This window comes from Cynocephalus volans, chromosome 3, assembly GCF_027409185.1.
Source record: "Cynocephalus volans isolate mCynVol1 chromosome 3, mCynVol1.pri, whole genome shotgun sequence".
In the NCBI taxonomy this organism is placed as follows: domain Eukaryota; kingdom Metazoa; phylum Chordata; class Mammalia; order Dermoptera; family Cynocephalidae; genus Cynocephalus; species Cynocephalus volans.
In genome coordinates this window covers 120,661,974-120,734,062 of record NC_084462.1, presented here as the reverse complement: position 1 = coordinate 120,734,062, position 72,089 = coordinate 120,661,974, and the positions used below count along the sequence as shown (strand labels likewise).

Sequence of the window (72,089 nt, the reverse complement as noted above, 5' to 3'; positions counted from 1 at the left end):
TGTGCAAAGCTGACCTGACCTTGGGGTATACAGAGGTCATAGCCAAAGTACTAAGGGTGCAGTATAAACCTACTAAAAATTCTCAAGGAAACTGTGAAGAGCAAACTCCAATTTCCCCCTGCCTTTTGTCTGTCTGTTGTTTCAAGTACTGTGCTAGAGATGCTTTCTTTACCTTTTTAAGGACAAAGGTTAAAGAATCAACAATGTCATCTCCTGGCCATAGATGACAAGGTCAGCAGGCAACTAAAGAAAAAATAATTGGTAACACACCATCTGATTATTTCCTTTGGTTTCTAATTCTGACTTTGCTCCTGGACAGAAATCTGTGTCTTCACATCATTGTTGTCAAATTTCAGGAAGCATTTACAAAACTCTATTGCTCTCTCTGGATTACACAAGTCTTCACAAGTACACTGAACATAGTTAGTCAATTGGTTATTTTTTTTCACTCAAGTTTTTTCTTCAGTGTCCAGCATGTGCCTATCTCTGTGCTGGGTGGTTCCTGCAGGAAGGTCATAGCCTGTTTGAGGACTGTATGCTTGTGAATGAACCATGGGAAAATAGCTAGGATAGAAATGTCTAGAATGGCTACAAATTTTGAAGCTCCATCTAGTCAACTGCACTTGGGAAGGGGCAGAGTGAGGGTTAGGCAGCTTCAGGAGGGAATGACATTGGAGCGGTATCTTGGGAGATGAGGAAGAGTTTCCAAGAAGACAAAGGAGAGAAAGACAGAGAAGGCATTAAAAATTTATGCATATTTATGTGAATCATAAGGATTAATTCAGGAGGATATATATGGAAGAAGTGATACACGTGTTTTATAAAATCTTCAGAATTTTTATATTTTACATTGTCTATCCCCATTTTAAGAACTATCAGGATCAAAGACTCCAACACCTTCCTTTACAGCTATCAGAATTAAGTAGTTCTTGCATCTGACTACACTCTCATTGGAGGTGAAATTCACTGGTGTCTTCTCTAAATAAAAGGCACTCAGCAACTTTGGCTTTTTCTCAAGGATCCTATTGTCCATCCTATGATTTTTCTTTTTAACCTTTCTCTGGGCCCTTTCCAGATTCCCTTTTCTTCCTCCACAATTTCAAAACATGAAGTTGATCTAAAGAAGCCAAGAAGCTGGTCTGCCCATCAGTAATGCGGTACACTAAAGCAAACTTTAGAAGAACTAATAATAATGCCTAACATTTTTCATCTTAAAATGTTGGTCTTTGGGTAAAAATCCTGCTTCTCCACTTACGGTGTGATCTTGGGCTCTCTGGGCTTCAGTTTCCCCATCTGAAAAATGGGCATAATAACAAGAACTACCACATAAGGTTGTTATATGGATTCCATGAGTTAATATTTGTAAAGTGTTTAGAACAGTGCCAGGCACAGAAGAATTGTTAAGTCAGTGATTGTTAAATAAATCATAGTTACCAGTACTTATATAGCACATGATTCTCTGACCTAGCTTATTTTTGTCATGATTTTGTTTGTTCCTTTTATTCCTTCAGATATTACTCACCAGTTATGCAGCTCAACCTTTCCCTGCCCTAATGTGGATCAATTCTCAGCTATCACTTTGAATTTGATTTTGTCCTTTAATGTATTAGTAACTCATACTTAGGGTCAATTATTTACTACCAAATTTTTATTTTATTATCTATGTATTAAGATAATTTTTAAATTATGTTTCCAGATTTTCTTACTTAGCAAAGGAATAGTGACATTTACCTTTACATTTCTCTGCATAATTTCTAGGATTTTATGTCTTGAGAACAGACCCTTCCTTCTTACATTTGTTTTCCTGATTTGGCCTTTTTACTCTTCCTTGGTAAGCCGGTATAATTTTAATTTTTGAAGCCATTTATTTAGCACCCTGTCTTTAATTCTTTTTGGAACGCAGGTATGAGTAATTAAATAAAATTTAAAGTGCATGTATTCTGAGCAACTACCAATTTAGGCACCATGCTGGGAAAACAGAGATATGTTTTGTATTGGTTAGGATTGTTTCAGCTGCTATCAACTGAAACTTAACTGTGGCTTTAACACGGGTTTATTCTCTTGTGTAAAATAAGACTAAAGTTAGGCAGCTCAGGGGATGGGAGTTCCAAAAAATCATCAGGGACCCCAAATCTTTTTTCTCCTCTATTTTGGTTTTCACCCTCAGGGTCATCTCATGGTCCAATATAATTGCTGAAACATCCCTTACGACACCTGTATCCCAGGCAGCAGGACAAAAGATGGAAGTAAAAGCAGTGGAAGTCTACACATCTTCCCCTTAAGGAGTCTTTCCAGAACTCTCACTTAACAATTCTGCTCACATCTTATTTGCCAGAACTTAGTCACATACTCAGCTGCAAGGAAGGCTGAGAGATACAGACTTTATTCTGGTGTCACTCTTCCAGTGAAAAAGTCAGGATCCTGGTGCTAAGGAAGAATGGGAGAATGAATTTTCATGTTCAACTAGCAGTCTCTGCCACGAAATGGTTTATGGCAATGAGGAGCTCAGAATTCAATGGCAATGATAGATATGCAGATAAATAATCGTAATGAAATGAGTACTAGCCAGTTTTACATAAAGTTATTGATATCTTCTTCTTATTTCCATTCAGTGATATGATTTACCCATCTGTAAAGGTTTCCTTAATGCTTCCCATCCCCCGCTCTCCCAGCCTCGGCCACCCCCTGGGCTGAACAGGCACAGTGAAATGTGGTCTTATCTGATTTAGCAAAAGACAGTCTCCATTAATTTGCAGGGACTTATGTAAATGTATGTCTCACCTACAAGTTACAAAGTCACTTGAGGATAGAAATAGGCTTTGGTTACCTTTACAAACAGAGTGTGCTTGGCTTGGGAGGTGTTCAGTGTTTGCTGGTAGGATGATTTTCTGTGCTTGAAAAAGTGTTTTCAAAGACCATTCAGCTCCTCCAGGCTTCTTTGCCACTGAAGAAGAATGTCTACCTCAGAGCATTTCTACCAAGGGATAATGGCTTTCCCAAAGTTCTGGTGTCATACTGTCCACCAGATAGCACATAACTTTAGGAATATCCTTTAACCTCTCTGGCCTGCAATCTCCTAATATTTCTATCTTGGAGTTTTGAGGACAAACAAAAGTGAAAGTGATATTATGAAAGTATTAATTTCATGTTTCTCTAAAGACCTTATAAATCATGAATTGATTGTAGGATTTCTTTTCCATTTGGCAAGGAAAAAAATGAATAAATATATATGATGGAGCTTTTTTTATAGGAATAACACATACCCAACTGAAGATCAAATGAACTAATAGATATAGAAAAATGCTTTGAAAATGGTGTTAAGTAATATGTTTATATTTTTGTTTATGTATGTTTATATAAACATAAAGGATTATATTATGTTTGTTATATTAATAAAATTTTCATTAGGAATTCCAAAAAAATAAAGGAGGTAGCTTCTGTTCTTGTAGTTAGGGCAGAAATGTATATATACATGAAACCACGGGAAAAATTTCATTGCAGAATACAAAAACAGGCATGATAAAAGGTTTATATTGTGCAAGAGAGGCAGCTCATAAGTGTCGAGGAAGTATTTTAGTTGAAAAATCTAGCAACACAGATGAAGAATAATTCATTTATTCAACAATGGTTATCTGTAGGCAATAATGGGAAAACAGAAAGAGTATAAAACTAGAATAATTGAAAAATACAGCGAAGGTCGTACTGACAACACAAAATGTTGCTGCCTGAATACTCAAAGCCTGTAGGTCAAATAAACTCTGTCACTAAATGTAGTTTACTTCTAAGTGAAACTCATTTAATTTTTATTTTATGTATTCATTTCACTTGGGAGAATACTAAAATAGACTCATGACCATTTAGCTAGCAACATCGTCAGCTAAGTGCTACCTATTACAGAGAATTTCACCCTTTTATCAGAGTGTTTTGCTTTGTTTTTGAAATTTAACCACTGTACACTAAATACACCATTAGAAGAACTAATAGTAATGCCTAGCACTTTTCATCTCAAAAAGCCTTTTATTCACATTTAACAAATTAATTCAAGTAGCACTCAGCAAGGCAAGTACTCTATAAAATAATTCCCATTTTACAGATAGGGGAATAAGGCAAAATTACTTAAATATTCACACCAGAGAAAGAGAGAGGTTGAAATGGTTATATCCATGATGAAATGGAAGAAACTCCTGGGTTTCCAAACTATGTTGTGGACAGTGCGTTTTGTTTCTGAAATGCTCTTTTATCATTAGACTAGATAGTGGGATAAACACAATAGAAAGCAATTGGGTCTGACCTGGAACAAGTACTGAGGACCTGCTGTGCTGTGTCTAGCTCATTGTTCGTTATCCTTGGGCATCATGACTTATGACCATCTGTCTTCTTTATTATTTAGTCTCTGTAGCTCTCAATTTCACATGTAAATTTTGCAGTATAGTTTTATACCTACCTATCAACCATATATACTTACCTCACATGCTCATATGAGATAAAGGATATGAATGTTTGAAAACTCAGCTCCATTTTAAATGTCTTCCATGTAGCACACGCTGATGTATCCTCTCCCAATTCCCTTAAAGACAGAGAAGGAAGAAAAACATACTGACTAAAACTAACAACTCACTGCCAGCGTCTTGGAGGAATTTTTTACTAACTATGAGACTAAGGTAGCTGTAATGAGAAAAATAATAATTAGCCTATGGTATGTCTCAAAGAGAACAGCCGCATCTCACCCATGGTCAACATTTCTGCTTGGCTTATTTAATAGCTACTTCCAAGCCCCTTCTCCCATGCCCCAGAAAGACTTTGCTTTCCAGACATACCAGTACAGTGCCCTTCATCTTCCTCCCACTTTGAATGTGAAAGCAAAAGAGCAGCCATCTTGAGACCACGGGGACATATGCATGTGGATGAAAAGCCAACATTCTAGGGATGGCAGAGCAGAATGATGGAAATTGACAATAGTCAAACATCTAGGCCAGTCCTGAAATTGCCTACTTCCATACATTATAGGTAAGTAATAAATATTGCTACCATCTATTCAACTGTTAGTTAAACTTCGTTACTTGTAGCTGAAAGCATTTCTAACTGAAAGACCACACACAAAATGGTGGGAAGTAACATGGTCTCACCATGACTATCTTCTCTCTGCTTGGGATAAAGACTTAGCTGGGTTGAATTCTCCAATGAGCACAGTATGCATAATGCCTAGGTCCCACAATACTTTTAGGGGCACACAAAAATATTACTTTTAATTTCTTTTAAAATCACAAAAATTTGAATATACTAATAAGCCAAATCTGCTTTATATTTGTATTTATACCAATGCAGTCATAACATTTTTAATTTTTATAATTTTTTTTAACAGAGAAAGGTGCCCACAAAGGTGAAAGTGCCAGAGGCCCATGAAAGTAATAATGTGTCTGCGTCCTGGCTAGAGAAACAAGCCATACTCAATTAATCAAACTCTGCAGCTCCTCAGGCTTAGCCTGGTTCTCATCCTCAGTAATCCTCCTCTTCCATTTAACTAGAGCCCCTGGGTTGACAGCCACAATTTCAGTCCCACTCTTACTTCAGAGACAAATCCCTCTTTCAACCCCGGGGAGGGCTGAGCCCTGAGGAAGAGGGCCCTGATGAGGAGGAACCTAAGGATACTAAAAATTCAGCACTCAATCATCCTGTGAAGTATGTACTTTAATTCTCCAACTGAATGCAAAATTCTTTCTAGAAGAGATTGCACTGCTATAGCACTGGTACGTAACACTTGTATTGAGAGTTGGGATTAGGTCTTGGAACTCTTCAGAACTTTACATACTTGATAAATACTAGATGGCTGGCTGGCTAGATACATGGATGAATGCAAGAATGTATGGATAAATGGATGAATGGATGGGAATACTAAGAATCAAAAGCCATCTTCAGATATTTGAACCCTTAAAGACCTAAGGCAAGAGTCAGCAAAATTGTTCTGAGCTACATAGCAAATATTTTAGTCTTTGTGGGCCATATGGTCTCTGTTGCAACTACTCAACTTTGCTGCTGTAGTGTGAAGAAACCAAAGACAATATATAAATGAATGCAGATGGCTGTGTTCTAATAACACCTTATGTACACTGAAATTTGAATTTCATGTAATTTTTACATACCACAGATTATTATTCTTCTTTTGATTTTTTAAGCCATTTCAAAATTGGAGAAACATTTTTAGCTAACAGGCTCTCCAAAAACAGGTGCTTAGCCAGAATTGGTCCACAGGCTGTAGTTTGCTGACCTTTGACCTGACCTATAGAATGGGGCTGACCAGAAAAGACTTGCTCCAAATGAAAAGGCTACAGTTGCTACTGAGGAAGCAGAGTCATTGGAGCCGCCTTGCTCATCACTCTAACAGGCTTTGGCATGTCATCCAAGGCTGCTCACTGCCTAGACCACTGAGTCAAGCTTTAAATTTTCACCACCAAGGTTAACACTTGTTTTGTACATCATTCTACAGAGATTCCTGCCATTTTCACAAAGCTTTTAGCCCTTTATGGTTCTGAGAATCCCAATTCATCCAAGCCAAATAGATTTGATGTTCTGCCATCTCAAACTGAACATGTTTAATATGAAACTTATTACCTTTTCTTTAACGTGAGCTCCCCATGTTTTCTAAGCCACTCAGATTCAAAACTCAGGCAATTTTGAATCATCATTCTTCTCCCCCAGATCTGGTTTTCCTTCAAGCTACAAATTTGACCACCCCTATCCCAGGACTAAGTAGGGTCTGGAAGGAAGAAAATAGTCCTGGGTTCTAGGCCCAACTCTGCCACAAAAGGGATAGATGATATCTGAGGTCTCTCTGAGTGCAGACTCACTTTAAAGATGCTTTAGGAATTCAGTGAAGGGCTGGCTGTGTCCCTCTGAACTGAGAGTATTCAGAAACATGACATGCACTTGCATGGATCTTGAAGAAATAATAGAATCTAAATTGATAGTTGCTGAATGACCAAGGTATTCGGGATGGTCAGCCTTCTAGTTATCTGATTTAATTGCTCTTTCTCTTCTCCAGTGCCTTTTGTCACTCCAATTAGATCTTAACATTAGAACTATGTATTCTAAGCAGGAATCCACTTTAAAAATGTTGCCATGTCTTTTAGCGCCAGTTAGTCACTAAATATTAGAGTTTAAAAATTTCTACTTTTTATTGAAAAGGAACATACAGTTCTCTCGATCTGTAGCCTGTCTGAAATGAAGGAGATGGGCTGGCAGCAAAAGAAGGTAATTTAGCCAGAATTCCTGTACTCTGTACTTGAACTATGAACAGGGTCTTCATAAGGGCCTTGTGCACTTTTAAACTTTAATAACTCAGGTTGTGCGTGTTAGAGACAGTCTGTAAATGGTACTCAAAAGTAAATGTATTAAAGTTTAGGACAACTACATTACACAATTGCACACAATATGTACTCATTTCAGATCCTGTGACAAATGAAATATGGTCAGCAGAATTGAAGTTCATGACAGCTCCAAGAAGAAAATTGAATTTGCCTTTAAATTCCATTTACAGTTTACTATCATGTCTACCTCGTATGCTTTTGAAGTGAAGTTTAAAAATGGCACAGAGACTTTATAAAGATGCTGTACTTGAATTCAGTGATAAGTATAGTTAGAACATCACACCATCTCTTAGCAAAGATAATATACCTGCTTACTTTGGTTGCTTTTAAAACAGCTTCAGAAATAGAAAATATAGTTGAGTCTCCACAGTTAGCCCAACTCAGTAAACAAGAATAAAATAGAATATCTGAAACAGGAGTCTAGTTCTAGTCTTTGCCAATAGGTTGGCTGAGAGATTCAGGAAAATCAGTTCTTTTCTGTCATTCGGGTATTTTCATCCTGTGCTAAAAATAGGGTTAGATAGGCCACCACCTAACAGTTCACTGTCACATAGTTTTTATAAGCCTCTCTGTGTATATGTACATGTGTACACAAGAAAAGGAGGGACCCTCAATATTTTCCTAGTTAAAAGTCTGTTCCAATGTATCTCAATATGAGGACAAAACACTAGGAAAAAGCACAAAGCAAAAGGAGTGTTACTATTTAATGCTTGTTCCCAAAACAGGAGATTGCAAAATCGAAGCCCACATGTTTACCAAAAAAAAAATCGGGTGTGTGCATTTGAGAGGGAGAACAAGAATGAGGTTTCTCTTGAAGTCCTTGCTGAATACATAGAGTCAGGAGCTGGGACAGGATTACACAATTTGTAGATTGCTTTGGCTGTTCTCAGTGTGCTTTGCAAAGTGATTCATTTCCTGTATTTGGTCAAGATAGAGAAAAATTGAGCACACAAATTTTATGTGGCTTTTGATTAGAATAGTTTATCAGATAAGTAGGTAAGGCTTCATGATAGAGATGAAGAGCATTTTAATGCTTAAGACCAAGGCCAGCCAGAGAAAAAAGTGTAGTCCAAAGATGCCCATATTCCCAGCCTCTCTCTCTCGGAAAATAGTTTTTCCTCTTAACTGCTTTCCTGCTTTCCTGGAGATGGACCAATTGTTCTTCTGCTCATTCACAACCTTCTCCATAAAGATATCTAATGAACATCTTCACACTGACTTGAAAGTTGCCATTAACTCCCCTAGCAGTATTGCATTTTCGCAGAAGCCAAGCTCAAGAAATAAACCTCTAATTGAATGATTTCAGGCTACCCTGGAGTTGGAGAAGTATTTAGGGCATGTGAATGCAAAGGGGCAGGGAGGCTTCCAAAGGCCCTGAAATTCTGGAATAGGGAAGTCCTCTTCCCAATCGACTCCACACTCAGCAGCCAGGCTTGGAGTCAGCCAAGGATTGTGTGTAGAGTTTTGAAGACAGCCTGGAAATTTAGATGTTTGGGTGATGGATTGGTCTCGATATTTGGAAAAATGAGGATGATACCGCTTCTCTGACGTTTTTTCCTTGGCAGTCCTTAGTTAAGGCTGCAACAACCTGAAAGGTTGGAGAAGCAGCTAACATTGGAAATGCTGTTAACGCAGAACAGGCAGTGGGCTGGGCCTCTTCATTTCAGGGCTGGAACATGAAGGGCCCTTTCTTGGTAAAGACAGGATTTACTCCACTACATAGAACTAGTCAAATACAGAAGTATTGTATATCAGACTGAGTTTTCACAGCTTTGAAGGCAAGAAATGATAAAAAGTCATCTATGTTGGTCCTAGCTTTAAAAGATTTTGTGGAAAGTTCTTCAAGCTTTGATATAAAATCTCTTTTCAAAGTAAATATTTCAGACTACTGAAACATGTTGTTGCCTCCATCCCATTCTGGTTTTTCATATAGTAGCTTTCAAAAAATGTGATGCGATTTATTGCACTGTTGTTTGATTTGTGGTCATGGCTTTGCACAATTACTCTAAGCTCGCTTGGTTGGCCTTAGATGCAATTGCACCCTCCCCCCACCTCCTTTTACAAACAGGATGGGTAGCCAAAATGTCTCAGATGAAAAAAGTCCCAGTCTAAATGAAGCATCAATAGAAAGTGCCAGGGCCAGAGCTCTTTCTTCTAGTTCTCCACCATCATTTGAGAGAAAAAGAATATCTAATGAACCATCTTGGAAGTACACAGTCTTGCCCTCAGAGGAATGCTTTCCAATGCTTAGGACAGCATTCAGAATTTTTAAAATACTTTAAATAAATCCAAAGTGCTAATTAGTATTTTTGCTTTGGGTTTGTTTTTTATATCCACTGGCAAACCTAAAGGAACTTATGGATTTAGCTGGGAACTCATTTGAATAATAATCCCCCAAATTTTGCTCTCTTTTCTGCTCCCCCAAAAGCACTGGTGTCACACATTCCAGCCCTGGGTCTTCTACTTAATCTCTCTGAACTTCAGTTTCCTCATCTACAATAAATAAGTAAAATAAAAACAGAAAAACAGAGATAACAGTATGAATGTGCATCATTGAAGATAAATTCCTAATTGAAGGAAAAGCCCCAACACACAAACACCCCTCCACCCACCCCACTATGGTGTGGCCATGGGTGAGAGAATCTCGCACAGAGCGGGGGTGTGAGCAGCCCACCTTTGCTCAGCTTTTCCTTTACCCCTGGCTCATCACAGGGTCACCCGCTGACATCCACACTCCTTCCAGATAGAGTGCTGAAGGGGTTGAGAAAGAAACAAGCCATAAAAACATACCTGAACTAACTTTGTGCATCTCTTTAAGGAAATGTTTACAGAAATCAAGTTCATGTTCTTGAACCAAATGCAGCACCAACAAGGGCCCTCCCCCTGTAGGAGAGAAAGCAGAGTCCATGCCCGGGTATCCCTGAGCAGTCGTGCTGCCTTCAGCTTTGCAGTGTCCGGGGAAGCCCATCTCCCCCTACCAGGTCTCAGGGTTGTCACAGAACTAGATGAGATGATGCATGTGGACGTGCTCTGTCACTCTAAAACACTTTGCAAATACGGGGTTTACTATTACTCCACCGTACCTATAGCACAGTAAGATGTTAAAACAACTCTGATTTGGTGCCAAGGGTGACTTTCCTGTTACGTATCGAAACAGTTTGTATGTATGCTGGTACAGAAAGTCTTGGATTAGCGTTTTTATTTTCATGGAGTAATACCAAATTTGAAATAGATTGGGAAAACGCAAGACGCCTTTTCATTTCTGTAGCACTTTCTGTTTCACGTATTGAATCTTAGAATTCGAGGATACCCTAAAATCCCTCATGCCTTGTTTAAACCCTCTCTAAAATATTCCTACCTGTAGTCTTCCAGCCTGGATAGGAGTCCAGGGGAGGATGAGAAACCTTCCTACCATCTCAGAGGTCCATTCCCTCTATTTATAGTTTGTACTGTTGGGAAGTGTTACTCTGTGCTCCAAATTAAGATCTGTCTCCTTGAAACTATTTTTAAAATCTTATGGGATAAAATATTTTTTTCTAATAATAGTTACTCACATTTATTGTAGAAAGTTTAGAAAATGTAAAAAAATATATAAAAAGGAAAAGAAAAATTACACATTACCTCAACACCCCAAGATAACCACTGGCTTTTCTCTATTTTAGGTCTCTCTTTCACACCCTCTCTAAACTACATCATATTACACACACAACATTCTATCCTGCTTTATTATTATTATTATTATTATTATATTATTATTATTTGGCAAGGTATCTGAAGTAATTTCTTTAAAAACATGATTTTTCCCAGCATATCACTTAAATTTTTTCAAGCCTACAACAAAGTTGAATTTTATGGTGAAGAAGCCATATGTGTACCACCTAGATTCTATCATTAACACTTTCCTATGTTGGTTTCATGGTAAATCTAGTCATCTATTCACCCCTCTAGCCATCCATTAATCCTTTTTGTCTTTTTAACGTATCTCAGATATTGTAGAATCACTACACTTCCTTCTAAATACTTCAGCATTCATATTTTAAACTAGAGCATAATATTAGTTAACACTTTCTTTTAAGGTAAAACCTACATACAATGAAATGCACAAATCTTAAGTGTGCATGCACTGAGTTTTGACAAATGTGACACCTGTGTAATCCAAAATTTTATGAAGATATAGAACATTATCATTACCCCTAGAAAGGTCCTTATGTTCCTTTTCAATCAATCCCTGCTCACTCTCCCTCCTGCCCATAGATAGATTAGTTTTGCCTACTCTTGAACTTCATATCATTGGGATTGTACAGTAGTACTCTTCTGTGTAAGGCTTATTCCTTTCAGCATAATATTTTTTGAGATTTATCAATTTTGCTGCATGTATTGATTGCTTGTTTCTTTTTATTGCTCGTTACTATTCCATTTTACGAATATAACAACTTATCCATTTTCCTATTGATGGACAATTGGTCTGAGTCCACTTTTTGACTATTATGACTAAAGCTGCTATGAACATTCCTATACAGGTCATTTTTTGAATGTAAGTTTTTATTTCTCTTGGGTAAATACCTTGGAGTGGAATTACTGGGCCTAAGGTGGTATATGTTTAGTTTTTTAAAAACTGCCAAACTTTGGCAGTTCCAGTGGCAGTATATGAGAGTTCCAATTGTTCTACATTCTCGCCAACATTTAGTGTTATAGTCTTTAAATTATAGACATTCTGGTGAGTATGAGTATTTCCCCATATAATAATTAGATATAATATGTGCTCAATAAATGCTAGACATCTTCGTAATGATTTCTTCCATTGCTTTTATATTTTAATATTTTTGTTTTGTTTGTTTTTACCAATTTCAAGATCAATGAAATAGTCACTTATATCTTCTTATAAATTTTGGCTTTTAAAAAAATGTTTAATCCATTAATCCATTCATATAATCTTCAAAAAATATTGGTTTTGTCTCTTCCATTTCCATAGGAGAATCTGCTCCCAAGTAAGTATCAAAGAATTCATGGGCATATTTAAAACCATAAACAACAGCCAATAGTGTTAATAGTAGGCATTCTTTCTGACCCCTATCTAATAAAAATACCTCTAGAATTCTGTCGTCATTTAGTTTGAGAGAGATATTCTTTATCATGTTAAGTACAAATTCTTTAATTCTTAGATTTCTAACAATTTCTTTTTTTGAATGAATAGTTAATTTTGCCAGATTTCTTTTGGCATAATCATATTATTTTCCTTCTTTAACTTGCTCATGTGACAGATAGCATTGGCCAATTTCCTGTTAGACCATTCTTGTATTCTGAAAATAAACAGTAACTGATTAAATAGTTCTTTAATGTACTGTTGGCTTTGATTTGTTGATATTTTAGTCAGAATTTTTGTTTTATTATTTATATATGAATCCATCCTCTTATGGGGCATCTATTTTGTTTTACATACATGTCTTCTAAGTAGCATATAATTAGAATTTGATATCTGACACAGTCAGCACAATATATACTTTAGCTACTAATATTTTCTGTGGCTTTAGGCCCAGATTATATTAAATATTATTTTGAAATATTTTCCTTTCAAAAAATGTTTTATAAATTTTATTCATTTCAGGGATCACATTTCCATTGATCGTTAAGATTTAACTTTGTTTAAACAGTTTAGATGTTTACCGTTAGTCCTTTTGTACCACAATTTCTCCTATTTTTGAGCTATTTTTGACTCACATTTTGTTAGTTGGACTACATTTTCAAATAAACTTTTCAAAAAAATGGTATATGTCTAGGTGATGTCATTCAGCAGCAGGGCAAGCAGTGCCTGGGTCAGAAAGCTCTAAAAGGCTATAGCAGCTTGGAGTCTTATAACCACAAGGCTCTATCTTACCAATGGATAATGGCTATCAGGTTAGGTTTTGCAGGGTATGCATAGCAGGCAGATTCTAAATAGTTAAAATTTTGCTCATTTGGGATATTTTAAAAATAATTGGATGCGTAAAAATTTGAATTTGGAATCAGTGGGATTTTGAGCTAATGGGTCTCAGCTTGCAGTGAAGAGATAAATAACCTAGGAGCCAATATACGGAAGCCATCTTTGGCTCATTTACATAACAGTTTCTACTGGTTTTCCTGAACTAATTTTGTGAGGTCTGTATTCTTTGCTATGTGTGGCCACTGAAATCTCTGCTCAGTTATCTCAGTGGTCAGCTAATGATTAGACAGAGATTTCCTTAAAGTCTGGAACCAGTAAGTCTCCCAGCTTTTGCTGAGGAACTCTGTGTGTGTGTTGAGGCATGCCTTCAATGCTCGGGCAGGCAGTTTACAACTCTGCCTTAGCCTTCACTTCCTGCTTGTGTAGAGTCTCAAGGACAGCCAGAGGTGAGAACTTAGGGCTTTCTCAGGCCTTTCCAGGGCATGTGCTCAGCCCTGAACATGTGCATGGGCTCTAGATTCCCAGAAATATGTCAGAGCTCTTCAGCTCTCCCTATGGACATCTCATTCCCCAGCTTTCCCTGAGTTTTCTTGGTCAGCTTCTTATTTGCCAACTTTTATTGCAACCTCAAGTAGCTGTGATGTTAAACAATTGCAACTGATTGTTTCCATAAACACCCCTGGAGAAATGACTATTCGCACTGACTGAGATTTGAATCAGGTCAAATAAAGACAAGCCCTGTGAGTGAGGATTTCCAGGGAACTGCCACATAAGCCACATAAAAACAGTTTTTTGTTCTCTGGGAATGATGCTCTGAACCCATTATCTTCCCTCCCATGGCTGCTGGGCTGCTGATTCTTCCCATGATTGTATGGTTGTTGGTTTTTAAGGCTACCATGGGGTTGGGGAGAGGGAGATGGAAATAGGGCAAGTTAAAGCACCACAATGCTCACTGTTCTTAGATTCAGCCATTTTTCTTGAATAAGTGCTCTTCAAGTTATTGCAAGTCTTTGGCTAATTTCCAGAGCTCTGAAAAAGTTGATTTTGATGATTTTTGCCAATTTTCTCATTGCTTCTATGGAGGAGCAGTTTTTCAAAGGTCCTTACCATTCCAACTGATGTCATTCTCATTTACTCTTGAACCCACTCCTATCAGGCTTTTGTCCTTAGAAATCCACTAAGACAGCATTTTCCAATATTACCAGTGACTTCCACATTGGTAAATTCATTTCTCACCTTAATTGGCCTACTAGTAACATTTCAGTTTTCCTTCTGAAAACACTTTATTCACATTATCCTCTTTTTATCTGTTGTTGTTGTACACTGTGTTCTGTTTTTCTTCTACTTCACTGTCCACTCTTCTGTCTCTTTTGGTGACTATTTTTTGTCTTCCAATCTTGAAATACCCAGATCTTAATCCTTGGATTTCTCTATCCATGCTCACTTTCTTAGTGATGTTTGGTCTTATGGCTTCAAATACCATCTACATGCTTATAACTTCTTAACTTATATCTCCAGCCTAGACTTCTCCCCTCAATTTGATAGTTGTATATCTGGTTGCCTACTTGACATGTCCACCTGGATATTTAACACACAACTCAAACTTCACATGTGTGTCCAAAACATGAATTGCAACTTCTCCCCTTACCCTCATTGTACTTGTTCCTCCCATGGTCTTGCCCACTTCCGCGAATATCAACTCTATTCCCAGTTACTCAGACAAAAAACTTAGTCATTCCTGTATTCCCTATTTCTCTTGTGCCACATTTAATCTGTTAGCAAATTACGTTGACTTTGCCTTCAAGATTTATTCAGAAGCTTGTCACTTCTCACTGCCTCCATTGTCACTTTCCTGGCCCAAGCTCACTATCTCTTGCCTTGACTATTGCAGTAGCCTCCTAATTAATCTCTCTGCCTCTGCCCTTGCTTTCTCTTTCCAAAGTCTACTCTCAATAAAACAACCAGAGTGATGCTTTGTAAATCATATCAAGATACTACTCTGTCCCAAACTTTTCAATGTCTTTCCATCCCTCTTGAAGTAAAAGCCTAAGTTTTTTGAATGGTGTATAAAGTCTACATGGTATAGTACCCACTATGCTGCTAATCTCATTTCCCAGCTTCCCCATCCCCACATTCTTCTCCAGTCACACCTGCCTCTGCCAATTCTGGGACATACCAAGCATGCTTCAGTTTTATAGCTTTTGAACTTGCCGTTTCCTCTGCCTGGCTCTTGCTCAAGATATCCTCATGGCTATTTCAGATTTTATATCAGGGAGCCTTTCCCTGGCCATCCTTTTAAAAAGTAACCCCCCCTCCCCTTTCCAGGCATTCTTTATCCTTCTTCTCAACTTTATTTTTCTTATTGTTCTTGTTACCATCTAAAATAATATATTGTCATCTAGACATTTATTAATCAGTCTCCCCCATCTAAAATGTGTGCTACCAGAGAGCAAGGATCTCTATTTTGCTTACTGCTTTAACTTCATTGTCTAGAGCAATGCTCAGCACATAGTGGGTACTTAATAAATATTTGTTTTAAAGCCAGCTTTAAAAACACATGTCTTCAGGAAACTTGGATTATAGAAAATAAAACCCCCACCCTGCACTAATCTATATTGGTCAGCCCCCTTTCTCATCAGCTTGCCAGGCAATGTAATTTTATCAACATGCACAGGTTAGTCCTTGATTTCAGCTAAGAGCAGGTGCCAGCCTCTGTACTGATTGGTCTCTGTGATAAAGATGTATTTAGATAGTTTTGAGATAGTACTCTTTAGTACACACAGACAGTAATAGGAGCAACGGCTAGAACTTGGGGAGCATGGCTGAGCTGTGCAGGGCCTGGGTTACTGTAAAGCACTCTCACCCCCATCTCTTCTGCATTGTCTATGGACTGAACAATAACCTGCCATGTGCATATCTATGAACTTATTCACCTGTTGTTACAGTGAACAAAATATGAATTCATGTAAAATCATTGCTGAATTCTTATGGCCTTATAATCCAGAAAAAAAAGAGATAATACTATTTTGTGTATATTCATATATATCAATACAGATATTCATTCCTGTACATTCATTGGCATTAATTTCCTGCATTTCAAATAACACCTTAAAATAGTTTTGTTTTTGGAACATATCAGTTATTTAATTTGGTTCTTGGTAATTTAGAACACCAATTTGTGAGGATAAATTCCATTTGTCAGGGCAAACACAGATCACCAGGGAGCCCTGGAGCTGAGAAATAGCTTTGATTTTTGGTAAAAGCTGTGAGTCCACAGCTTTCTGATCAACCTCACACTACTCTGTAATCTCGTACTTCTCTTTTTCTGTGTCCAAGATCCCACTTTCCTGGTGTCTGGGCTTCCGCAGCTGCTGCTTCTTAGAGTACACATCAGTGAGACGTCTGGGGATTTTTACATTGCTGATATCACTTTTTGTAGAGGTGGCGATGGCAAATTTCTGGTGTGTTCTAAGCAGAGGAACTCGATTGAGGACCAGAGGTCCAGTCACCAGTAGCAAGCCACTGCTCGGCTGCTTCAAGAAAACCACCCTTTTGACTCTCTGGCACCCAGTGAAGATGATCAGAATGGCCCCAGGAGTGATGCTAGCTCACAGTTTTCTCATGTGCTGACTACAGGATTGTTTTGCCATGGCTCAACAGCTCTGGAAGAACATCTTCAGTAGGATAACAACTAGGCCTTTTTGCGATGTTTAACCGCCTGGGTACCACCGTTCTTGTCACCACCAACTGGTTTTTTGATAGTAGCAAGAAACTTCTCCTTTTTCTTTTCAATCCTGGATTTATTCGCTGCGTATTTCCTCCTGTATGTGGTCTTTCTGGAATACATAGCCGATCGGGACTATCTACCAATTCCTCCAAAGGGAACAGCGTTTCAGCTGCAGTGGGGCTTCCTCTTCTTGGGCTTGTTAGCCTTGAGGTTAGCCTTTTTAACCTCGCCACTGGCATCAGCCTTCTTGGCTTCAGGTTTCTTCTCCTTGGCATCTGGCTTCTCAGCTTTTTCATCCTCCACCTTACAAGAAGGGAAGCAGCAAAATAGTGTTTTTTTTTTTAAAGTAAAGTAATAAACATTTATTTTTTAAAATCAAAGAAAACATAAGAAAAATTTTACAATCACTCAGTCTCACTATTCAAGTGAGATCACTGCTAGCATTTTATAATTCTTTATGGTCTTTTGTTTATTGAAAGAATTTACTTTTTTCCACATAATCATAACTATACTGACTCATATTTTTCACTTAAAATATCATGGATGAAGGTTACATTTTCTAAGCACCTGTAAGTAGCCACAACAATTTGGGGGGATATAAAGATGGATTGGCAAACACTCGCCAACCATTCTTTTTGAGGAAATCTGCATTGAGCAAATTGTTTTCACAGAGGCCATCTCTCTAGGACAAATGCTTAAGCCGAAGAGGCTGATAATTACCTCGCAACCTGTACTGTATGGTTTGTAAAAGGGCATATAGTTTGCCATTAAAAATTATAATTACATGCAGGAGTAGGAGCCCAGGGGCTGAGCTTTTCCCATTCCTTACTCTTATCTACTTTTAAGGGTGGCTTTGTTGGGACCGGGCCTACTTCTTTGAGGTGAGTTAAGAGAGGGCTCTTCCGCTGTCTTAAGTGGAATTACCACCTTAGTTTAATTATAGGTTGTCTTCAATGAGCTGGGTGTCGCTAGAGTGATTTTGTCTCTCATTTCTCCTGAAAGTTTGTGATCAATTTGATTATTCCTTAGAATATTAATAGTCTCTTTCTTGATTCTAATTAAGTTACTAGTACCTAAGCAAAATAGCCACTAAGAGCTATGGAAATGTAATTGCTCCACCAACTGGTCAGCTACAATATTTTATAAAAACAATGGAAATGAAAACATTGTTTACCTATGGGAGAATTTATTAAAATGTAATTACACATAAAAATAGGAGCAAGTTTTAAAAAGTAACATTTTTAGAAACCCATAATTGTGAAATAAATTGCTTTTTTTGTTGTTGTTTCATGCTAATTGATATATAGATACAGAGGGTTTTTTTGTTTGTTTTTTGTTTTTATTTTTGGCAGCTGGCTGGTATGGGGATCCAAACCCTTGACCTTGGTGTTAATAACACCACACTCTAAACAACTGAGCTAACTGGCCAGCCCTAAATTGATATTTTTTAAAACTCATTTTCCTTTCCAAGTTATATTCCAAATTCCTATATGTTTATTAAATCCAAGTCCTGTTCCTTGTGCGAGCTAGTGACTGAGTGGATTTAAAGTAGGACCATTCCCAAGGGTATTTAATATTAAAAGGCAACACTTAATTAACTCCAAAGCATACCAAATTCATTAATTATTCCAAAAAGCAAAACAAAACACCACCAAACTCTGTTAATATATGTGTAGTCTCTGCAGATTTTGCTTAAAGTCAATGCCCGTGGCTCACAATTTAAAGAAAGAATATTTCTGGTAATTGTCTTTTTATCTTTTTATTGGTTTCCTTTTCACCAAACCTTTAGGTCTCTAAACCTTCTTATGTGAAAAGAAAACAGTCCGTGATGTTTTTGCTACTTGGAGATCTTCCCAAGACTGACTGCTCTCAGCACCGTGACAATCACCAGGATGGATGAGCTGCTCAAAGACTCCTGGACTGGGAGGCAGCAACCTGGGAGTCTGGTTTTTCCTTTGCCATCGGCTTTCTGTGTGGATTCAGGAGCCCATTTCTCTTTTTTGGGCATAAGTTTCCTTGTCCATAACTGGGGGCCCAACTTGAGATCACTCTAGTTCCAGAACTAAACAACTCATGACTTTAACTTGTCCATGAGTTGCAGTTACACTTACGAATGACAAAGCATTCAATTCTTCATAAAACATGGATGCTTTAGAGCATGTGTCTAGTCTTGATTATAAAAGAATTTGTGTCAAATATCATAGTAATATAAGGAATAGATTTTTGTGTGTATATGCAGTGGGATACACACACGCACGCACGCACACACACACACACACACACACCATCCTTCTCTCCTTAACTTGCTTCCCATGATGCTGACAGTGGATTACAGTGCCACTTTTTTGAAAGTCCTCTGAATGCAAGTCTTTAAATGTTTAAGGTTTAACAACTGAAGGGACTTCAGAAAGTCATCTATCCCCATGCCTCTAGAAAGCATGGGGGATAAACCATCTTGGAAAGATTTGTGTTATCAGGTGACAATTCCTTCACTTATGCATTCATGACATTTACTGAGCACTCACTGAGTGCCAGCCTCTGTGCAAGGAACAGTAATCCTCAAAGAAAGAGAGGGAAGGACTGAGGAAGGGGAGAATTCCCTAGGATGGGGTAATGGGAATAGGGCAAGTTATTTTGGAGTCCATCTACTAATATTTTGTGTTTTAAATGTAATGACTTTAAATACTGACCTTGTGAAGAAAAAAACAATTGAACATAAGAATGCCTTTTGTGAATTTTTAGTTGCAAGAGGCTGTGGTGGTGAACAGGAGGTGGTGGTAGTGTTTCAAGGTATCTAGAATGCCATGATATTTGTCTGGAAAATAGAAAGTGATTAAGATGTCACTTAAATGTAAAGCACTAAGTAAATCGCTATGTCTGAGGAGTCAGATTGGAAGCAGCCACTAAAGGAGAAGAATAAACCTGGATAAACCAAAAGTCAGAATAATGATAAGTGCCAAAACACAAGGCAATTAGACCCTGAAAAATGTATTTCATAACAATGGAGCATCTTAGACAGCAGGAGAGAATTCAACGAAGGCTCAAGGCCCCTGATTTCCTCCTACTCCTTTGTCACCCAATTTACTGCCCGCAGAACATGCATTCTGCCTCTTCCCACCCACACTATTCCCCACACCCTCTTGTGTTTTCAATGTGCTGGCCGTGATTCATCCCACACCTCATTTTGCTTTCAAACCTCCTTATACAATACACTCTCGCCACTACTCCAGGGTACAGTTTAGCATGCACGACTCAGGCTGTTTCCATTTTCCACGTTTCTCTTTCACCACCTGAGGACCATCTCTTCTGCAACAGCATGAGCTGGTTGAATACCAGGGCCATGGGGTGAATGATTGCTTTCTCTTTCTTGCTAGATTCTAGGGCATTTCTGATATTCCTGCAGGGTACACCTTGTCTCCCCTCAGTGAATTTCCACACGGTCAAATGTGAAATAGCCACACTTCAGGAACTGCTTTTGTAGAAACAGGCACCTAGGAAAGCAAACTGCCTCCTAGGCAAGTGCTTTTCAGAAGACAAAGGGGTTGGAGGTATAGTTACCACTGCTTCTCTCTGAGCTCACCTTGGCCAGTGGGGAGCCGTGCTTATGCTCCTAGGTGTGACTGCAAATTTTCATCAAAGCTTTGTCCTTCAAAGCAGTCATCACAGGAGGTTACACATGCATGCTGGTGATGCTAAAGGTATTTTTGAAATTCTTTTCTTGGAATTTTGAGAACAAATTTATATTATCAAGAAAATCAAGTTTATTATACAGATGCACCCCTTTCCCCAACTAGTCCCACTCAACAAGGCTGCCCTCTGCGTGAATTTCTTGTTTCAGAAATCAAATCTATCTTCTCTGAAGACATTCCAAAAAGAGTGCTGCAGGTTTCAAACACCATTCCAAGAAAGGGCTTTTAAAAGTTTGCCAAGAATTGCAGTACTTAGGTCCCCGGGCATACCACTGTGATCTATTTTGATGGGTTGAGAATGGAATATTTATTTTAAATATTTAACCACAATATTTGGCTTCCTGGTGCAAGATCTCATTTCTCCCTGGAGGGTCACAAATCTTGGCAAATCAACCAGATTTTCTCATTGCCTCAGAATTTTTTTTAGACCGAAATTATACCGAGTAAAATGACAGTTTATTTCTAATCAGGTTGGTTCATTTCCAATTTGTTTAGGAACTTGAACTTTGAGCTTTTGCCACTTGGATTAAACATTCATCTAACATTTACTCTGCTAAATACTATGAGAGATAAATGAAATCAGACATTCTCCTTTCCTGATGCTTGGTGAACTCCTACTCAACCTTCAAGACCCAGTTCAAATGTCACCTCCTTCAGAATTTTTCATATTAGATGGGAGAAAATCACAGAAATATCTTAAGCACATGAAAATACAGAAAATCACAGAAATATCTTAAGCACATGAAATTAATATGTGAGTGCTGTGGCATTAATTGTAGGAAAATGTATGTCAGTACTGTAGAAGAAAATGTTGCTTTCCTCCACCTCAAAACTAGTGTTCTCTACCAATATGTGTGCAGTGGGAGAAAGGCATCATTTTCATAAAGAATTATTTATACAGAGGGTGTAATTATTTATAAGGCTGGGTGATGTTTCTTAAGTCCAACATTAAACACTATCATGAGCTGTATAATAAAGATTTTGTTCAGTAGTCAAAACACCTAGGATATCCCCAAATTACAGCAATTGGCTGATGAATGATGTAAAATTATCTCAACAATGGTTTTTTCCCAACATTTTATTATTAAAATTTTCAAACATAAAGCAAAGTTTAAGATATTTTTCAGCTGATACCCATTTACTCATCATCTAAATTTTACTATTAACATAATTATACTTTCCTCAACACATACCAATTTATTCCCCCTCCTTCTATTCATTTTATTTTTTGAAGCATTTCAGAGTAAACTTCAGGCATCAGTATGCTTCCTTCTAAATACTTCAGCATGCATATCATTAAATGGAATTCAATATTTGTTTGTTTTATTTTCTTTTGAAGTAAAATTTATACACAATGCAATGGACAAATGGTACACACATTGAGTTTTGACAAATGTATACCCTTGAGTAACCTAAACCCCTACCAAGATACAGAACATTATTCTTACCTCAGAAAGTTCCATCATGTTCCCTCCTAGTTAATATCTGTTCCCAAACCCCATAGATTCGTTGTCAACAATGAATAATTTAGAAAATTGGATATAACTTCTATAACTAACTATATTCATCTCCTCTTACCAATAAAATACCTAAACTACTTGGCAATACATATGATGTGGCATGCTTGAATTCTATTAAAGTAAGAAATTAAATTTTGCTTTGTATTTGTTGCTTGTGCATGTCGAAGAAGAGCAAGGTTAGCTTAGTGGTTAATGACTTATTGTTTGCAACATTAGCAAGTAAAATATGCTGTCCCCATATTGCACCTTGCCTACCGATTTTGTTTGTAAAAATGATTCACCATGGATCTATTTTTTTTAATGAATTTTATTGTGTATATTATTTAAGGTTTACAACATGATGGTATGAGATGCAAATAGATAGTAAAATGGTTACTAAAGTGAAGCAAATGAACATATCCATCATCTCACATAGTTACTATGTGGCAAGAGCAACTACAATCTACTCAGCAAAAATCCTGAATACAATAAACTATTATTAATTATAATCCTCATGTCATACATTAGATCTCTAGACTTATTCCTTCTACATATCTGCTGCTTTGTATCCTTTGAAATACATGTCTCCATTTCCTCTCCCCCCACACCCCCAACCTCCAACCCCGATAACCACTGTTTCATTCTCTACCTCTGTATATTTGACATTGAGGTATAGGTCATTTGGGGGGCTTTCCATGGCTACTTTCCCATTGATTGGGAGCTATGAGGGGAAAGTGAGGCTGACCACACCCCTCAGCCCATTCCTCCCTGGGGTGACCCATCCCTTCTATGTCACCACCAGGCTTTTTGCCTTCTTCCCACAGTCTTGGAAGGGAAAGCGAGAACTATCCCCCAAAGAACTGCCTTCAACTGGGCTACCTGAAGGGTCCTCGGAGAGGGAAGCATTAATGTTGAGAGAGCTGCTCTAGCTGAAATGGAATGAGGGAAGGAGACGCTAGGGAGTGCGAGTGTGTGTTGTGGCATGACTTTGGATCATGAAACAAAGGTAAAGAAGGTAAGGGTAGGCAATGGAGAAAGGAGCAGAAAAGAAAAAGACGAATGCTGAGAAAACATTTGAGAGAGATTCCCTAGTTCTCTTTAACAAGTTATCTTTTATAGCTAATTTTCAGTCCCTGAGGGCTGAGGACTGCCTGGCTCTGACTCTTAAGACATCCCTCAATGATCTTTGTGTTCACCCGCTTTGTGTAGGACAAACTCACCAAAGTCCAGGAACTCTGGCCCCTCTTGCTGCCCTGAGGGGAAGAGGGTGACCTGACTATTCTTGCTAGAGAGCAGGACAGGAAAACAAAGGAGCTGAAACTGTCTAGCAGTGCATAGCACTATAATACTGGGATGGTTGGCCTTTATGGTTGCAGGAAAAATTGCTTAGAATGAACAAAAATGCAGAATTCTGTTATACCCCCATTTTTGAGGTATCTTAGCTTTAGCACACATACCAGTTCTACTGTATATAGCCGATTTCTAACTGAGCTTTGAATTGTTTGCCTTTGTAACGGTTTTGTACAGACAATGTCATATATACAGATATGCATAGACAATGTCAATGTCTGTATGTACAATGTTCTAATTGTTCAAGGAACTTACTTTTAATTTATGAATTGGTTAACAGGCTCATTAATGTACCAATTCTAATATCTCTTTTTACAGATAGAAGAGACTCAGGAACAAAGATGCTACTTGAAGTCATCAAACTCCCACATTGTATAAAATCAGAAAGCCATGCTTATTGATTTTGATTATTCATGTAGTCTCTGCCTGTTGAAAACACAAAGTTTCTGCCCCTACCTTGGGCAAAACTGTTGGAAATGAACTCTTTCTGTCATTTAATATTTGATACGAAATGTTACACAGAGTTCAATTCTACTTCCTCAGCGAAACTCCCTTAAATGCCTCCTCTCCAACCCAGCCCCCCACCACAAAAACACTCTGACTTCCCAGCAAGTCTCCTCCTATCTCTTTACCTGTCCTCTATTTTAGACTTTCCTAACAAGTAAATCAAAGGCACTCACAACTACCCAAATCCAAGTCCAAACATCTGGATCAGAAGGCCTTTGTGCAGTGCAGGGCTTAAAGAAAGCAACCAAACCTATTGACAGCAAGAGGGTGGGCCCACTTCCTGGCACGTAGAAAGTGCTTGATGCAAACATGAAGAATGAGTGAATGAATAAATGAGGTCTGGTAGGCACTTCACAAAAGAAACAAAGACAATCTCTACTCTCACAGGGCTTATAGTCCATTTGGTGAGTTAGAAAACACTAATTGAATGGCTGAAGAATACTCATACAGAACAACTTTTCAACACTTATAAACTAATTTAGAATCAACTTGGCCCAGAAAGGCTAAGGAGCAATACCAGAGCTAGATGAAGTCAATCATGAAAGATTGCCTAGGGGAAGGGGGTTTTGAGTTGAGTTTAAAAGTAGAAAATTATTGGTGACCAGAAAGGGGAAAAAAAGAAAGCAGGACTAAAACATTTAAGGCTTAGGGAAGAACAGATTTGCTTACTGGAGCAAAAGCTTCATTAAGGAATAATGAAAAGTTAGGGTGGAGAGATGAGGGACAGAAAGAAAAAGTTAAATTTTAAATATGTTTCTGTAAACTCACAAGTTGGGAAGGATCATGTGAAAACATTGAAAAAGGATAAAACTGTCACTTTGTTGGTTATCATGAGTGAGGCAAGCCTGATGCTGGAAAGCCAGCCAGAAGCCTTTGGGATAATGTTCACTTTGGGGTTAAAGTCCAGAGGAGGGCAATAGAGATGGGAATGGAAAAGAGGTTCCCCTTCTAGGCATTGAACATACACAGCACAGGTCAAGTCATATTTAAGCCAGACTTGAAAAATTATCTCTGCCCTTCAGTTTCTATCACTTGAAAACTTCAAGTTTCCAGGTATGGGTCTGAGTTTTCCCCTCTGCTCACCAGGTCATTCTCACTCTTATCAAGAAAAAGCTTGCTCTGACTTGTGTCTGATCTTAACCAATCTGTTTTCATCTTCTATGAGAAGTGAATGGAGATTTTCTTCCAGAGTCAACATGTTCAAATTTCTTTTGGATTTCTCTGTGTTTTTTAATCGAGATTTTCAAACTGTTATCTTAACAAACTCTTAAAGAATTTCAGATTTTAATATACAAAAACTTAATGAAATGACCATTTAAACTGTGACTATGTGAATGGTTACTTAAAACAAACTAAGGTGATCAAGAATATTTGGAGTTACCTGAAGATCGATTTATTCCAATGCGCACATTTCTGGGCCTTTGCTCATGGGCTTGCAAAAATTTTTAGTTCTGGTGGTGTTACCTAGTGGTTTGGGGTCAGCTAACTTGGATTTGAATCCTGGCTGCACAACTTAATGGCCATGTAACCTTACTTAACCTCTCTAAACCTCAGTTTCTTTATCAATAAAATGAGGAATGATAATAATACTTACCTCATAGAGCAGTTGTTCTTAACATGTGGTCCTCAGACCAGCAGCATCATATCTATCACCAGGGAACTTGTTAGAAATGCACATTCTCAGGCCCCACACCAGATTTATTGAATCAGAAACTCTGGGAGTAGGGACAAGCAGTCTCTGTGTTAACATCCCTCCAGATGATTCTGATGCTTGTTAAAGTTTGAGAACAACTGTTGTAGGGTAAGCATTGTATACTTACAGAGATTGTAATAAGTAAGGGATACAACACCCATAAATTGTTTGGTGAAGGCCTGGCACAAAATAAGTGATCCATAATTACTTGCCAGGGATAGTGATAGAGGTGGTGGTGGTGATTACCTTCACAAAGCAGGTTAGGAAGATCTCCTGCTATTAGGCCACCAAATGGAACATCCTATTTTCAAAAAAGTGAAAACTCATCCAGGCATCTCACAGGTAACCAAGCAAATGTTTGATTGTTTTTTAAGATTGCTTGAACATGAACCTGGCCATAATTCCCACATGAGACACCATCATATCAACTTACTTCTATGAATGGTTTAAGATAGCTCCTTTGAACACGAGCCCAGAAAATAAGATAAAAATAAATTAGTTACTATAACTTTTATTGGTGGTTCCAGGTTACCACTCTATCCCTGACTTCCTCTAACATTTATTGTCAATTTGGAATGCTTATTGTAGTTAGGACTTTGAGAAACTGTGACTTGCCTGTTTATTTGCATGGTAGTAGATAAAAGCTTAGCTTCTCTCTCTTTTTTTTTCCCCCATCAAAACTTCCATTAGTCTATTGTAGCCAGCACTCCTGCAATAGGAGTCAACCCATTAAGAAGCCCAGAAGTATGATTTTCTCTGGATAAGGTCTCAAGACAACAAAGTATAGACAAAGTAACAAAATGTAGCTTCTATGGCTCTCTATCCAATTTTTCTAGAAATGGTTTTGAGGTTTTACAATGTTTCAGGCCTGGTGCTATGGCAAACAAAACAGCCCCTCATGGGACTGACAATGGGGGGAATATATATTTATCGAATCATCATATAACTAATTTTAAAATACCTTTAGAAGAGGTATATGGTGTTGTGTAAGCCTGAAGAATGAGATTAGACCCAATTCTTGGCTTGGGGATGGTGTCTCTGAGGAAGTGAGTTGGATTTGAGATCTGCAGTAGGCAGAATTCTAAGATGGCCCATGATCTCAGTGCCCCAGTTTTGTGCCTGTACAATCTCCTCTGCTTCAGTGTGAGTAGAACCCGTGACTTGCTTCTAATCAATAGAATATGGCAAAGGTGAGGGGAACTCACCCCTGTGATTAGGTTGTAATGAGATATTAGATATTAGACCAAGGAATTGACAGTGAAAACGGAGAGAAACAGATGAATTTGAGAAAAATTAAAGTAAAATTGAGAGGACTTTTGTGATGGTTTAGAGATAAGTATGTGGTAGAAGGAAATATCAAAGACAACTCCTTGGTTTCTGTCTTTGTCATTCTTAGGAATGGAACATTGAAAGATGGTCAGTTCTGAGGCAAGGGGCCAAAGATCATGAGTTTTGTTTGTGCCTGTTGAGTATGAGGTGCCTATGAGACATCCAAGAGGTGCCAAGTAGTTATACGTAGCAGTCTGGAGCTCAGAGAAAAACTCTGGGCAGAAGATGAATATTTGGGGATCTTGGCAGTAACTGAAGCATTAGTGGGCATGGACTTTCTTGCCCAGGAACAGAGATAAAGGGAGAAGAAAAGAGGCCTCTACTGGAACTTTGTGGGACCCCTCCACTTAGTGGCTGGTAGAAGAGGTGGAGGTCTGGAAAATAAGCCAGAAAGGAGTTGCTAGAGAAAAGGGGGGAAATCAGCAGTGCATGGTGACACCTGCCTGATTGTCTCCCTAGGTGTCTCTCCTGGGTGGTGCAGGTGTCTTTGACCCAAGGATTACTTGGACATTCTCCTTCCTTGATTAACCTGGAAACACTTGGAATCTTTGCCTTTCACTCCTGTCCTAACCCAACCAACTCTAACAGTGTGCAGAGCACATAGTAGGCACTGGCCAAATATTTCTTGAATTGAATCATTTCCTTGATATTCAAGAAAGGATGGAATGAATAGATGTGGAGACCCAATTCCTTCAAGCACATAAATAAATGAGCAGAGTACAGGATATTGTTTTATTGGGTAGAAGGTAAATATACAGCTACGTGATATATTTATCTTTGAAATAGTTCAAAAGTCATTTTAGTAGTTTCTGTTGCTGAAATATGTTTAATCAAATGTTTAATCTCTCAGAGATTCAGAGAACTGATAACAAAACAGGACTTTTTGGCTCCACGTTGCAATCAGGAGTTAATTATTTATTATTCATGCCTTTGGTGTTCCTTGTCTCAGGTTCTTCAAGAAGGTGAAGTCACAGTGAAAAGGGTGTTAGGGATGATTTGTTTACTTGTTCAGAAATTATATAAAGAACTTATTGCATTCAAAACCAGCCTTTGACCCCAAACCACCAGCTGTGTACTGGATTTTGGGTCTCTTGGGGGTGAGTCCAAACATCCCTGATGCCTCATTAGGCACCAGCAGAAGATGATATAACCCCAACACAAAAACTGAATCCAGACCCCTTAGAAAATGATGCTAGGAAACACACTTCTCAAAACACTTTGCCACCCTTTAAAACATTTCTGGCTACAAATCACAAAGAACGTACTTGTATTAGTTTCCTAGGGCTGCCATAACAAACAGCCAAAAACTGCATGGCTTAAACCAACAGAAATGTATTCTCTCACAGTTCTGGGGACCAGAAATTCAAAGTCAAGGTGTGAGCAGTGCCATGCTCCCTCTGAAGGTTCTAGGGGAGAACCTGCCCCTTCCTCCAGCTTCTAGTGACTCCAGGTGTTCTTTGGCTTGTGGCAACCTAACTCCAATGTCTGTCTCCATCTTCACATGGTGTTCTCAGCGTTTCTATGTTTCCTCTTTATTAGATTTAGGCTCACCTGGATAATCCACGATAAGCTCATCTTGAGATGCCTACCTTAATTAGATCTGCAAAGACCCTCATTCCAAGTTAGGTGACATTCTGAGGTTCTGGATAAATATATCTTTTGGGGGACCACCATTCAACCCACTAAAACCTTTTAACAGCCCACGAGGTAAAAGTTCAATTATTCCCATATTTTAAAAAAAACCAAAAAAACCAAAAACAGACTTTCCAAAATATATTTAAAATCTGTCTGAAGTGATGGGGGGCTTGACTGTGGACTTTCTGAAAAGACTGCCTAAAAAGATGAGTTCCTGATTGCAAGTAAGATGCTGTATTAGGGAATCCCTTCTAGGATGGGATATGACACCCCCAAAAGATGTCTTCAGGGGCATGGATGCCCCCCTTAGCATCACTTCTGAGGGCCTCTCAGAATCAGTCACAAGCTAACTAAGCAAAAGCGTGAGCCTGGGAAAGATGACACACTAACCAACTAGCTAACATGTCAGTGGAGATTAATTTATCTGATTAATTTATCTCCTCAAATCACCTAATTTATTACCAAATAACAAACTACATTTGGGGGAGAATCTAGTTCATGCTATCACTAATAATTTTTTTAAAAGATATATAAAATATAGTCAAGACTAACTCAGTTTATAAATTCCTCACACTGTGAGACCCACTTACTTCCTTCTAATCCAGGGCGCTGCCTTCCCAAGAATTAGTTCTGGCAGAGAAAGGGTCTTGTGGTGGCCTGGATGGGGATGGGGATGCACCTGTTCCTGTGATGCCCAAGAAGCCAAGTAGTCGATCAGCTTGCCATTGAACTTGTACCAGGAGGCACAGCAGTATTCCTCTGTAGACTAAAATGACAACATAATGACTTATTGAGCATTTTTTCCCCCAAAATAAGCTGTGGGAGGGAAAAGAATAAGCTCAGAGGAAAGAACTGGCCTAAATTTGTTCCTTAGTGACTTATACCAGTTAGGAAGCAGCAGAGCTTAGAGACTACAAAACACATTCATTTCCCATCTAACTATGGAGAAGAAATAGGAGTATGTAGATTATTGCTGAAAACAACCAGTTACCAGAGTCAGTTGCAGTAGAGGGAGGGAGAAAGAATGAAACTTTCTCAGATCATTAAGAATGACATTGCTTGTAAACTAAACATAATTAGGCATCCTGGCTCATGCTGATTGCTTCTATCAGTAAGTATTTAGCACAGGTCTGGAAAGGAGGGGGTGGGAATAATCCACTCTGAGCTAAGGTATAGAAAATTAGATGACAGGAGGGCAGAGCGTAGGACCTCAAACTTGGGTCACAGGCATAATCTCTTTGATCCCCTGTCCAATGGGATTGGTCAGACTGGGCCCCCTAATTGGAAGCTGAAAACAATAATGGCTCCAAAGTACTGAGAGCGCCATGAAAGAGTGATATAATTTGAACTACAAAGGCACATTAACTGTGGTCTGCTCAGTGCCTGAAGAGAGTAGGACAAGGACAATGCTGCACACCACCAACACATTGTATTTCTGAGGCTTCAGCACTTGTTACTGTCAATCCTCGGTCTAGAAATGTCAATGTCTCTCACACCACAAGTAAAGTCAAAGACCTTTTCTTGATCACATCAATTGCTGTTATGTTATTAACCCACAAAACTCTAAAAGCACAAAGAAAAAATATCACCTCCATGTCCTACCACCCAGAGATAACCCATTGTTCCACATTACATTTTGGCATATGTTTTTCTAGTCATTTTGAAATGGAGAAATGTAAAAATTTTAAAGCAACAAATAAATGGAACTTTGGGGCTCACTTTACATTTGTTCATTCATTCCATAATATTTAATGGGCACTTACTATGTGCTAGGTACCATGACAGACTTGAAAATGACAAAGGTGAGTAAGACCATGTCATTTCCTTCATGTATTTTCCACTCTAACAAGAGAGACAGACATATGGACAGAGGGTATGAGTCTCAGAAATCAGAGATGCTGCAACTCAGATCTTCAGAGTACTGTTGGGGCCACTTTCCCATTTCACTCTTGCATCTTACCCTCTGTTATGGCAGGTGCAGGCAAAAGCCTCGGGCAATGGCTTTAGGAGAAAGGATGAGAAATATAACTGTCCTCAAACATTTTGCAATGTTAATTTGTTCATTACAGATAATGGTGCCCCTTTCCATAGATTTGTCTATCATTTAATATTATGTACAGTCATAAACGTGCTCCTGAGCACAAGAGCATTTCTCCATCTTTGTTCCTGTTGACCCCTAGTGTGAATAGCAAAATTATGACAAGTGCCACCTTAGGTCAGAGCAAAAACTCTGACAGGCTATGGGGCAAAGCCAGTCAGGGAAAGAAACAGAGAGACTTTAATTCTAGGTGAAAGCAAAAAGCCCCAGAGGTCCCTTAGCATAAGTGAGAGCCATAGTGAGGAAGATAATATTTTACATTAACCAAGCATGTACTCGGTACTGGGCACAGCACTAAACGCTTTATATGAACAATCTCATTTAGGCATCACAGCATAATTATGGGGTTGCTATTACGACTCTCATTTAACAGATAAAATTGTTGAGGCTAGAGAAGTTAAATAACTTTTCCAAGATTACCCAGCTAAAATGTGGCAAACTGCCTTGAGCCCCCAAATCAGTGCTCTTAACCTTAGGAAACTCACAAATTAGAAGACTGATGCTAGTCCAGAAAAGCAGCACAGTGTGGAGAAAAAGCATAAGCTTCAGAATTATGCAAATGACTTCAAGTTCTGGTTCTGTCCTTCCTTGGCCAAGCACCTTAACTTGTTTTCCTGGTTAGTTTTCCCATTTCTGTGTAGAGAACTATATCTTACCTGTTTTATCACTGGTCCTCAACATCAACAGCTGTCTGCCAGCCTACCGTGGGCCCTCTTAACAATATGTTGAATGAATGCCAGAGTAATACATGACTTCAGGCAGGACAAGAATACTTATTGTTATAGGGCTGCAGTGTAGGTGGGCAATGATGTGAGTAAAATGACTCACTTGGTGTCTGCATAGCGTAGACACCCCATAAGTGGCTGCCTCATTATCCTACAATAAAGATGCTGGTGGGGGAAGGTGAACACATGGACTTCTTCTAGCCTGAACTCTCAGTGAGTTCCTGCCCTTCAGACATATTCCAGGATGTGTGAGGCCACTCAAGGGAAATAAAAGAGGGAGAACTAGATAGAAACAAACTCAGTTTGGGAACCTCACACAAATGGTCACACTGCTGTGAATTTCCTAGGATGTAAAGACTCTTGCCTCGATGCGTGTGCACGGCACCATCGGCTCCCTGAAGCATTTTCAGAGCTTAATGCGATGCCAGGCTCGGTGTTTGCATGTCCGTATTGTTCTCCTGAGGCAAAGCTAAAAGTCCTTTTTGATTCCTGCTTCATCCACAGGGGGGAAAAAACATACTAGAGAAGTCCTCAGTGGAAACGACATTGTCGCCAAGCATAATAGAAACATTTTAAAGACAAATTTCTTCCAGTAGCTGTGGCTTTTTATCTGGCAACTCAGAGAAGAGTGTTAAAACTGATCAGCAGATTTTCTTCCCAGCAAAGTAAAATATCAGAGACTGTATAGAAAGAATGATTATGCTTATGTTGTCTAAAATAAGATCTGGCTTTTGTAAAGTGTGGGTTGACTCAAGACATCACTGTTTTATCTCCTACAAAGCTGATTTAGCTGTTTTCTCACCTTTTTACAATAATCTCATAAAAAATGCTCTCATTTTTCATTTGCATTTGGCCTGAAACCTCCAGCTCAACTGCCCGCCTTTGGGGAGGAGGCTCACTGCAACTGAGGAGCCCATCCAAATATCCAGTCATCAGCTACTTTACCTTTAAAGCAAGGAGGTCTTTGGTAAAAACCAATACTTTGGCCAAATTCCATCACTCCTCTACACGGTGATTTCCAACAAGCTGTTGGGATACGGATTTTTACTTTACACTCAGGAGAGGAAGTTCTTCTCCCTTTCCTCCTTCCCTATCCTTCCACTGCTGGTGGAGAGGGAAAAAAAATGACTCTGCTTTTCTCCTGGCTCAGAATGCATCAGCCAAAGTCAGAAGTACAATTCCCCCTCCAGGACGGCTGTCCCCAACTCTGCCGAAAGCCAGCTTCTTAGCCACTTACCCCGCACCACTCCCTAGGACGAATTCCATCTGGAGGAGCTAAGGACCAGAAAAAAGATTGTTTCTCTTAAAGAACCAGCACAATTTTTGTGATTAGTTGAGGGGGGCTCTGTAATCCACAAATTTATCTCTGCCTGGTTGCTGGAAAGCTCAGAGCTAGAAATTGTACTCTTTTTGCCAGGATTTCTTGACATGAATTTTCCTTCAACTATCACTTCATGGGTTTGTTTGCTGTCTTTTAGCTTCCGTTAATAAGTCTGTTTTATTAGGACTCTATTTCTTATGTAACTTGCCTCAAATTATTTTTGAGAAGTAGATGAAAAATAAACAAACATTTAAAAGGGGGCTATCATCATTCTAACCATGCTGTTCCTCTCACCTGAGCAAAAGGAAAATTAACTCAGGAAAAACAATTTAGAATCTTTTTCCTAATGAGGGATTTCTAGCTAGAAGCTTTTGGCCTCACACCAAGATCAAAATAAAGAGAATAATTCATTCATTCATATAGTAAATTTCTCATCATCAATAAACATTTACTTACAGGCTCAAAGTAAACTTATTATGCCACCTACTCTCCTTCCTTGCCCCTTTCCACTTTCTTATGATAATGTACAGTTGAAAAACAGCCTATTTTATAGATTGGTAAACTGAGTAATAGAAAGTCAAAATAACTAGACTAGGAAAACATACTAAATTATAGAATAGGTAACAACGGGAGGTGTTGTAGTCTGTGAGCTCTGAGGAGCTAGAACTAGCCCCAACTCTGCAGACCGGAGTCTTACAACCCCACTCCAAAACAAATAATTTTAACTGGGTAACATGAAAGGTTGGGTTGGGTCGCATTTCTTCTCACTTCCAATTTCTCTATGACAATGATAATATTTCTTATCTTTTACTTTTTTTTTGAGAGGAGGTTACCAGTTTCTGTTTATGATTTAATAAAATAATCCTAATTAGAGTTTTTCTGTTTAGGGGAGGAAAAGAAAATTTGTCTTTGAAAGGCCTATTAATCAAAACCACATAATGTGATTCACTAAAAACATTCACCAAATTAATTAAGCACAACATCTAAAGAAGTACATTAAATCATAAGAAAAATTTAATCAGAGAAATTGAGGCAGAGGTCAGTGTATATAAAATCTACTTACAACCCAACAACCTCGCTGCCATTGAGAAGTACTGCCAATGTAAATGCCATCTAAAGAAACATGAGTACACGTACACATTACACTAAAATCAGAAATGCAGAGAAAATTCTGAAGGAGGTAAATCGAGGCAGTTGTGGAGGCAGGAGATGAGTAGGATTTGTACCTATACTCTCATATTCATGTTATCAGACCCACAGAACTTTCACGCCCCTTTCATCTTAACTTTCTCCATTCATTAGAACTGGCACGGCTAAGATTGTAGTGATTGATTTTGTCTGTAGGAATCAATGTACCCCAGAAATATGTTAACAGAAGTGAATCATGTATGTTCCTGACATGAAGCTGGATTTAAGATAGTGTTGATCACTAGCCCAGCAGCATTCTCCCTTTATTTGTACCTATATATTTGGGGAAAAAAGGGGGGGATACATGCCCAAGTTTACTTTTTTAAAACTAAATAACGTTGCCTGGTGGCACTCATATTGTATCTATTACACATTTCACTTCAAAACCTCATCTCCCCTAAACCCTCTTCAATGCGCTTGAAGTAGCACTGCCAAAGGAAAGGAATTTTCTATTTAACTAGAGCACTGACATTCTGTTACACAATTCGATCTTGTCTATTTACCTGCTCTCAAAAAACACAAGACACTAAACAAAAAATGCTGAATGCATTGAGGCTGCGGTGCCATAGGTGTCTGAATGCATCTGTGGTTTCCCTCTCACTCATCAGTGTAATTGTTGCCATGTTATTCCATTTTTTGATTAGTCTAGTCCCTCAGTCTCAATGCTTTTTTCTGGCCCAACGTTCTTCTGCTGGTTGTCATGGTGACTGAATTGTTAGAGAGGAGAAAGGCTCTGTTGTCTGTCATTGTTCTGTTGTGGTTTAGGTAACGCAGGAGGCAACACAAGTGAAGTGGATGTGGACCTTTTTTGCTCTGCATCATTTCGCAGTATTGAAAAATCTCACATAAAAAAGGAGCAAATAGGCCCAACCAAAGAAATAACCAAGCTCTTTCTAAAGGGAAGTGCATATTATTATAAAGTGCCAAAAATGGCACTAATGATGAACAGAGTAATCTACGAAAATGCTGCTGAATATTACATTTATTACTAGAACAATTGCTGCAACTTAAACATGAGATACAATACCTACCATTTTGCAATTTGGAGTAAGTATAGTTTTTAACTATACAATTGTAGCATCGACTCTTTGATCCTCGAGGCTGTAGCTACTTTAACCTTACATTCTTTTTAACCTAAAGATATTAGCTAGAAGTTAAGATTGAAGCGGAATTCAGAGTTGGGCAAATTTTCTTTTAGTGCCGAGATAGTGTTAGGGTCAATTTTTACCCTGGGGATTTTAAAGATTAGAAGTGACTACAAAGAAGGACTTTTTATTGCAAATAGTAAGAAATGTTTTTGAAGCTAACCAAAATAAATATTTTCCAATTTCCTTGATTTTTTTTAGCCAGAAAATGGAGGAATATAGATACATGATACGTGAAGGGATATATCATAGACAAGGACCAAAGTAATAATGATTTCTATAAGAATTGCTTTAAATGATTTTCCAACATTGCTTCAGTAGACATATTCCTGCCCTAATCACCAGTTACTTTCATTGGTACTGGTCTAATTTTTTTCACTAGAAACTTTTTTGTTTATTTGATTTTGGAATGATTTAATTTAATTTAATTTAGCTATTTCATTTAATTATTTTAATGATACAAAGTGTTAAGTAGGTAACATTTGGTAAAATATGATTCAAAAATTTTAAAAGATTAAAGGTTTAGTATAATGGTGTTTCCCTCCCACACCTGAAATCCATCTGTCTAGTACTCTCTTACTCTTCCACCTATAACTACGGTTGTTAGGTTCTTTTGTAGTTTTCCAGAGTTGCTTTATTCAAATATTAGAAAATACTAATAGAGATTCTTATTCTACTTCTTGCACACACAAATGATTGCATACTATTCCCACAGTTCTGCACTTTTCACTTAACACTCCTTGGTTGTTTTTCATATTAGAACATAGAAATCTTCCTCTTCTTTTTCTTCTTTTTACAATAGTCTAGTATTCCATTGCATGGTTGCACTATAATTTATTTTATTGATGAACATGTGGGTTACTCTCAATATTTTTCTTTTATAATGAATAACCTTATGCATTTGTCATTTCTTATGTATGCAAATATATGTGAAAGATAAAATCCCAGAAGTGAAATTTCTAGGTTAAAGAGTACATTTTCATTCGTAATTTTGAAGAAAATTGTTAAATCCCCCTCTGTAGGGGTTATTTGGATTTATACTCCCATCAACAGTGTGAAAAGTACCTGTTTCCCCACACCTTGCCAACAAAGTGTAATATCAAACTCTTGAAATTCTACCAGTCTGACAGGTAAAAAATAATACCACTCTATAGGTTAAATTTAAATTTCTGTTATTAGCAATGTCAACTATCTTTTCATATGTTGTAGAGCCAATTGTATTTTTTGTGTGTGTGTTAATCATTTCTTTAGATACTTTGTTCATATTCCTTTTGGGGTGTTGATATTTTTCTTATTGATTTCTAGGAGCTCTTTCTGTGTTTGAGAAATTTATCTTTTGATTATGTTATGAGTTGGAAATATTTTTCCCAATTTGTCATCTGTCTTTGACTTTGCATATCTGGAATTTTTTCCAGGAAGAAGTTCTGGTTTTTATATAGTCATACCAATCTTTTTGTTTATGACTCTGACTTGTGTCTCCCTTCCCTACTCCAAGGCTATGAAGAAACCTTCACATGCCTTTTTTTAATGCTTGTCTTTATTTTCCCTTAAAAAATATTTTTTAATACTAATATTTAAACTTTATCCTTGAGCAGGTATCAGATACAGATCCAACTTTAGATTTTTCCAGGTGGCTATCCAGTTAACCCATCAGCAATTATAGGATAATCTGTCTTTTCCTGCCACTGATTTTTGATGCTCCCTTTATCAGATACTAACGTCTATTATGTTTGTAGTTTATTTCTGGGCTTTCTATTCTGTTCCCTGTCTGTTCATACACAGAGTGCTATTGAACATAATATAAGCACAATGAACAGGAAACTATAAGAACTATACTTAGTTTATAAATGCTCTTGATTATATCTGTGTTTTCACACCACAAGTACTTTGTCATATTTGGCCACTGCTCACTATAACTCACGATGCAAACATATATTCCGTCCCTGATTCCCCTAGGAAGAATATTCATTATGTTGAACCAGGCATTGATTGCCATTCAATTTCTGAGAAAATGTAGCTGATACATGACCAATTTTTCAACTAAAAACTATAAATTAAAGAATATATATGGCAGAAGGCTATTTTCTCTTACAGAAAATGCCTTTAAGGGTCCAGAGTTGTGAGGTGTTCACAAATCTTGAAGCGCTTTCATTCAGCCTCTCACAGTGGTTTAGAGCAACAGAAATCCACGAAACACGCTGCTCCAGCTTTTGGAGGGTGCTCCACGATGACTTTAAAGCCTAGCCATTAAAGAGCATTTGAAAGGGCACTTATTATTTAGTACCCTGTAAACATATATTTTGATTTTCTTTCTTACTGTTTAATGGCATAATATTCAGCAAGGATCTGTGAAGACCAGCTAGCAATCACAACAGACACACTCCAGGGGGGAGTATCAGCACTTTTTAGATTGGGCTTCTCTCCCTCCCCACAGCAGAAGGGCTGCAGCCAATTTCTTCATCACACCAAATATTCACAAGCTTGTTGTCTCTTATTGGTTTAATGCAGTACATCCACACAGATTGGAGCTGATTTTCAGTGAAGGCCTATGAATAATGCTCTTTGGCTGTGATGTGGAGGCTTTTGAGATCAGTCTTCCCACCCCCCCACCCCCACTTCTTATGAAGCATTTCAACAGTGGGGAGAAAATTAATGTCCTCACAACAAAAGATGACTTTTGGAGAAGACCCTACCCAATAATAAGAAGTGGCAAGTAAAAGAAGGCAGGTGGTGACCTCTCTCAGTGACATGGACAAGAAGCTGGAGGAGCCTTTTTTTTTTTTCTTTTTTGCTCAGAAAGTGCCCAAACCACTCACTGAAGGAAGCGTTTGGCTACCGATCATTTCTCTGAGACCTGTTATAAAAGGTGAGCAAAACTGAAAGCTCTCCCCATCTCGCCCCAATTAGTTCAGATTGCAGTCGACATTCAAAGACAGACACCCATTATAGGGGTGTTTTTCTGGTGATGATGCTATGAAAATAATTTTCTTTTTTGAAGGGCTTTCTTTCTATTCTCTCCCCATGGCAACTTTTGAAAATTTGTTAAAACACACACGCACACAAACCTCTCAGGCTATCCACAACCTCTCTAGGTGGGTGGGAACAAATGGCAGCCTATCCAAGAAGTGCCCCCAGGACAATCGCATAGTTGTGATCATTTGGGGGATCTCACACACAATCCCCTACAGCCCCCACTACACCATCAGGAGTTTTTATTTGTTTGTCTGTTTAAGTACACAATAAGACAAAGTAGGTTGAGATCAAGGTGTTTGTTTAATTAAGCAAAAAGTAGTTTAGTCCATCTGCTTTTCCAAACCAACAAGAGAGATTTCTTATTACGTCAATATCTGCATAGAAATGGAAGAAAGCAAGCTAAGGCATCTATATCTTTAGGATATCTGTGCACTTGTTATATGACTGAATTGAATAACCGAGACTAGAAACTGACAGGGGAGTGAGCTCATGGAAAAAGAAAGTGAATATTGTGAAATACCAAGGGTTTGAGGGAACCATAGATGATTCAAGACTGCTGGGATGTTCTGGTGTTTGTCATAGCACTCAAGTCACTGTAAGACTCATTATATCAACAGAAACCTCCCCTGAGTCGATGCACATCTAATTCACACACGGTGGAAAATCATACACACCTCACAATTTATGGTAAGCACACCCTAACTTCCCACTGATGAGCCTTTTCTGGGGAGCCTTACGTGAAAATGCTCTTTAAAGAGGTATGCAGAGAGAAGAAAGCAAAAGCTACAGTGTACTTCCATGTAATATAATTTCTGGGAGAGAAAAAAAATGGCTGTTCCTATTTTATCTTTTCTACTTCGACACAAGAGTGTCATGCCGAGAATTACGCTGGGGCTAGGATTTAATGGCCATGCCAGGAATTGGAAGCAGCACCTGTGGACCAGAATTTAAATCCCATGGACAGTTTTTCTTGATGCTTTTATGGAGCATGAATGAGGATGTAATTTAAAAATAAGCCTTGCATTCTATTTAAAAAGATAAGAAGGAGCTGGATGTGTGTAAATGTTTGGATTAAACATGACCAAGGACTGTACCGTATTTAAATGGCTTGGCACTTTTAAAATGATGGAATCAGGCTTCATAATGGTGCAAGCATCTACCTAATGGAACTAAATTTGCAATATAGGTGCATAGTGGAAAGAAGGGCAGACAAGTGGTGCTGAGAATCTAAGCAAGACGGCACCAAAGAATGAAACATATTGAGTTTAATGATTGACCTTATCGGGAGCCTTTCTGTGCTGACAATAAGGACGTGAATTATCCTATTATTATAAGCAGGTGGATCATCTTATTAATGTACCCTAGCCTTTCACACTTCTATTTAACTTTAAATTGAACAATTTCAGGAACATTCTCCCATCCCTTAAAGGAAACAGACGCTGATACCCAGAAATATTTTCTGTGTAGCTTTATATATTTTTTTCTTTCCAGAGGCACACTTTCAGCTCTGCCAAACTATAATGGCTTGGCTTTCATTTGGATATAGCTGAGATATCTTGGAAGTTTCTCTATAAATTCCTTCAAATCCAGAGAAGCTGAAGGAGATTCTAGGAGGCTATGCGCCTCTTAATGACTCCACATGGAACAGCCTCTTTGGAATTCTGATTTGGACACTGTCAGCCACTTGATAGTCCCTGCAAGTAGGAGCAGCAGATGAGCTATAATCGAATGTTTTCTGAATTCATCCCCAGTACAACTTTCCCCTTAAGCCAAAATTAGGCAGTGGAGTAATATTTGTTTAGAAACACTTACCAGGCACCTACTTAATACTATAAATGCTATCCCGGCAAAGCCTTCCCACACAAAGGAACTATTTCACTGGAAGGTCAATATCTGCAACTACTGAAAGAAATGGAGCTGTTTCAAACTCACCGACAAAGGCTTCTGTTCCACCCCCATTCCACTCTCTTTTTTTTTCTTTTTGGTTTTGTTTCCTTTCAGCATATTTTTGGAACTAATCAGCCTTATAAAAGGTACCACTGTTAGTCTACTGTTTGTCTTGGTCTTCACTGCAGCTCCTTAAAGGATAGAGTGCAAACAAAGCGAGAATTAAGGTCATTCCATTTAAATCCTTCAGAGAGGAAGACAAGGGCTAAGTTATTGCTGAGGACACAGAGAAGAGGGCTGGAGGAATCCAGGATAAAAAAAAAAAAAAAACCTCATTGTTTACTATCTGCCAGGCTCAGAGCAGCCCCCATTCCCATATTTGTGAAGGGATTACCCTCCCATCTTCAGAGATTAATGGGAAGCCCAGACAATTCCCTAGCCCACAGTCCACCCCACTCCAAAGAGCGTTCTCCAGGAAGGTGGACCTGAGAGTGCACTCACTCGGGGGATGAAGAGTGTGACACACTCACACCCCACAGCCCAGTGTGATTTGTCCTCCAGCTGTTAGAGGCACCCAAGCAAACATAACTGCAAAAGGGATTCCATATTCATACAGAAGCAAAACTGTATATCAGGAGGTGGTTATGCACATGAAAATCTTAGCATGTATCAGATGTAAAGGGGTGAGGGGAGCAAAAATGAAAATAATAACCTGTGCAAAAGCATCACACTGGCATGTGATACTGGCTCTTTTCTTTCCTCTACAATCCTGATCGCAACCCTACTCCCCATGTTTTATTTGAGACTAAGTCAATTACAGTATACTTGAAGTTCTCTATCTGTTGCTGTTATAGTTGCTCATTAAGCATCACTAAAATATATCAGCCTTAAAAATTTTTTAAATGTGGCAATGGGTTGATCTCTGTAAGTGAATGACACACTGTAAAGTTTTGCCTTTAAAGAAGTAAGGCCGGGAAGCAGAAATTGCCATCTTTATGCTAAAAGTGATGCAGATTCTTATCTTGGTCACTGAATAGGTATTTTCCATTTCCAATACTTAGCAAGTTTGGCACATAGTAAATGCACAGTAAGTATTTGTTGCCTGAAGAAAAGTTTTGGTATTTTTGAGTGCTTTAATCATAATGGAAATAAAAATAATAACTGTTAATTTTTGTTTAGCATTTATAATGTGCCATGCAGCAATGCTAAGCACTTTGCTTACATTACCTCACTTAATCCTAACATCAACATCATGAGATTTTACAGATGAAAATAACCAAAGCCCACTCACCCAAGTTCACTTGAGCAATCAGTAGCAAAGCTGGCCTATAGGGCTGTACTGTCTTATTCCAGACCCTGTTTTCTTAATGCTAGACTGCTGCGCCTTCAAAGCAGCATATCTTAGTTTGAGCTTAGAAAATACTCAGGATTGTTACACATTCAACGCCATTTTATTGGATGGACCAATTATCCTCAGAGAGAATAAGGGTACCTCCTTTAGCCAAGGAATGGGATGGGAAGAGGCTGCCTTCATAGTGGCTTTAAATTTTTTCTTCAACTCTCAGAAGAATTTAGCTATTCACAAAATACAATGACAACTCAGTGGTGCTTTGTTGAAAGTCATATGAAAAGATCTCCTGAAAGAAGTGATGTTCCTTCCATGAGAAGTATGTTACCTACCCCGGTTACTGCCACCCTCCTGCCCCCCCGTGCCCCCCCCCCATCCACACAGTGTCAAGTTTTCCCAGGCAGGATGAAATCTGTCTGCAACACCCTTCGCATATGGTAGGTCTGCCTGGCTTTCTGCAATGTTTGATTACGATTGGCCGAGTTAATTCATTTCATTGTATGTTTACCCCTCTGTGGAAACTGAACAGGATTAAATTGCATTTTTAAAGCCCTAACAAATCACCACATGATATAAATCAGAATAAAGACAAACATTGAGATTGTGTTTTGAGGAAATTCTGACAGCATTTTTGGCCCAGCAGGAGTGTTTGTCCAGAGACTGTCACATTCTCTCTTGGCCATTGGGATGCCCAGTTGTAAGCATATTGACCATTCAGTAATAAATGTAAGATCTATAATCAAAAATTAACCAGAATGAAAAGCCATACATAAGATTATTGTTTCCTCTTGAATAATCCTAAAATGCCATTTTAGCAAATAGTCCGAATTATTCTCTCTCTAATTTCTATTAGCTTACAAACTAGGCCAAAGTGGACTGAGTTACACCCATTTATTTAATAACTGCCCTTCTTCTGAGAAAAGTGCTAGAAAGCATTATGGTGACCAAAAGAAAGAAGAAGAAGAACAACTAGTATTAAAAATTTATAAATAAGATATTTCTAAGTCAGTAACAATAAACTAAAAGTTTCTGTAACTAAAAGTAAGGGATACTTACTATTATTTTTAAGTATATTTTACTGAGTATGCAATAATTTCTAGCATGATTGTTTACCTAGTCTTTATCTGTACCATAGGTTGTAATACTACTGCGCTTCCAAATAAAATAAGTACATACATAAAATAAGTAGAAAGAATTAAGAATATATTCCCATTTGTGGAACATTTGGCAGTCCTATATAACCCTATTTTAAAAACTTTGAACTATAGGTGCCATTTAACTTCACTAATTTCAGGGCATGGAGTTTTATTTAGAAACTTTGGATGCTCATTTCATGTGGCACAATTTTGTAGCATTTTAATATGATGAGCATCAAATTTTTGAGGATGACAAACCAGAATCAAAACAAGAATGTCCTATTATCCCTATAGATTCTCTATCTCTACAAAGATAGCGCTACAGATTCTCCTATGAGTTTACAGTGATGATGATTTAGGTTTTACATTCCACAGTCAGGGAGAAAGTTAGTCTTAATTTTTCAGTGGAATTTGTCAGTATAAAATAAACCTATTGACATGATAATAGAATAGCTTCCTTTAAAGAAAAATTTCATTTCTAAAGAAAACAGAAAAGATTTTTCTACCCTCTTTCTCCATCCAAAAAAAAAGAAAAGAGAAACAACAAAATACAGTAAATTGAACTTCTGTTATGATTTCTAGGCACTAGTGTTATATAAACATCACCTTTAGGAAATTTTTTGTCAGAAAATGCCTAATAAATTTTTTAAGGAATTGTCCCCAAGATGAGACAAGCACACAGAATATAGACAAACACACACCAGTTTGGTGGTAGAACACTTTGAGAGATATTGAATCAGTTCTTCAGGGTGTTAACACCCGTTTCTTTAAAGTAAGGCCTACAAAATTCATCATTATACATCAAACTAACAGTATTTTCATTAATGAAAGATTTTTAGAGTACAGAATAGTTAACAATTAATCACCACACAGCTGTATTTTGTTTGCTTTGTAAATGACAATCAACTGGCCACATGTAAGTTATTTGTAAATTATTTTATAAGTGTCCCTCCAGGGAAGTGTGGATCAAGACAGCAGACCGAACACGTGCATCTACTCCTGGCCCCAACCCCTGAAAAAACAGATATTTTAAAATAATAAACTCACAAGTATATTTCAGAAATTGAAGAAATTTTCATCAGCAGATGAGGAAGTCTAAAGAATCCTGGAAGATGGAAAATCAAAGGGGTGGTATTGACTGAGAACAAGACCGGAGGGAAAAGAAATACAGACCAAACCAGGAGCAGGAGAGAAGCACATATTCAGAGTAGTCCCCACTCTTAAAAGTAGGTCCTGGAGGGGTCTTGGGGGATGTAGGATGATTCACTAAATAACTGTCTTTGGTAGAGCAAAGGCTGCAGGCGTTCCTTTTCCCTCGGTTTATACAGAACTGCTGGTAGGGGGTTTCTTTTAACCCTTGGCTAACCCCCCAATTCTCTTAAGAAAAATCCTGCCTGTGGGCTCTGTGTGTGGGTACAAGGCCCGGAAAGAGGAGACAGATCGAATATAAATTATTCTAGATCTTTAGAACAGACAGAGAATTGGGAGGTGTGGCAGGGAAGCACATCTGCTCAGCCCAGTGGCACCCTGACTTTGGCAGTGGGAAGCGGTTGAAGGGACTGTGCCTTGGCCTTCTGCTCCAAGTCCATGAGCCTCCAATGAAGCCTACCAGCTTCAGTCAGCCCTCTCAGTCAAGGGAGAGGCGTATTGGTAGGAGAAACGGGTGAATACTGCTTCAGAGGAGACTTGTCTTAGATGCCTATTCTAATGAACCTAATCTTCCCATTAATATTTTTGCTAAATGAACAAGAACAATCGAGGTTTACCAGATATTGAAGGAAAACTAACAGCATTTAACAACAGCAACAATGACAAAAAGATTCCTCAAGGACTAGAGAGAGGTAAAGGAATGAAAGGAGACTGAAAACATAAATTCTGATTAATATCTTCAAAAGGAGACTTAAGAGGCTATTGCATCCATAAGATAAAAGCAGGATACTACCTGGTGCAATAAGACCAAAAAGAACAACTATTTTTAAAAAAGAGAGAGAGAAATGAAAATATGAGATATGTCTACCAGAAAGAAAGAGACAGACGGTCATATGTAGACATACAGTCTACCTAGATAATGCAAGGGAATCAACTGAAACATTACTAATATAAATAAGAGTGTTCTGTAAGGTAGCTCATATCAGATCAATGAATGCAAATCAACAGCTTTACTATAACCTAGGTGAAGACACTGTTTGGCTGACCCAACACCCATTCTTATCCCTCTTCTCCTTTGCTGCATCACTTGCCACTAGGAGGTGGCTGTGTGACACGGTTTTGGCTGGCTGGTGAGAAGAGGGCCAAGTCTCCTGAGGAGGCTTTTGCATTCCTAACACAGGCATCACGACTTTATCTTCCCCCTTTCCTTCATCTTAGAATGCTGACCTGGGGCTAGAGCTGCATCAGGCATCTTTTGAAGATAAGGCCACAAGAAGCAAAAAAAAGAGACACATCTCTTGCTGTCATCAAGCTCCTAAACCAGCACTGGCAGTTGCTTACCTTCTGTCTTTTTGTTATGTGAGTAACATAACCTCCTGTTCCTTTAAGCCACTGTTGGGTTTTCTGTTGCTTGTGGCCAAACACATTCCTAATAGATAAATGTAAAATAACAGATGCAATGGAAAAAGGATTTTATGCACAAAAGAAGCAAAAACTATAGCATTAGAAATAAATACAAGAAATACATAAGACCCAAGAATTTGATCAGCTGATTCTAAAATCCATTTGAAGAAGAAAATGGGCCAGAATAAAACTTCAAAATTTTTAAAAAAGAAGAAAAATGGAGAACATTTATCATATCAATATCAGACATACTGTAAAACTCTATTATTTAAAACAGTGTGAACATAGTGCAGGAGTAAGCAAATGTACTAATGGAACAAACAGAAAATCTGAACATAGTGTCTTGTATATATGGAACTCGGTACATAATAAAAGTGGCATTTCAAACCATCAGGAAAAGAATGGATAATCAATACATTGTTTTGGGAAAGTCAGGCAAGCACCTCAAAGGAATAAAGTTTGTGCACTATATTTTGTCACACATAAATCCTGGATAGAATAAAAAGTCGCTTGTGATAAATAAAGTCTTTAAAGCACTGGAATAAAATAAATGAGAATATTTTAAAAATTTTATAAAGATAAAGATTGACAGACATGGTTGTCACAAAGACACCATAAACAAAGTTAAAATACAAACCATAACCTGGAAGAAAACATTTTCAACATCTACAGCAAAAAAAGGATAAATATCAAAAATTGTAGAGTTCTTACAAATCAATGAAATAACAAACAAACTAAGATTATAAAGAAGCAAGACAAGGATGAAGACATACGAAGAGCTAAAAAATTGTATTTGAAAAGATGTACAACCTCATTAATAGTCAGGAAATTGCAAATTAAAGAGGATTTGCTATCAGACTAGCAAAAGTTGGAAAGCATGTTAGTATATAATTGTTAAGGAGTAGAAATGTGATAATCTCATACACAATTGTAGACGCGAATGCCTGTAACTTCTTAGAGGGAGGCAATCAGATTATCTATCCATATTGAAAATGTACATGCATTTTGACCCAGCAATACCATAAATTCCCTTTCAGCTCTATTGAAAGACGTTTCTTGTTTCCTGTTCACTCTTTGACTTTCAGTAATGTGGCTTATTACCTTCACTCCATCCCCAATTCCATTGAAACTCTTCTGGTAGAAGTCATCAATAACTCCTGTCATATACATCAAAATCTTTTAAGTACTTGTTCTATTTGCCCTTGAAGTATTTGTTGCTTTGGACCTTGCCTTTCTTGATATTATTTCTTCCTTTAGATTCTAAAACTCTTCACTCCTGTTTTTCCTTCTAATTCTCAGTCTCTTTGCTCACTAGTCTTTCTTCGATTGACCCTTTAAAGTTGGTATTCGCCAAGGATTATTGCCTGCCCTTCTCTTTCTTACTCTACACAGTCTCATGGGTGAGCTCAGCCTATGGCTTTAATTCCTACTTACAGGCGCAAGATTCTAAAATAATCAATATCTTCATCCTAGACACCTCTACTGAACTCTAGATTTGTATGCCTTTCTTCTGACATCTCCACCAGGACACTCCACAGGCGTTCCTAAAGTCTCAGTAACATGCTATTTTCTCTCTATTCTTTGTCTTGATGAAGGTTCTGCTATCTACCCAGTGGCCATAGCTATAATCCTGGGAGGCACCTGTGACTCTTTGCTATCTGGATTCCTACTAATTAAATTGCCCCTAATGTCCTGATTGTTCCCTACTTCTTTACCTTTGCTCACATTGGGTTTTTTTTTTTTTTTTTTTTTTTTTTGCCTAGATGCTCTTCTTTATGCAGCCTTTCCTGTGCTCCCTTTGCCTACATGCCCATCAGACCATCAAGCCGAGGCAGAATTGACCCCTTCTTCCTCTGTACCCAGTGTATTGATAATAAGAACTTTATTATAATCCCTTTATTTCTTCATGTTACTGAAGATTATAGGTCAACTCATGTACCGAAATATACACTCGCTGAAGGCAGGAACACTGTTTTGTTTGTTTTTATCCTCTCCAGAAAATAACACAATACTTGGCCCATAAGGTTACTCTATAAATGATGATTGAATGACTTTAAAGGGTATACCAGTCTGGCTGTTTTTATCACCATCAAGTCCCTTTCATATATTAAAAATAAGTAGAAAGAAGGTTGCAGGGAGAAGGAGCATCTCAGATAATAGAATGTGATTGGAAATATTTGCTGAGAATAAACAGAATCTTATGAATATCAAATCCTCGTTACAAAGACCAAGAGTTCTAAAATAATATGAAATAGAACAATGATAGAGAAATTTTCAACTTTTGATAGGAGTTCAACGTAGCTTTCTATTGCCTTCATTCAAATATTAATATTATAAAATTCATTTCTCATAACTTTTGAGTAGCGTTAAAAAATGTACAAGGCTGAGATCTATACTAGAAAATGGAACAAGACATCAGTGTTTTGAGTTTACAAATCACCTAACTGAAGATTAGAGGATAGAAAATAGAAATAGACAGCTTTTATATTTAAGGTACATAACAATGAAACAGGCAATTCTGATTCTAAGATTTTGATATATTGCAGGCAAGATCATAACTTTAACAAAATTCCTTTACATATAAATCTTGAAAAATAATATGCACTCCTCAAGAATATGTATTATTATGTTGCATTTGTGTGTTCAAATGTTGAAGACAGGAAGAGAAATGGAGAGAGATGAAAGAAAATATGTCATATATGTACCGGGGTGGGGGGAAAGAAGAATTTATGAAAAACACATCAAGCACTTGAAAAGGAAGTTTCCTACTTGCTTCAGTGAAATAACAATCTAACATAAAGAAGGCATTATCATTGCATCATGCAAATATTGACTGACTTAGCTAATCAGGGCTGTATATCAACAGCCTCTTTTTCCCTGGAGTCTGCAGCGACAGCTTTGTGTACTCTGCAGTCTCTTGTGCCTGAGCCAACAACTGATAGAGTATTAGATCAAAGCCTTGATACACAGATGCCAGGCAATTTGGTATTAAACAAGCGATAAGAGTACAAAGGAAGTCTCAATGTACTTTCACCGCAATTTGAACAGCAAATAGTTAATTAGGTTGATAATAGATGTCAACATTTCATATGATGTCATGGTTCTAGAAGGTGTAACTTCTCTCACCCTGAGATGGAAAACTAAATTATTTTATTTTTTTAAAGAAAAAAATTTAAATATCATCTCATTATATATGATTTTTCTCACCTGAAGCATTTGGTTAAACATAGTTTTAATTAATTCTTCAAGGCTTTTTTTATTTATAAAGAGACAAAATATAATTTTTATCTGCACAATTTATGTGAGGTGTTTAAAAGGTGATATGATCGGCCAGTAAAGGTTTGCATTCGATGCAAATAATCAAGGCCTAAATTCATTAAGGATTATGGAGATGTTGCTATTTCCAAATATTTTGAGGTTTCTTATATGTGTGACTTATAAAATATCTTGCTTACTTATTCCCCCCAAAACAAAAAGTGATGTCATGAAATATGAAACATGTATATATTTTTATGATTTTTTATCTAAATGAAAACTGAAATAGTCAGCTATCTAGTTATTTTAAACTAGTAAATCAGACATCAAACAAAATGAGTGCATTAAAAAATTTTTTTCTATGTATGCATCACATAAACAGGTCAAATGTATGAAATGCTTTAAAGCATATTTCTTTAACTAAGAAATATATAAAGGCTATAGTTAGAGAGACCTATATCCTCCCAAGTCTCTGGTGTCAATTGTAAGATAAATAATAAATGACTTCCCAATACCAAATGAAGAACCAAACCCTTGAAGCAAAGTTTACAAGTTACATTATTTGTAAATGAGGGGAAAAATAAGACAAAAAACAAAATCTCCACAGTTAAACCACATTAGGAGAGATGAAAATAAATATCATAGCAATCACAGAGTTGATAGGACTTTATCAAATAAGAGAAGTGTCACTAGCTTTAGATGGAACAACCACATAGTAAATCTCTGGAATACTACTTCCCTTTTCCAGATTTTAATAATAAAATCAATGTATATTAACAGTGCCATCTACTGCTTAGCAGTAACACTACAGGGATCCAAAGTGGACCAGTGAATCCAAGGTGGTTATTTTTATTTTTATTAGGGGCATCATACTTGCAACTGGTCCATGGTGCTATTCTGAGGGCACCTGAGGGCACTATGAAATTTGTTAAATGTATATAGTCATTTATTAATTGCTTTCTTCTTTTTTTTTTTTCAAGCCGGACTTGCTTTCAAATAGTGCTTCATGGGAGCAACAATGCAGTGAAAAAGTATTGAAGTAAGGGTCAGGAGAGCTGTGTTCTTGTTCTACCATTGTTTGGCCCAGTTTTCTGGTTAGCCTTCACAGTCTTGCCTGTCATAATGTTAGTTAGGTGATCTTCAGATTCCTTTCTTCCAAAAAAAAAAAAAATCATGTCAACAGGTGGGCTCCAGAATAATGCCATTTGAATCCTCTTGACATTCTTTACAAATACTTTTCAAATTTAATGAGATTTCTTTAGTTGAGCATAGGAGTAGTTAGTTTTAAGTCTCTCTAACATGCAATTTTTTATATAGACGGAAACTGAAATATACAGGCAATCAGTTACTTAATGGAGAGAAATCCAGTATCTGAGTTATTTAGTAAATATTTCCATTTGTTTATGGTCTTGTAGACAGAGTCTAAATCCAGTGAGAATGGAAAAATTTTCCCCCATGAAGTTCACATCTTAAAAATTTTTAACACAATGATATTATGTACCTCCTGATGTGATGCACTGAGAAGAACACAATGTCTCTTAATATAATATTCCTGTCAAAAATGCATAACTTGAACCTAATCACAAGGAAATATCAGACAACCCAAATTAAGAGACTTTCTACAAAATATTGGCCTGAAATTTCAAAAATGTTGAAGTAAGACTGAGGACTGTTTCAGATTCAAGGAGACTAAAGAGAGATAACTAAATGCAATGTGTGATCCTGGATTGGGTCCGGGAACAGGAGGAAAAGTCGACATAGAAAACATTATTGGGACAACTGGCAAAATTTAAATGTGGGCTATTTATTAGATAATAGTATTGAATCAATGTTAACTTTCTCAAGTTTGATGAATGTATCATGGTTACGTAAGAAAACATCATTGTACTTAGGAAATACATTCTGAAATTTATGGGGGTAAAGGGGCACTATGTCTGCAACTAACTCTCAAATGTTTCAGAACAAAAATTATATATGTGTGGGGGTGTGTAGTATGTACATACAGGGAGAGAGCTGAGAGACAGGCAGGTGGGGTGTGTTAACTCAAAAGAGGCCAGCGCTAACAAGTGGTGAACCTGAGTGAAGGGTAAATAGGCTGAGTTTTGTACAATTCTTGCAACTCTTCTGTAATTCTCAAATTATTTCAAAAGAAAAAGATAAAAGACATAGTGGAAGATACATTTTCTTTAATTTTAGAACATAAGTTTTAAATCTGGAAGAGACTGAAAAACACCACTTAGCTCAAGCATTTTACTTTATGAGTAAACTTGAGCCCAGCATGATCTGGAGAAGTTCTTACAGTCACAGAAGCAACAAACAAACTCCTGTCTCCTGACTCTACATCCAGTATCCTGTCCAGAAAAGCACACTGATTCTCTAAAAAGATGATGTATGACAAGTGCCAAAGCACCTTTCACTAGACAAGATATTATTGCCAAGTTTCCCGAGTTCCTCATAATATAAAAAGTTCATCCTCAAACCCTATGTCAGCAGCTTGCTGAGCATGAGGTGATGACAGTGAAAAAGACCTGTCCACTCCCTGAGGGAGCTCAGAGACGGTAAAGAAGGTCACAGTGCATACATAACCCAAGCTGTGGCCTTTGATCTGATTTTAAACCTGAAATTACATGTAAAGGGGTCAACTCTTGGGTTAACAAAATAGTTACAGGTATTTTCTATAGATAGTACATTTTGTTAGTTTATGTCTTTTGTTACATGATAAAACATGACAGAGTCAAAAGTACAAATGCTGGGGCTCTTAGGATCCAACATTAACTCTCTTCTCTAGACCATAGGTTTTCTTATACTGTACAATCAAAGCTTATTAGAAGATAAGATGAATGAGCCTATTTTCTACATCAAAGTGTCAGCGGTTACAGAAAAAGAAAAGAGAGAAGAGAGAAAGAGAGGGGGAAAAAATACATGAAGAAATAAGGGAGAAGTAGGAGAGTCCTTTTAAGTAATCTACATACTTTAATTATTTGTAAAACTTACTGATTAAACAGTGAATTATAAATAAATAATTAAAATACTTTTTAATGTGTAAATCAGTCATTTTTTTGTCTGTACTATGACATATGTATGTATTTATGTTACCTATCATAGCCTTTGGTAAGGTCTCACTTGTTCCTTTCATATAGCTTATCCATTTAAAAGGCAATAATTGAGTGTTAAAGGAAAATGATTATTTTTCATAATGCTCAAATGTCTGATTAATCTAGTCAAAATTCTGTTAATCAACCAATGTCTCATCTATATTTGCTTCAGCGGCACTAGCATTCCAAGTCACCTAATACCAAACAATTTGAATGATAACCCTCCATTCTCAAGTGCTTTTTTCCCTCCTGAATCAGCTAAAACTTTAATCAACAAAAAAGCAAAGAACGTAAAAACTATTAGACTGGATCAGGCCCCTGTTTCAGCCTGCCTGGGGCTCAGCCTATAACCAAGAAGCATGCAGTGCATTGTGAACATGCGCATTTGTGTCCCTAAAGGCCCTTACATCCCAACTTTGTTTCACATTCATCAAAGACTTGCCATCTACAAATGTATTGAAGCCTGAATAATAACAGAAATTACAGCGCTACATAGAATTCCCAGAAGCATGACAAGTTACAACTTCTGGAGTATCTACTGGAATCAGACTAGTAGTAGGAAAGGCAGGGTAAGAGAGGGTCCACAGAGTGGACAGTGAGTCAGATCACCCTGTGTTGAGTCTTGGCTTTGCCATTTACTATTCTCTCTGCATCTCAGTTTCTTCACCTGGAAAATGGGATAATAAGGTGACCTAGAATATCAGTCTGGGTCACAGAAGCTTGTGAATGAGTGTCGATTATTACTATACAAAGTTTACTAACACTTTAAAATTTTCTCTTGCATATGTTTTCCAAGGCCATTTCATTCACGCCAGTGCTTCTTAACATAAGGTCCATGGGCCTTCTGCATCAGTTGCTTGGATTTGTTAATATGCAGATTCCAGGATCTTACCCCAGACTGAATCAGAACCTTAAGAGGTAGAGACCTGGACAGTGGATTTTAAGATTTTTCCCAGAAGTTTGAGAACCAGAATGTTATTCACTCATACACAGTCTACTTATTTTGCTCATTTCTTGGCTTTTTAAAAATTTTTTTATATTTTATTGAGGTCAGAACACTTAACATGTGATCTACCCTCAACACATTTTTAAGGGTACATTACAATATCATTAACTATAGGCTCAATGTTGTACATCAGATCTCTAGAACTTACTCATCTTGCATTACTGAAACTCTACCCCGCCGATTAGCAACTCCCCATTTCCACTCCCCCCGTGCCTCTCAACCACCATTCTTCTCTCTGCTTCTGTGAGTTTGACTAGTTTTGATAGATCATATAAGTGGAACCATGCTGTATTTGTCCTTTTGAAAGTGGCTATTTCTCTTAGCATAATGTCCTCAAGGTTTATTCATGTTATTGTATATTGCAGGATTTTCTTCCTTAAGGCTGAATAATATTCCATTGTATTATTTTCCCACATTTTTTTTTTTTTTTTTTTGGCGTTTTTTCGTGACCGGCACTCAGCCAGTGAGTGCACCGGTCATTCCTATATAGGATCCGAACCCGCGGCGGGAGCGTCGCTGCTCTCCCAGTGCAGCACTCTACCGAGTGCGCCACGGGCTCGGCCCCCACATTTTCTTTATCTATTTATTTGCCAGTGAAAGAGTAGTTTGTTTCCACATCTTGGCTATTGTAAATAGTGCTGTAATAAACATGGGAGTGCTGATATCTCTTTAAGATCCTGATTTTAATTCTTTTGGATAAATATTCAGAAATGGCATTGCTGGATCATATGGTAGTTGTATTTTTAATTTTTCGAGGAACCTCCATACTGTTTTCCATAGTGGCTACACCATTTTGCATTCTCACCAACAGTGTCCAAGGGTTACAATTACTCCACATCCTTGCCAAAACTTGTTGTCTATTTTTTTGTTTGTTTCTTTTTAATGTATAATAGTCATCCTTGTGGGGGTAAGGTTATGGTATCTCTTTGTGGTTTGGTTTGCATTTCCCTGATGATTAAGTGGTATTGAGCATCTTTTGCGCATTTTATTTTACTTTTTTTTCTGCTATTGAGTTAATTAAGTTGAGCTTGCTATTAACTTATAAGGAGTTTCTTATATATATATTTTTAATTAACTCCTTATCTGATATATCGTTTATAAATATTTTCTCACATTCCATAGGCTGCCTCTTCATTCTGTTGATTGTTTTCTTTGCTGTGCAGAAGCTTTTAAATTTGATATAGTCCCATTTGTGTATTTTTGCTTTTGTTGCCTGTAGTTTTGCTGTGATATCCGTGAAATCAGCCAAGATCAATATCATGAAACTTTTCCCTTGTGTTTTCTTCCAGGAGTTTTACAGTTTCAGGTCTTACATTTAAGTATTTGATACCTTTTGAGTTGATTTTTGTGTATGGTGTCAGATAAAGATCCAATTTCATTATTTTGTATGTGGGCATCCAGGTTTCCCAACACCATTTGTTAAAGACACTATCCTTTCCCCATTGCAGCACCCTTGCTGAAGACCAGTTGACCATATATGCATGGATTTATTTTGGGGCATTTTATTCAGTTCCATTGGTCTATATGTCTGTCTTTATGCCAGTACCACACTGTTTTAATTACTGTTGCTTTGTAACATATTTTGAAATCAGGAAGTGTGATGCCTCCAGCTTTGTTCTTCCTTCTCAAGATTGCTTTGGATATTAGGGGTATTTTGTCATTCCATATGAGTTTTAGAATTGTTTTTTCTATTTGTCTAAAAAAACTATGGGATTTTGATAAGGATTGCTTTCAATCTGTAGATCATTTTGGTTAGTATGAACATTTCTATGCACATGAGCTGTCTTTTCATTTGTTTATATCTTCTTTAATTTCTTCAACGTTTTGTAGTTTTCAGTGTATAAATTTTTCACTTCCTCAGTTAAGTTTATTCCTAAGTATTTTATTCTTTTTGATGACATTATAAGTAGAGTTGTTTTCCTAATTTTCTTTTCAGATAGTTTGTTGCTAGTGTATACAAACACAACTGATTTGTGTACATTTATCTTGCACCCTGCTGCTTTTCTGAATTCATTTATTAATTCTAACAATTTTTTTGTGACGTCTTCAAGATTTTCTACATATAAGATCATGTCATCTGCAAACAAGAACAATTTTACTTCTTCCTTTCTGATCTAGATGCCTTTTACTTCATTTCTTTCTTTCTTTTTTTTTCCTAACTGCTCTAGCCAGAACTTCCAGTATTATGATGAATAGAAGTGCTAAGAGTGGACATCCTTTCCTCATTCCTAATCTTAGAGGAAAAGCTTTTAGTTTTCACCATTGAGTATAATGTTAGCTCTGGACTTAATATATATGGCTTTTATTATGTTGAGGTAATTTCCCTCTATCCCTAGTTCACTGAAAGTTTTCATCATGAAAAGGCACTGAATTTTATCAAATGATTTTTCTGCATCAATTGAGATGATGGTGTGATTTTTTATCTTTCATTCTGTTAATGTGGTGTATCACATTAATTGGTAACACATGTTGAACCATTCTTGCATCCCAGGGATGAATCCCACTTCGTCATGGTGTATAATCCTTTTAATGTGCTGCTAAACTTGGTTTGCTAGTATTTCCTTGAGGATTTTTACATTTATATTCATTGTTTTGCTCATTTCTATCTTAAATTTACCTCTTCACAAATCACAATGCATAATGATAAGAAGACAAAATGTAAACAAATTGTCTTATATGTAACATAAGGAATGTATGTAAAATACCTGAGCCTAAAAAATTATGCCCTGGTTGGCAAACATTTAGATAGTAGACTGATTAAAATAACGTCAGTTAAATATGTTGCCTAAGTTTCTGAGGAGACTTGCATTATATTAATAGCTGGTGTTTACTGCCAAAAATTACTTTCCTCCTCTAATAAGTTTTGTACTGTCCTCAAAGCTAGTCAAGAAATGGGAGATTGCAAGTCCCCACTGGAAACATGAGTTTAAGAGTAACATGAGGTACAGAAGCCCAGAAGTCCAGTGTCTGGCTACTCTGGGGCACTTTTTATGTATCTTACAAATAGGGTTTATTCATTCATTCAATAAATGTTTCTTGAGCACCTCCTATATGCTAGGCACTAGTCTTGTGTATGGTGGATGCCCTGAATCTGTTGGCCAAGCCTCCTTCTGCCACCATATTTGTAACTTCAGGCTCATTTATGTATGAGAAGTTTGTGACAGTGGGCATGGTTGGGGGTAGTAGAAAAGTAGATAGAGCTATCATCAAAAAGACAGAAAATGACAAATGCTGGTGAGGATGCAGAGAAAGAGAATGCTTCTGCACTGTTGGTGGGACTGTAAATGAATACAACCTGTATGGAAAATAGTATAAAGTTTTCTCAAATGACTACAGATAGAATTACCATAAAATCCAGCAATCCCACTATTGGGTATATACCCAAAGGAATGGAAATCATCATGTCAAAAGGAAATCTCCATTCCCGTGTTTATTGCAGCTCTCTGTACAATAGCCGAGAGTTGGAACTAATCTAAATGTCCATCAGCAGATGACTGGATAAGGAAAATGTGGTATATATACACAATGGAATACCACTCAGCCATAAAAAAGAATGAAATTCTGCCATTCGCAGAAACATGGATGAACTTGGAGAAAAATATGTTAAGTGAAATAAACCAGGCCTATAAAGAGAAATACTGTATGACCTCACTTGTACATAGGAGCAAAGAAAGAAAAAAGAAACAACACACAATAATATGCTGAACTTTCAGAAGGAGAGAGCAGAACTGTGGTCATGAGAGGAGGGAAGGTTAGGGAGAAATTTGTTAATGGACACAAAGAATGAGTACATTTTATAATGACAAATATGCCAACTATCCTGATTTGATTATTACATATTGTACACAAATACTGATAGCCAACTGTGTATCCTACAAATATGTATAATCAATTATGTTTCAATAAAAAATTGTATTAAAAACAGAAAAAAGTAGATAAAATATTTAAGAAGAAAGCATTTGCAGAACTGGATAAACTGACATTAAAATCAGTTGTAATAATACGTACTCTCTGGCGGGTTATCATTCTTTATCCCTAAGTGTAAAAGAAAGAAAACAGAGATTGATAACTGGTGCTGCATGAAAATGCACCTGCAATTTCAGAGGCGGTGGTGGAATTCTGCTGACAGCATCCTCAGGCAGGAATGAAGAGATGAGGATACCAATGCGGATGTGCAATTATGTCTGTCCTTTTCAAATTTGACTGTATTCTCCTGCTGAATTTCCCTCATTCAGAACAGCAAGAAATCATGAGATGTTTTTGACTAGTCAGAAACAATAGTCTATCCATCCCCAAATTCTGATTCTGACAGTGGCACCAAGGGATGTTTGGAGGGACACCTGATGCTAACCTGAAAGGTAAGGAATGGATCCCAAGTGCCCTAACTAAGTTCCTGTTAAGGGCAAGTTTAACTTGTTTCTAAAGAGCAGTTTGTTCAGTCTACAAGAAATAAACAATATCAGGATTTTGCTGTTTGCTTGTGATTTTCCCTAGATAACCTCATTTGTCTGACTTTAGAGTGCATTGTGCTTGTTCCTTCTAAAACAAGAAATTGTGGTAGTTTCCTTGAAAGAATGATTTAGATTCCATTTACCACAAACATTAGGTACTTTTCCTATTTACTTTTTTCAGTTGTATTTTTAGCTGTCACTGCAAATCACCATTGTTGCCAAATAGACTGACAATGCTTTGCAATAAAAAAATAGAAACCACAGTCCAGATACCTTAAGGTTTCATGAACTTCAGAAAACATATTGGAGAGGCCCCATTTCTCGTCTCTCCTAATTTCTGAACTCTTCTGAAAAATTTGTTCTAGAATTAATAACAAAATTCCAAAAGTGCATGCTGCACTAATTTTTATTGGAAATAAGATGGAGAAGAGATTATGTAAAAGAAAAGCCAGTCAGCGTTTAGTTACCAAATAATTCTGTCATGTGGTATTTGTAATCCAGAAAACCCTTGTGCTCTGCATTAAGCTCACAGTTTTTTACCCTTCCAAACTCATAAATCAATCTCTGTCTGGCATTGATTTCATGATTTTCTCTGTAAAAATTGGCAGCCAGTGCTTATCCTTATTACCACATGGTGTGGCACAGAATCATTTATTGACATATGGCAGCTTTAGCTATATTTCTTTCTCTTGTTTTGTTATTTTTCTCTAGGGGATATATTTTACCCCCATACCATCTCAGTTTGCTCATTTCTTTAGCAATGACTCTAAGGTATTTTGTGAGATTTTCATTTGTACATAGTTAACACAATCTGATTTTGTGAGTATGAGAAAAAAAAAAGGATTTTATTAGATAAAGCAATAAAATCATGGAATTGTGTTTCCCCATTTAAAAAGTGTTTTTCTCTTCATGTTAACAAAATTAGGTTTTCTAAAAGTTATATTTAAAAAATAAAAGAAGTTGACAATTTAATTAATCAAGTGGAAAGATATGGTTGAGATACTTCACCAACAAACTCTAGTGTAGTCTTCACATACATAACTGGGAGGATGTGAACTAGAGACTGGTCATTAGCTGACCGTTGCCAGTGTGGAGAATGTAATTGATTTGCTCATGAAAGTCACCCTATTTCCTAGTATTCAATAGTCAAATCATACCCATTCTCTTGGAGCCCAACCCAAATCCCCCTTATCCATGAAACTTTCTTTGATTATCCCAAGCAACATGTTTTCTCCCTCCTTTGCATTCATTTATGTTGGCACCTGCTTGTAAAGAGTTTACACAATTAGGAGAGGTCTGCAGGAAACTGACATCAAAGAATTTGTGACATATCATACCAGGAAGAAAGATGGCTACATGGAAGTTCCCACTCTAAGCAAAATTGCCTGAAAATATGTCACTATTTTTAGTTTTAGGATTTAAGCCTCCACTATGGAGAACAGAAACTATGGCAATGGACATGGTTATAGGGCACAAACTCTTTAACCCAGGATAACCACAGTTTAGATATGGATCTGCATGGCTTACTTGGTTTCTTTTCCTCTCCTCTATCCTGTCAAAGATATTTCTTTTTCTGGTCTATATGGAAATCTCCTTCTTACTTTCTCTCTTATATTCTTCCCCCATTTCATCTCCAGGGAAGTAGACAAAGAAGAGGCTACCATCTTCTATTCTTCCTTTACTAGCCAATAGAGAGTTCAGAGTTATTTAGTCATGTGCTCATGGAGCAGTGACAGATAGAAGGAACCTGATCCTTTGTACTTTTGTATATTTCTATGCTGGGGACTAGATACAACAGAGGCATGCCCCCATGGACTGTGAAAGAAATGAGGGAAAATGTGAAAAGACTGATAATAGAAACAGATTTCTGGAGAATCAAGATGGTGGAATAGATGGTTCCCAGCATCACTCTCTCCCAAAATCAACCAATTTACAACTATTAAAAAGCAAAGACTGCCAAGCTGGGGACACTAGAGCTCAGGAGAAGAGGAGGAAGAGAGACCTACAGAGTGCATGAAGGCAGGAGAAGCCATAATGAAAGAAAGAAGGGACCGGTCCGACTGTTTTGAGCCCCGACCATTTTCAAGGCCAGCCCTGGTGAGCACACGGAGCAAGAATTGGCAAAAGTCGCAGCTATGCCCTTTTGTGTGAAGTTACTCAGAGACTGCAGGGGAGAAGAGCACCTTGGTGGCTCCCAGGCCACTAAGGCCACTGACAGGGTTCCCATGGACCCACATAGGAGCTAGGGGCCACAGACAACTGAAAAAAGGAGCCACTGATAGGCCAGTGAGTCACCACAAGGGACTGGTGCATGGCCCACCCCACATGAAGTGTTTGGAGTATGGGGGATGGGGGAGGCTGGCCCACTGGGGGAACATTGGGACACAGCATGGACAGCTGCTCTGCCCTCCAATCAGCATAGGACCACTCAGTGGAGACTGGACAGGAATATAGAACTGCAGGGGGTGCAGTTTGATGAAAAGACTCAGGCCCAGACCAGAGTTTCCACACAACCCAAGTGTATCGGACCTCACAAGACCCAGAAGTGCTGAAAAGGTCAACCATTAAAACTTGAGCTGCACAAAAAGCTTTCCCCAGGGAATCAGCAGCAAAGCAACAACTTAGCTCAACCACAGAGCTCAAGTGCTGGTCCCCACAGGAAGTTCCCCCATTTTAGAAGTAAGCAAGGGACAACAAATTAGTTCCAGTGTAGAGTTTAAGTGGTGGGGGTAACTAATAATCCAACACAGAACTGAAAGAAAAAACAAAAAACCCACAGATCAAAGACAAAGTTCTGTTATTAACCAGTAAAGGTCTAACACCAGCAAAGAACACATATAAAACCTAGAAGAGACAGAAGCCCCCAGGCTCCCAAACTGGGGTGAGGGGAGCCTGAGGACTGCAGCCACCCCCGATGTCCACATCCAGCCCAGTGAGGACTGAGCCTCTGCCAGAAGCCCCCGGGCTCCCAAGCTGGGGCAGGAGAAGAATGATAGCCTCAGCCACATACACCTGATGTCCACATCCAGCCCAGCAACAACCAAGCTGCCACAGAAGCCCACAGGGCTCCTGAGCTGGGGAGGGTGGCAAGGGCCTCAGCCATGCCCCTGACATCCGCATCTAGCCCAGCGATGACCAAGCCACTGCCAGAAATCCCCCGGGCTCCTGAGCCAGAGTGGAGAGCTCATGGGCCCCACTCTGCAACCAGGGCAGTGAAGGAGCTAGTCATGGGCCGGCCCACCCCCACAGCTCCACCTCTGTCCCCCTCCTCCCACCCCTCCCCTCCCAGTGTTCTGCAACATCTTTGAATGTAAAATAGTAATAATAATAATATTAAATAAAAAAAATTTTTTTTTAAAGAGAAAAAAGAAACTCAGATTTCCTATCCTGGAAAATGAAAGATTAAAGGGTAATTTAATAATAAACTTTAAACATTAAAAAAGCTCTTTCAGATCATTTGTTATCCTTCAATATTAAGGCTAGACCAGAAAGAAATAAGCTGAAACAATGGATAAGAAATGAAATTTAGATGAAGAAATAATTTTTGTAGCTGGAATAGAAACAAATTACCCAAGAAAGCAGAACATTCTTCACTGTTGGTGTTCAAGAGGGTGGGTTTTTATCTGTTGGCAATGGTTTAAATGGAGCAGAGTACGTGAAAGACAAAATTTTTAAATTAAAATCTATGATTCTCTGATGACAGACTAATCGGAACTTTAATATCTAGTTTAACACATCATAATCGCAATACTATATCTAAAGCTGAGATCAGGAATAAAAGCACAATGGGCATAACTACTTCCCTCCCCAACAGAGGTAGTCTGTACAAGGGCAAACTTTCAAAAAGTCTGTGGAAAAATGGAGTTGAAAACTAATACAAATCTTTTCATGAGATTTTTGAAGACCCCTCGTATACCAAGGCTGTCACTTAGATCTAACTGGGAATGTCAACTGATTCTATCTTTACCACGTTGAACACTAGTACCTTTTATTGTCTATTACCTAGTACTTCTATTTTTTAAATATTCTTTATACAAGATAGAAAGCAAAGGAAAGTGGTTTTGAACATATTGATGTGAAATTCTTTTGACCATCAACCAAAAAACTCATTTTCACATAACAGTGAAATGTATTGTATACGGTCTTAATAAGCACATTTTGTGAAATGCAAGGAGTAAATCTGTACAGAAAAGAAGTGACAGTTGTTAAGGACTAGTACACACAAAGTTCCAATTAACAGTTTTTGAATAAGATTAGCCAACAATTAGGTTCAATGTTTAAAACACATACATCTTTTGGAGTTAGCAAATACTTTGTCTAAAAAACTCCTTGGTATTTATTACTTTTGTTTCCTCTGGTTACATAAGCAATAAGGTTTATTGTTAAACCTTTGGAGAATAGAAGTATAACAAATAAGATAAAAATCACTCATCTTGCCACTGTCCAGTGTTATCCCACTGTTAATGGTTTGGAGTCAATTTCTTCCCAGTCTTTGAGATCATGTTTTATCAGCAGTTTTTTTGTTTTGTTTTGTTTTGTTTTGTCTTGTTTTCTCTCTGTCTCTCCTCCTCTCTTTTTGTCCCCCATGAAATAAACATCCAGGTCATTACATTCCCTTCTGAAACATTATTTTTGATTTCTGCAAGATGTTCCCTCAAAGGGATGCACTATAAGATCTTTCATTATTGCTGGAGATTTCAGTCAATCCTCATCAAGAGCCAGCAGGCAGAAGCCTCCCTACCTGTGTTAGGCAGAAGGGCCTTTAATACAGGGAGTGGGAGCTCACAAAACTGTAGAAGGTTTGAAAGAGCAGACTCTAGGCTGGGTCCCAGGAATGATTCCCAAACCATCACCATAGACTGACTTATGCAGAGCATCAGAAGACCCTTGTTGGGACCGCTGACTTCAAGAACACACGGCCATAGCTGTGATCCAAGAAGCAGAACCATTGCCACCATTGCCACAGCCCCTCTGGATAGTCCCCAAATGAATGATGGACACTGGAATGCACCTTCAGGGAAACCCAGCATCTTCACCACCATGTTTGTCAACAGAAACAACAACAACAAAAACCTGGGTCAATAGGAAGATGTCTTCAGCTTCACTTTCACCCTCTAAATGTCATGCAAGTGCATCTACCTGGGGAAACCTAGTTTGCATATGGATCCTATGTGTAAGAGAGGCTGCATGGTGTAGGTTTTAGCTTTCCAGACTCCACCGAACAGAGAAGACAAGATTAAGGTTTGAAGGATGCTGTGCCTTGATCCATCATGTCCACTGTGACTATTGTCAATAAGGTTGTGAGGAATGTCTTTGGCATGGATCTTTGTCTGCATCACTGTTTATGTCCTTAGTGTAGATTCCAGGAAGTAAAATGACTAAGCCAAAGAATTTTTAGACTCTTGATGGATTCATATATTGCTAAGCTGCTTTAAAAGAAAAGTCATGTCACTATATATAAATATACGAGGGTACTTCAAAAAGTTCATGGAAAAATGGAATTAAAAGATAATACAGATCTTTTCATGAACTTTTTGAAGACCCCTCATATAGTAAGCAAGAGGTGAAAGTGAAAATCTCATTATACCCTTAGCAGTATTGACTATTGAGACTTTTAAAAAATTCTTATCGACATTCGTTTTTAAAAAATCAATATTTCTCCAATGATACTGTAAGGTAAATCAGTATTTCTGAATAGATTTATTCAAAATGAAACTTATACCACCTCTTCAACGAAGATCCTCAGACTCAAGATCACTCTCAACAGTGGAAATTTGATCATAACAGTCTGGTTATCCCTGTGTTAATAAGAAAAACCAAGACTCTCTCTAGGATATTCAAAGGACTTATTAGATTATGTATGTCCCTAAAGATCCATTACAAATGAAGTCCTCGACAACAACATAGCTAATCATATTGTTTGTCAGCAAAAGAGGCACTTCAAGGAGGCCCTGCGCAGAGCCTCTGCAGTGAAAGGACCTGGCGTGAGGTGGGAGCAGAGGACCTGCAGTAGCAGTTAACTGCTGAGGCAGAAGCACAGGATGGGATATAGACGCCGTTTCCTTATTAGCAACTAATGGCCGGGTGAAGGCATGAACTGTGGCTTCTTTATCTCTCCACCTGTAATTTCCACTAGCACCTCTAAGCCACACCTATGAGACATACAATCTAAATAAAAGTTGTCTCCCCTTATGCAAACACGACTTCAAGCCAAGTCCCTCTGGTTGCAAAGGATCTATTCAGTCTGTAGCCCTAAGCCCTTCTTTATACAAATCCTGCAGTATAGGAACTTATGTAACCACTTCTACCCCTTTCAGAGTAAGAGTAGAAGTTAAAGGGATACTCTATAGAACCTTCATCTCCAGCCCTGGGTGGGCTCCAATAGCTCCAACTACTTGCAGCTCATAGAGCTAAACCTATTGTTCTGAAGAACAACCATAACCATAATCATCATTTCTACATAGGGCAGGATCATTTTGTTCCACAAAAACCCCTCAGGCTACCCAAAGGGAAAGAGGCTCATAAAGACTATCAGTTAAGGCTGCTCTAGAGGCAATGTTGCATCTATTAGTGACCTGCGCACTCGAGAGCTCATGTTTCTTTCTCTCTCCCCTTCCCTCCCCTCCCCTCCCCTCCCCTCCCCTCCTTTCTCTTCCTCTTCTCTTCCTTTCTCTTCCCTTCTCTTCCTTTCCCTTCCCTTCTCTCTCCCCCACTTCTGCTTCTCTTAGCTTCTATACTCTATTCTTCTTTTGCTATTCATTGGCTAATCCCTATAGCAAAAAAAAATGAGCATATTGGTCCACCTCTGGACCAATCAGTGGCCGCTTCTTCCCAGAAAAGGGTCTAGCACTGTTTCTGAGCTGAGGGCTCCAGGAAGGCTGTTTGGTAGACTAGCAGTTCTCAAAGCATGGCCCTGTATATACTGGCTTCTCCCAGCACCAACCTGGCTTCCTAAGGGAAAAAAAAAATCATATGTCTATCTCATTTCATCATTGTTCATTGTAGGAGGAAATAAACTTTATTAGTGTTTATTGTTTATGTCAAAAGGTTTGAAATGACTTTTTCAAAGTTTGAGTTTCTCTGGGAAGTTTACTTGGATTAGTAACTCTAAAAAGTTGTTATGCGTTTATTTTAATCTTTTGCCTGAGAGAATAATTTATGCACAGATAAAAGCATAAGTGAAAAGCAGCTATTGTGTATGCACAGTAGCATATGTTTAAACCCTGTCCTATTAAAAAAGAGAGAATAACAACAAAATGTGCCCAAAGAACCAAGGTCCATACTTTGCATTACTGGGAGTTATGCCATTAAATCAATGCATGCTGGGTGAAAAGTTTTCTCCTAATGTGTGTACAATTTTACAGGTTCCTCGACTACAGAGCAAAATGCACAGGTACTGTGCAGCTTCTTAAGTCTATAATTCTTTAATAGCTTTTGCTTTTAATGTTTCCCTCCTCGTTTGTTCAGTAAATGGTTCATGTTAGATTGAAAGTCAAATAATTGAGCACAAAAGCATTGACTTGGTGTTCTTTCTTAAAGGGTTAAGTGACCAGTAGTTAGAGAATTGAAATTAAAGTGAAATGGAGGAGGAGGAGGTGCTGGGCTGTACTTTAAAAACTTTTTCCATTTGGGGGGAAATTAATTGATGGTACATTTAGTGATCTCTGAACCAAAGCCAATGATAATATATGATGCTGAAAACCAGACCCTGACAAGGGAGGCACAATCTCTTTCTAGTCTCTTTATCTTATGGGGGTCATGGGGAACTGGGAGAGAATGAACCATTTCTTTTTTTTATTTTAATTTACCAATATACAATGTAGTTGATTTTTGTGTCCCCTTACCAATTCCTCCTTTTCCTCTCTCCCTCTCTCCCCTCCCCCCAACAACATCATATCTGTTCACTTGTCTTAACAAGATCAAGGAATTGTTGTGATTGTAGTGTCTTCTTCTGCCCCCGCCCCATTCATTTGTGTATTTACTTATTTATTTTTGTTGGCTCCCACAGATAAGTCAGAACATGTGGCATTTCTCTTTCTGTGCCTGGCTTATTTCACTGAATATAATTTTCTCTTGGAAGAGGTTTAATACTGAGCAACAAAGATGATTAAAGAATGAGAAAAAATGAAGGGCCCAAAAGACTTTATAAAGAAGATGGAAATCCAATGTTCCTATTATGCTTAGAAGAAGAAATGGCATGGCCCATAGCTAACATGACATTTTCTAAACTTGATTGGAAAAACTGGCTAGATTAAAAGAATGAAGAGGTAAAAATTTGATACAAGAAAAGGAAAGACTAGTCAAGGTAGCAAAAATCACAGAGGTGAGTTCAGAGAAAAGAGAGCTGGAGATTCCTACTGGAAGAAGAGGAATTGTCAAGGTTTTCAAATGGGAGAGAATACATTCACTTTAAACTGAATAATTTGTGCACAGATAAAAGCATAAGTGTCCCTACCTGTCAAACAATTTTCAGAATCATGGCAAACATTTCCACAGATGCCTGTAAATACAGCAGATCTGAAAAGTGACTTCTTGTCCAAACCAAGTACCTGAAAGTGTTTCTTTTTTCAGAGATCTGGAGAGAATTCTCAGTGGGATGTCTAGCTCTAACCAATGCAGAGCTGCAGATGTCTGAGAGCTGATGAGGCTCCAAAAAGCAGGCTGAGAGCCTTAGCAAAGGCAGTTGTGATGACATTCAGCATTCAGCAGTACAGGTTACCCACCAGGCCAGACAAATTCTTAAAGAGGCACACATGTTCAGTATGGGAGGAAGGGCAAGAAATCATTCAAGGCAGACATGGGGAGTCAGGACCTTGTGTTTAATTAAGATATTTATCTGTAAAGCCCTGAGAACTGAAATGAGATTGCTTTTGTTTTGCCCTCTTTAAATAGTACTCTTTAGTCAGAGCTTGTTTAGAGAAAATAGAAATATGAACTAGAAAATACAAGAGGATTCTGCCTGTCAACATTTTTCAAATACAGACCAGTGCTATTATTCATCTATGCCTAGCTGAGTCTAAGAACCCCATCTGCGTGTTCAACGTGCTACAAATTCTGCAACCCAAGATGCACTCTGAGAATGAATGAATTTACCAAGCAGGGCTTGGGAAACGGAACACATAAAAGGAAGTTATGAACCTGAGTTCCTCTTTAGTTCTATTCTGGTCATTGGTTCTGTCCTCTATACCTATCATGGTATTAAAGGCTTTATCCTTTCATTTCCCCACTGGAAAAAAATATGGTGTCATTCCCTCTCCTGCTGAATTTACAGAGATGCTGTGAGATTTAATGAGCCATCACTCATAAATGCCTTCGAGTTCTTGATTAAAAGGCACTGGATAAATGTACTATCATTGTTATTATTATTTTCATTGTCCATGTCTTTCCTTTTTCTTTCCTGCATATATGTTTTTATTGTCACTTTAGGTTAATAGCAGCTTTATTCTTTTTCCTTCACTCTTTGCACTCAGTACAGTAATAATAAAATGCTTATATATTTCTAATATTTTTCTAACCACTTGCCATTGGGCTATTTGGCCCTACTTTTTGTTCACTAGAACCATATTAGTGTAACAAAGAACTAGCAAATACATTAATCCACTAATGAAAATAAAATTGTGGTAATTATTTTCTTCATCTCTGATCCATTAGGCAATTTTTGAGAATAATATGCAGTTTGCAGATACCTGTAAATATGGATTTTTTCAGCACAGTTTCTCAAAGCATCGTTCTTTTGGAAGTTGGTTCAATGAATCTAGATTCTCTTACTCTGCATGAGATAATGTGTTCATCGCTGAGCCCGCAATTTTTTAAAACTTTAGTAACCAGAATAAATGTTTCATTAAGCATGAAAAGTGACCAAACACTTTCATTGGAAGAAATTAAACTAGTTTCAGTTGCCAGGGAGAAGGGAACACACACTGATATCAGATATCAAATATCAATTTTTCAACTACCGAAGGCCAGTTTCTCAGAGGTGATCTTTGAGCCACATTTATCAGAATCTCCAGGGGAGCTTGTTAAAGGGCAGATACCTGGCGCACCTCCCCTCCCCAGCCAGACCTACTGAATTCAAAACTGTGCTGGGGCATGGGTTGCCAGATTAACAAATAAAAATGCAAATGCCCAATAAATAACTAAAAATACAAATGGAAATGCCCAAGTTGGGGTCCAGGAGTCTAGAATGTTTAATAAGCATCCCAGGAGTGTCTTAAGCATACCAAAGTTTGAAAACCATTGGACTAGGAAATACAGATTAAAATCACAATGAACTACACACCTTCTAGAATGACAAAAATTAAAAAGAATTGACAACACTAAATGTTGGTGAGGATGTAGAAAGACTAGAATTCTCATACACCAGTAGTGAGAGTGTAAAAAGGTATAAAAGTTTATAAAAAGGTGTAAGATTTTAGTTCTTATAAAGCTAAACATAGGCAAGGTCTTCAAAAAGTTGAAGACCCCTTATATTTATTCAATGGAAATACTACTTGGCAATAAAAGGGAAAGAATTATTGATATATGCAGTAACAGGAATGAATCTCAAAAACATGCTGAAAGAAAGAAGCCTTATATCAGAGTATATACTGTATGATTTCATTTATTTAAAGTTTTAGAAAAAGCAGAACTGTCTGTTGATGGAAAAAAATAGAACAGTGGTTTCCTCTGGTGAGGAAGAGGTGGGGGTTATCTGAGAAGGGTATGAGAGAACATTCTGGGGTTTTACTATATTTTGCATCTTGATAATCATTTAGGTTACTAAGGTGTATGCAGTTGTCAAAATTCATTGAATAGTACACCTAAGAATTGTGCATTTCGTTCTTTGTCAATGTTACCTTAAAAGAAAAAAATGTAATCCAATATTCAGCTCTAGTTTGTGATGTATGAGGGTGCGTCAAAAAAGTTCATGGAAAAATATAATTAAAAGATAATATGAATCTTTCCATGAACTTTTCGAAGACCCCTTGCACATGCTGAAATATTTAAGGACGAGTGTACCGATGTCTGAAACCTACTTTGAAATGTATCAAAAAATATGATGGAGGATCAGAGATTACACACACACACACTCGTACAAACACACAATAAAACAAATGTAGTAAAGTGTTAATGGTAGGACCTAGATGGTGGGTGTTTACTATAAAATTTTTATACCTTCTATATGTTTGAAATTTTTCAAAATTTAATGTTGGGGGGAAAAAGTCACTGACCTGGAGGAATCAGAATTTTCTGGAAGGGCACACCAATTTTGAAGAGGCTTCTTCTCTATCTTTAGGTGCCTCTTGTCGGTATTTGTCAGGAGTCATTCCGATCACCCTCAGCACGTGAAGGCACCTGCACAGATCAGGGAAGCTCAGACTCATTGTCACCCTCTTCTGAACACTAATTTTGATTCTCCTTTTCCTTATTGCCTCGAACCTTCTGTACTTCCTTTTGTTTTCCACCGAGGAACTCTTTTCTCCACTTGTACAAACCATGACATAGAAAGTTGTTCCTTGAACATTTGAACCTTCAGCTCTAGCACAGGAACCACTTTGTGTTTGACGTACATATCAATGGTGCCTGCTTCAGTAGAGACAGCAAACAGTGCACACTGCAGCTTTGGGCTCCCATAGTTAACTGTGGGTCTCAAGTAGAATCGCTCCATAGTTCTCTCAGGAAATGGCTGAGAAACGTTTTGACTAATCACCCTTTGTAATGGCCATATTCTGATGAACCAAGGGGATGAAAATTTGTTTCTCTATGTACTGTTCATGAATTGTCTTCCCTGGTTTCTTTTTTTCAGACCAGGCACAATTAGCTGGCAATTGCCAGCAAAGTACTAGCAATTATAACACAGTCTGTCGTCTTCTCACTCTTTGTAATAGCCACATCATGGAGATCCATTAAACAAAGAGGGTTCCTGTATTCTTAGAATCACTTCTTCCAGAATTAGACCCAGCTAGGTCTGTTTATTTACTTGAGGTTCTAATCTATTATTTTGCGCAAAAAGATTATTTTAGCAGGTAGGAGCTAGAAAAAATGTAACTGTACAAGGGCTGCTGAAGGTCAAGTTAATGTTTTTATATCTTTGAAGGATGCAGCCCTGGCTTAAGAAAAGTTAGCTCAGAGAGGAGCGTAGTTTTATTTGAAAACTCTCTCATTTTCTGCTTACATTTGCAACATTTACACTTTAGCTTTCTGCCTAATTACAGAAGTATTACATGCTTGATACAGAACATTTGGAAAACACCGAAAAGCACAAGCAAAAATAACAAAATTCACCTATCATTCCACCCCTCAAGACAAACACGATTACCCTTTTCATATATGTCATTTTGCCTTTTCTTGTTTGGTTTGTTTTGATTACTGCTATGCACTACTTACATCTACACATAAGAACTATTAACGATCTGCTTTTATTTTTTCCTATCCAGGAAGTATTCAAGACAACTCAAGTTTCAAAACTATGTCTATGATTTTTTATTGAATATTATTTTTACTGATTATGAAAGTAATAAGAAACTCAGTAAAAGAGTCAAATAATAGAAAAATATATTGACAAAGCATATCTTCCACAGTCCCACTCATCATTGGTGGACAGATATTTTTTCAGCTATTTCTGTTTGCTTATGAAATTACACATACATAATTTTTATAAAAATGAGGTTATGCTTTACATGTTATTCTATAAGCAGCAGATTAGTGGACATTTAGATGATTTTAGATTCCTGACTATTACAAATAGTACTGCAATAGCTATCTTTCAACAGAATGAAATCGCATGTATACCAGTATACTTATTAGTCAGAGTTCTCCAGAGAGGTAGAACCAATAAGACAGATAATAGATATAGATATTATATTAGTCTGTTTCTGTGTGTTGCTTATAACAGAAATACCTGAAACTGGGTAATTTATAAAGAAACAATATTTATTGCTTACAGTTTCAGAGGCTGAAAAGTACAAGTCCAGGGAACACATCTAGTTAGAGCCTTGTTGGAGGGTGGTGACTCTTCACAGCAAAGCAGAGTGTCACATGGCAGATGACAGAAGCAGAGAAAGAGAGGAGAGCTCCTCAAGCACTCTCCCTCTAAAGCCATCAGAGCCACACCCATGGCCACCATTAAACCATCAACTTATTAATCCATTTACTAGGGCATGGTCCTCACAATCTAATCACCTCTTCAAGGCCCTACATTTCTATTTCCATAATAGGATTTTCCATCCTCTTAACACTGTCACAGTGGGTGTTAAGTTTCTAAAACATGGACTTTGAGGGACACAATTCAATCCACAGCAGATATAGATATAGAAATACATATAGATATAGGTATATAAAAAGGGATTTATTGGGGGAATTTGCTCATGTGATGATGGAGCTGAGAAGTCCACAACAGTCCATCTGCAAGCTGGAGAACCAGGGAAGGCAGTAGCACAGGTCAGCCCAAGTCCAAAGTCCTCAGAACGAGGGGAAGCCGATGGTGTAACCTTCAGTCCAAGACTGAAGGCCTGAGAACCTGAGGGGTTGCGAGTGCAAATCCCAGAGTCCAAAGGCTGGAGAACTTGGAGTTCTGATGTCCGAGGGCAGGAGAAGAAGGGTGACCCTGCTTCAGAAGAGAAAGAGAGTGAGAGCGCGCGCACGTGAATTTGCCCTTCCTCTGCTTTTTGTTCTATCTGGACCCTCAGACGATAGGATGATGCCTGCCCACATGGAGTGAGGGCGGATCTCCCTTACTCAGTCCACTGATTCAAAAGCCAGTCTCTTCTGAAAACACTCTCACAGACATACTCAGAAATAGTACTTTACCAGCTGTCTGGGTATTCCTTAATCCAGTCAAGTCGACACCTAAAATTAACCATCACAACCAGTCTGAGTAAATATATCTGAATGTCTATCAGATACAATCCTCGGCACTCTGTCCATGATTAGGAAAATCTAGAGGGCGTAAAGAAGACCCACACATCCACTCATAAGCACCTCAGCCTGGAGATGACCTACACCGCTTCCATTTATACCTCATTGGGAATTACTAGTCACATGGTTCTATCTATATATAAGTCCAGGTGCAGACCAGGAAGAAAAGAAGACCACAGGTATAGGACTAACATCTCATGCATGTTTACTAAAATTTCCCTCATAGGATAAATTCACAAACATAGAATTGCTGAGTCAAAGATTATGAACACTTTAATTTCGATGGATATCAAACTATTCTCTAGGAAAATCAAACCAATTTATACTCCCACAACAGTGTATTATGAGTGTATCTAATCCCACATCTTGTCAACACAAGGCATTTTTATTGTTTTAAGTATCTGTCAATTTGAAAGATCAAAAGTACTAATTTGAAGTTTCATTTTGCATATTTAATCAGTGAGAATGTGTATCATTTCATATGATGTAATTGCATTTCTTTTGCTAAATATCTGTTCCTGTCCTTTGGCATTTTCCTTTTGTGTTGTTCATCTGACTTGTTGATTTATAGTAGCTATTTATTAATTATATTAACTTTTGTCATGTATGTTACAAATATTTTCATAGTAGTTACTGTTTTATGTTAACTTGATGGGTCATTTGCCATACTGAATTTTAATATTGTAGATATAGTCTAATATGAAAGCTGTCCAATTAATGGTTTCTGACTTTACCATCATGCTTAGAAAGACCTTCCCAAACAAAAGGTTATAAAAATACTCACTAATATTTTGTTATAGTACATTTATGGCTTTATTTTCTACACTTGAAACTAATCAATGGTCAATGCATAAAACTTGGAAAACAATAGAAAGAACAATGGAGAATAGAAAAATAACTGGTGATCCCATCACCCAAAGATAATAAATATAGACATTTGTTGTATGAGTATCTTTGCCTATTTTTATCACTATGCAAGATCACCCAGCGGAAAAGACAATAATCACATATCATTTCACGTTGTGATATGTTCCAGAAAAGTCTTAAGGCAACTAAATTAAGTATATGCTATGAATAGATCCTTTTAAAAAAAAATTTAAGAGCTTCAATTGGATTTTTTATTCATCACATTGTAGTAATATACAGAAAAATAATTCAGCTGACAATGTATACGAAAGTTAAGTTGTAATTAGAAAGTTTTGTTATCAGTAATTTTGTAAGTAGTGGAAGAAAGTAAACTCAAAACAAGAAACATGCATATGACTTTACTGTTATTGAACAACTTATCTTCACTACACC

At 37.7% G+C, this 72,089-nt stretch overlaps 1 pseudogene; it reads right to left on the bottom strand.

The window, feature by feature from the left end:
- Positions 1–16,447: 16,447 nt before the first annotated feature.
- LOC134372731 (large ribosomal subunit protein eL6-like) lies at positions 16,448–68,257 on the bottom strand (annotated as a pseudogene).
- Between the last annotated feature and the right edge of the window lie 3,832 nt (positions 68,258–72,089).